Here is a 71,291-nt window from a genome sequence, read left to right as displayed (position 1 = left end):
CTCAACGTGGTGCTGCAACAAGCTGCAATCAGCCACCAAGGCCTGGTGCAAACAGGCTCGGTGACATTGAATCTACAGCTGCAGACAGTGAGCGAACTGTTTCTGAAATTCATACGACGTGGCACCCTCAAAGAGGAAATGCCTATAGGGAAGGTGAGCCTAGACTTGACTGTAATAGAGCTGCAAAGGCACCTTATGCAACATAATGTAATAATGAGAACTTTGGTCCAAACGCTTGATCGAGAACAATCAGCACGAGGTGTGGCTGAACTGGGTATTTTTGAAGGAGACTCACAAAGCGTGCACTGCTGGCTGTGGTTTTATCGAGTACGCCTGTGACAAGAATATGTGGCACTCCGACGACACAAAGATTTTGAATAGGCGCCTTCTATTTGGGTGTTGTCGCCAGAAAATCCTACGATGCGCAACTCATGGATCATGAACCAACGCGTTGGGAACTGTGGAAAAGAAATTTTTTAGTGGCTTTCTAAGGCAACGCAGTAGAAAGACGGGATGCTGCTGTGCGGTACAGATATACATGGGGCTCTCTGCTCGAGAACTGTCTTGAGAAGCGTCGCTTATTGTATTCTGCAGAACCGAAGCTGTCGTCTTCTGCAGTTGTAGTTTTGGTAACGCAAGGGTCGTGTATCGAGGTGAGTGGCCATGTCCAGCTGAAAGGTCCAAGCAAATTTTTGACCCGCTGAACTTTCTACAGACTTCAGTGCCAAGAATTACACAGAGGAGACAGCCAAGCTGTAGAACACAGCAGCTTGATTCTCGTAAACTGAGCGAACATCTAGAGTCGTTGCCGTCATCTGAATGTGAAGATAGCTTCATAAACAAACCCCAAGGAAGCGTCAATAATGCCTGTGATGATGGTGAAGAACCAATCACCACTGTTCACGACAAACTACTTCCTCATAATCTGACTACCGTGTATCACAAGCCCCAGAAAAATAGCTTCAGTGAGACAGTGTATTTGGTGTCGTCAAGATTAATGTATGCCCCCTTTAATGTAGATGGCGTTGAAGTGCAGGCTGTCGTTGACAATGGAGATTCTGTATCAATTATCAGCAAGAATCGAGTGGATACCGGTCATTTGCATGCTGGTAGAACGTTGCGCGTCGAAGCCTACGATGGGTCAGTGACCATGCATAGCGAATGCATAGCATTGGCTATTGAATTCCAAAGGCATTGTCTTACTAGTGACGTATTGGCAATTCCCAATGTCGCCTATAATTTTCTTTTGTCCCGCCCAGACATGAACAAACTTAATATAAACCTCTGTTGGTACGACCAAGCAATGGTCGAAAAAAGCATTTGAACAGAAGATCCTGGTGAAGAACCTAGTGCATCAAGGGAACTTTTTCACCAGGAAGACATCAAGACAAAGTACCCTGAGCTTACATGCATGGGGAGCTACCTTCCAGCAATGAAATCACATGTCCTTCCTTACGAGCTCCCAGATAAAACAGTGGTTCGTAGAACCCCCTATAATATGTCCAGAGATAAAAAGGTGTGGCTGAAAAAGGAGTTGCAAGAAATGGACGCAGGTATCATCCGGCCTTCTGTATCCCTATCTGTTTCTCCTATAACTACTGCACCAAAAGAAGACGTCACATTCCGCCTCTGCACAGACTACCGGGCTCTCAATGGTCAAACTGAAATGATACCTTATCCAATGCCGAGAATCGGCGACATCATTGACGAAACTGGTGGTTGCGATTGTTTTTCACGAATAGATTTCTTCAAGGGCGTGTGGCAGATTCCACTAACTGAAGAAACGAAAAAGTACACCGCGTTCATAACCCCATTTGACTTATTGGAGTACAACCGCCTACCATTTCGTCGGAAAAACTCCCATGCATGGTTTCAGAAGATTATTACCGACATTCTGAAACATTACTTGGGCACATTTTGCAATGTGTACATCAACGACATCATCGTCAACATAGGAAGAGCACCGTAGTCATCTTTCAAAAGCTCTTCACGCTTTCAGCCTTGCCCAACTCAAAGTTGGGCAAGGACGCAGGATGTTGGACGCAGGTATCATCAGGCCTCCTGTATCCCCATTTTCTTCTATAACAATTTCACCAAAAGAAGACGGAACATTCCGCCTCTGCACAGACTTCCGGGCTTTCAATAGTCAAGATTAATTGATACCTTATCCAATGCCAAAAATCGACGACATTATTGACGAAACTGGTGGTTGCGATTGTTTTTCACGAATAGATATCTGCAACGGCTTGTGGCAGATTCCACTAACTGAAGAAACGAAAAAGAACACCGCGTTCATAACCCCATTTGACTTGTTTGTGTACAACTGCCTACCATTTGGTTAGGAAAACTCCCCCGCGTGGTTTTAGAAGATTATGACCAACATTCTGAAACATTACTTGGGCACATTTTGCAATGTGTACATTGACGACATCTTCATCTACTCAAAGACAAAGGAAGAGCACCGTAGTCATCATTCATAAGTTTTTCATGCTCTCAGCCAGGCCTAACTCTAGATCAACTTCAAGAAAAGTGCGTTCTTTCAAGATAAAGCAGCATTTCATAGCAGGGTTTAATGGACGCACTAAAAGCACTAAGCAAGAATCGATAGAGAGAACCTCCAAGCTGGTGAGGCCTTATGACGTGCATTCCCTGCGCGTTTTTCTTGGCCTATCGGGCCATGTACTCAGGGCGTCTACCAAAGACTATGCGCTGAGAACAATGTGCCTCAGACGTGCCTCGCACAAGAAAGTCATGCCTTTTCAATGGGACGAGGAGTGCCAAGGTGCCTATTGTGAGCTTGTAAAACTAATATCGTCGTACACCCTCTTGCGAATAGCGGATGTTTCGCTGCCTTTCTTGCTGAACACGGAGGCATCACACTATGCTACCGGGGCAGTTCTATACCAGAAACCCTCCAAACAAGCTGATCAAACCAAATATCACGCTTCCGAACGTTTCCTACGTCCCTTCATGCAACATCGCGTACGTACCAGTGCACGAGTTACAACACGCCAGTAATGTCAACGGACAAAATAATAATAATAATAATAATAATAATAATAATAATAATAATAATACAATTAAAAAATTCAACGAGTCAATGCGGATAGTGCTAGTCACTCATGTCTCGTAAGGAATACAGGTCAACGCGTTTCTCTTTATGAACTAAAAAATAATAACATGCAATATGCAGAAGCATCGAAAGTTGAGCGCTGCATGACTTAATTGCTTCAAAACAAAGCAAAGAAGCACGTGTCCACTTTCAACGCCTTGTATTGCCCCATGTTCTCCTGGTAAGCGTTTCCTTGTGCTGTTACGGAGGAAGCGCATACCTGATATCGATCAGTAAATCTGAAACCTGAAATACGCTTGGCGGAGAAGCTGGAAGAGAAGTGACTTTTGCACAGACCGCGAGATCATGAGGTGTGCTGTTCTACTGGAGGAACGCAGCGGGCCTTGTTTTCCATATCGTTATCGTTATTAGGGTTACGCAGAAATGGTTTGAACTGCGCCTCCTGAAGTGTGGGTAAAGCATAATTGCTGTTTCCACTCAGGCCGTATCTTTTTATTATGTACTCATTAATAATTCGGGGTGAGGTAAGAGAGAAGCTGCAAGACGGTAGCGGAAAGCGATTTCTATTCTTGGCCCTTGTCTGTCGTTATGAGTGAGAACATTTGTGGTCTCCTTTGTTTGTTTGTTTGAACACTCGCTCCACAAGTGTAGTTTTCAAGCCGCGTATTGTATCACACTCGAAAATAATAAATGCAATGGCTACTGCAACATGGCTGGCAGGAGACCTTCCAAAGCACGCGCGCGCTTGACGGCTCGCGAGAGTTTCGAGCGGTTGCCGCGAGATGGCGGGACGAGTCCAGGGCGAGGATGTCGAGTCGGTGAAGAGCGCTTGCAGCATTCTTCCACGGTGTCTCGCCGCAGGCGCACCCTTTCTCAAGGCTCATGACACGTTCGTCTGCACACAAGAAACGGTTGAGTGTAGAGCTGCGATTATTGCGATTACCACATTGGGTGTTCTCGCTACCGATTCGTTAAAGGACACACTACTGTTGGTCACGTCAAATAAGACATTAACCGTAGCTAATGGTGCGTGTTGGGAGCGTTCGGGCAACAGTGTTTGTGGATATTGGTTGAATTTATTTGTTGAATTTATTTAGTTTGGTGACGTCGCCAAAAAAGAAGAAAGCGAGAAAAGCGCAAGCGGAAAAAAAGAAACAAGCAGAGGGGGCACCCGGGTTTGAACCGGGGACCTCTCGATCTGCAGTCGAATGCTCTACCACTGAGCTATACCCCCGAGCGATTTTTTCCTGCGTACACGGCGAACAGAGGCAGCACGTGCCAAAGCCTACCGCATCGCATTGTGAAAAACAGCCGTCGAACACAAAACACCCGCTCCGGTGCCTGCTCTTGCACCACATACGCACTATGCATACACGATAGAGTTTCACGGGAAAATGACCTTGTAGGCCTCGGACTCTCAGCTTATCGGTCCCACCGCGGACCTTTTCATGATTATGTAGGCCGAACGAGGTGAGCATATGTCGTTGAAAGGCCGTCATAGTTTTAAAACGCAGAAAACACGGTTGAGTTGCATGTATATGTCCTTCGTACCACTGCCACGTTTCACCGCCCAACAAATGTTATCGCAGGGCGCACAACGCGCCCGCATATATCGGAAGTTTCTGGAATGTCATCCATGGTTCCATTCGCAGTCTGTCACTGAACCTTGTGTAATTTGATTGCAGTATGCGCTACGCGCATAGTGCGGAACCTTGTGGAAGACACGTGGGTCACAGCGATTACTCTCGAACATTCGACGACTGATGCATAAAAGCCGACGCGCTTGACCCGCTGATCAGATTTTCGAAGATCGCCGACTGTGTTCGCAGCTATCGTTGCGCTGTAAGTGCAGCCTACTTTTGTGGGCACATGTTCGCCCAATAAAAGATAGTTTTCTCTTTCACAGTGTTGCTACTGTTTTCTTTAACGTCACTACCACGTGACATCTCGGGGATGTGCTTTGCGTTCATGTACCGGACGCCCCCACAAAGCCGTGACCCACGCCCGAACGCGGAAGACACCACCAACGTCGCCAAGAACCAGAGAGGTAGCCGCATGCTGCAAGGACTGCCCCCGGAGCACGATCTTTTGCCTCAGATGACCAGTTAGATCGTCGCCCAGTCAACCCCAATGGCAGCCCCAGGGTCCCCCGTCGTGCTACAGCAACCCAGGGAGCCTCCGACGTTCCGCGGTTCAGCATTCGAGCACCGGCAAACCTGGCTTGAGACGTAAGAGAGGGTCGCTGCATTTAACAGCTGTAACAGCGAGGACAAACTTCGACATGTCTCTTTTGCATTGGAAGACGCCGCGAGGACATGGTTCGAGAACCCAGAAGCCGCCTTAACGACGTGGGACCTGTTCCGAAGCGGCTTCCTGCAGACATTCAGAAGGGTCGTACGCCGAGAACGAGCCCAGTCACTACTAGAAACCCGAGTGCAGCTGCCTAATGAGACCATCGCGATCTTCACGGAGGAAATGAGCAGTCTATTCCACCATGCCGACCCGGAAATGTCCGAGGAGAAGAAAGTCCGCCTACTCGTGCTTGATGTGAAGGAGGAACTTTTCGCCGGAATGGTACGAAGCCAACCGAAGACCGTCGACGAGTTTCTTCGCGAGGCCACCAGCATCGAGAGGACACTGCAAATACGGAACCGGCAATTCAATCGCCGCACTAACTCAACCAACATCGCCGAAGTTCAATCACTGGCCACCGACGACCTGCACGAGACTATCCGAACGGCCGTGTGGGAGGAGCTACAGAAGCTGTTCCCTTCATCACAGCCTCAAGTGGCTTCGATTGCGGACGTCGTACGTGAGGAGCTCCATCAACTCGGAGTAGCCCCTGAATCGCCACAGCCTCAGCCACAAGCGATGACATACGCCGCTGTAGCCAGCCGTCACGCTCCCCCTCCGCGCCCACGGCCAGGCCCAGCGACGACACAGTTCCGTCATCCACCACCACCCCCGCCGCCAGCACGCCAAGCCGTCGCCCCACGCAGTATTCCAAGGAAGACTGGTATTTGGCGCGCCTCCGAGCACTGTCCGCTTTCCTATCACTGCGGAGAAGCCGGGCACATCTACCGCCGATGGCCTTACCGCGAAATGGCACTGCGGGGTTCGCCATCTCATGGGTGGCGGCAACGGAAAAGTAACCTGCCATGAGTAACTACTTAAGAGGAAAAAACAAAACCAGGAAAGAAACCATTTATGATAACTCAAAGCGAAGCTCATTACTTTTCGAAGCGAGATAGGGATGCCTTAGAACACGCACCTATAAAGCGAGATATAAGAAGACGAAGCATGTGCTTGCTGCGGTAAAGCTAGGGAAACGACGGAGCATGTTTTATTAGAATGTGAAGACGTCTACCCAGCGGTCGATTTAGGCACCACTGGCCTCTTTGAAGCCCTTGGGTTCAGCGGGAGCAGTGGTAAAGAAAACATGTGCGCAATAGGCATTAGTAAAAGGCGATTGGAGGATTGGTGGAAGAAAAGTAGGTAAGCGACAAAAGACGGAGACGTACAAAAGCATAGTTCGCAAAAGGCAATCAGAAAATTTGGGCGTCGTAGTTTATAGTGTTTTTTTTTTCGTTGTTTAACCTTGGTAGGACATTAGGCAGTATTACAGCAAGAGCTTGATGGCGCAACCCACCGCCCCGTTCCAAAGGGGACGCTCATAACATCGATCCATCCATCAAACAACGCCCCGCGCCCACGGCAAGGCGAACGCCCACGAAAGGATGGCAAGCTGGTGAAGAGCACTTGCAGCATTCTTCCACGGTGGCTTGCCGCAGGCGCGCCCTTTCTCAACGCTCATGACACGTTCAGGTACACACAAGAAACGGTTACGTCTAGACCTGCGATTCTTGCGGTTATCACATTGGGTGGCCTCGTTACCAATTCGTTAAACGACAAAGTAGTGTTGGTCACGTCAAATAAAATGCTAGCCGCAGCTAATGCTGCGTGTTGGGAGCGTTTGGGCAACTTGTTTGTCAATTTCGGTTGAATTTATTCAGTTTGGTGCCTGTTTAGTGACGGACACGATCACGTTCCGGTGACGCTTGCAGCGGTCTTACCTTGTCGTGCCTTCAGTTTCACCTGCGCCTTTAATGTCGTTCTTCTTCGTCGCTCCTTCTCGGCACTTTCCTTCGTTCTCGTTTTCTGTATTTTCATTCCTTTTCTTTTTAATTTACATGAACTTAGTGCAGCGCTGTATGCCTTCAATAACACCGGCAACCCCTCGTTTCACGGGAAAGAAAAAAATAAAGAAAGCACGGGAAAACGCTGATTACCGTCCTAAGAACACAAACGCGTGTGATGTTTCACACGTGAGTAAACGGTGACTACGTCTACTTCTTTTATTTTCATCTCCAAAGAAAAGAGAGGAGAAAAGAGGGAAGTCACAGAAAGCTATCTGAGCTCAAGAACATAAGTGTATAGTCTGGCAACGGCCACACGCAAACTTTTCAAAGCAGGTGCTGTCCACGCACTGTCAAATTAAACAACACTGGTGAGGGCGCTAATGCCTCTTTCTTTTTTTTTAATTACATATTTCTTGCCTCTGCACCGATAATTGCTTTTCATGCTTGGTAACCACATCCCTTGCGCTTTATTTAAATAAGAGTAATAGTACCATGGTCTGTTTGTCGAACTTGCGAGTTCCTTGGGGCGGTCTAACAATCTTTCAAAGGAAAAGAACAGCGTTGCTAATTTCAACTTAAGGGCACAGGGACACATGCAAATAAAACACAATTTACTGTTCCCTAATGGTTTATAATCTATGATTGATACTCGCATGCATTCATTATAGAAATGACATGCACTCACGCATTTTCAGCCGCTTTTGTTCAACGTAATGTTAAACCGCACCGCTGCTAAGAAAAAGAAAGCGCATATATATATATATATATATATATATATATATATATATATATATATATATATATATATATATATATATATGTGTGTGTGTGTGTGTGTGTGTGTGTGTGTGTAGTGAGCTAAGGGAGAAGGGAGGACGAAGAAGTTACAAGAACAAGACACCCGTCTCACTCAGATTTGCTTTTCTGCTGTCGTTCTAGTAAGGAACCCTACATTTTGCCGCAGCCGACAGATTTTGAAAAACAGATGCGGGTGGCGTTTTTCATCGACTAGGCGTCATCCGAGTCTGTTGTTTTTACCCGATACAAAGCGCACGGTGAGCCATCGACGGACCTTCCTCTCGAAGTTAGTTCTACCACGCTGCTCAACGTGGTGCTGCAACAAGCTGCAATAAGCCGCCAAGGCCTGTTGCAAACAGGATCGGTGACAGTGAATCTACTGCTGCAGGCAGTGAGCGAATTCGTTCGGGAATTCATACGACGTGGCACCCTCAAAGAGGAAGCGCCTGTGGGGAAGGTGAGCCTAGACTTGACTGTAATTGAGCTGCAAAGGCACCTTCTGCAACATAATGTAATAACGAGAACTTTCGTCCAAGCGCTTAATCGAGAGCAATCAGCACGAGGTGTGTCTGAACCGGGTATTTTTGAAGGAGAGTCGCAAAGCGCACACTGCTGGCTGTGGTTTTTCGAGTACACCTGTGACAAGAATATGTGGCACTCCGGCAACACAAAGATTTTGACTATGCGCCTGCTATTTGGGTGTTAACGCCAGAAAATCATACGATGTGCAACTCATGGATCATGGACCAATACGTTGGGAACTGTGGAAAAGAAAAATTTTACCGGTTTTCTAAGGCAATGCCGTAGAAAGGCGGGATGTTGCACTGTGGTTCAGATATACATGTGGCTCTCTGCTTGAGAACTGTCTTGAGAGGCGTCGCTTATTTTGTTCTGCACAGCCGAAGCTGTCGTCTCCTGCAGTTGTAGTGTTGGTAACGCAAGGGTAGTGTATCGAGATCCGTGGTCATGTCCAGCTGAAAGGTCCAAGAACATTTGATGACCCGCTGAACTTTCTACAGTCCTCAGCGCCAAGAATTACATTGAGGAGACAGCCAGATGGTAAAACAGAGCAACTTGATACTCGTCAACTGAGTGAACGTCTAGAGTCGTTGCCGTCATCTGAATGTGAAGATAGCTTCATAAACAAACCTTTCGGAAGCGCCAATATTGTCTGTGATGATGGTGAAGAACCAATTACCACTGTTCAGGACAAACTACTTCCTCATAATCTGACCACCGTGGATAACAGGCCCCAGAAAAAGAGCTTCAGTGAGACAGTGTATGTGGTGTCGTCAAGCTCAATGTATGCCCCCTTTAAAGTAAATGGCGTTCAAGTGCAGGCTGTGGTTGACAATTGGGCTTCTGTATCAATTATCAGCAAACGTCCAGTGGATGCCGGTCATCTGTATGCTGGTAGAGCTTTGCGCGTCGAAGCCTATGATGGGTCAGTGACCATGCATAGCGAATCAATAGCATTGGCTATTGAATTCCAACGGCATTGTCTTACTAGTAACGTATTGGCAATTCCCAATGTCGCCTACAATTTTCTTTTGTCGCGCCCAGACATGAACAAACTTAAGATAAACCTCTGTTGGTACCACCAAGCAATGGTCGAAGACAACATGAGAACAGAAGATCCTGGTGAAGAACCCAGTGCATCAAGGCTAATTTTTCACCAGGAAGACATCAAGACATCAAGAAGTACCCAGAGCTTACATGTATGGGGAGCTACCCTCCAGCATTGAAATCACATGTCGTTCCTTTCGAGCTCGCAGATAAAACAGTGGTTCGTAGAACCCCCTATAATATTTCCAGAGATAAAAAGTTGTGGTTGAAAAAGGAGTTGCAAGAAATGTTGGACGCAGGTATCATACGGCCTTCTGTATCCCCATTTGCTTCTTCTATAACTATTGCACCAAAAGAAGACGGGACATTCCGCCTCTGCACAGACTATCAGGCTCTCAATCGTCAAACTGAATTGACACCTTATCCAATGCCGAGAACCGACGACATCATTGACGAAACTGGTGGTTGCGATTGTTTTTCACGAATAGATTTCTTCAAGGGCATGTGGCAGATTCCACTAACTGAAGAAACAAAAAAGTACACCGCGTTCATCACCCCATTTGACTTGTTTGAGCACAACTGCCTACCATTTCGTTGGAAAAACTCCCATGTATTGTTTCAGAAAATTATTACCGACATTCTGAAACATTACTTGGGCACATTTTGCAATGTGTACATCAACGATCATCATCGTCAACATAGGAGGAGCACCGTAGTCATCTTTCAAAAGTTCTTCACACTTTCAGCCTTGCCCAACTCAAAGTCAACTTTAAGAAAGTGCGTTCTTTCAAGATAAGCTAGTATTTCTTGGCAGGGTGTTTGATGAACGCACTAAAAGCGCTAAGCAACAATAAATAGAGAGAATCTCCAAGCTGGTAAAGCCTTATGACGTGCACTCCCTGCGCGTTTTTCTTGGCCTAGCAGGACACGTCAGGGCGTCTACAAAAGTCTATGCACTGACTAGGTGCCTCACACGTATGAACCAGAAAGACGTGCCTTTTAAAGGGGACGAGGAGTGTGAAAGTGCCCCTTGTGAGCTTGCAAAACTAATATGGTGGTACCCCAGCTTCCGAATACCGGATTTTTCTCTGCCTTTCGTGCTGAACAAAGACGCATCACACTATGCTACCGGGGTAGTTCTATACCAGAAACCCTCAAAACAAGCTGATCAAACCAAACGCCAGGTTGTGGGGTATTATAGCTATACCCTGAAACCCGCTGAAATCAATTACTCTACCACAGAAAAGGAAGCTCTGTTCGTCTTAAAAGCTGCGCACTACTTTCATACTTACCTGCAAGGTGCCAGATTCATGCTTTTCACTGACCATCATGACACTGACTCAACTTCTGAGCATGGCCCTGCCAAGAGACCGCATTGCTAGATGGGTCAACTATCTGCGACAGTGATTTCGTAATTCGCGTCGTCCTAGCCCGCACCTCACTGACGCTGACGCACTGTCAAGATTACATGTGCACGCATCAAGCAAGAATCCAGAGGCAATAAATCATATTAAGCTGTGGGAAAGTACAGAATAGCTCCCGTTTATCAATGGAAAGTATAACGTACCACCAACTATGGTTCAAAGGACTCTTCATCTGTACCACGACACTCCTGAATCGGGCGCACATGATGGCCTCTGGTGCACGTATAAGACGTATAAGAAATTGCTTATCAGATTCACATGGGTGGGCATGAAAAAAGAAATCAGCCATTACATCCGCACATACCATGTCTGTCAGGGGAATAAAGTTAAATTCAAGCAATCGACAGACGTCATGAGACATACCCTGAATATTCAAGCGTCCCATTTGAAGTAATTCATTTGAACTTCGCGGAGCTAAAAAAAAGGGCGAAGGAGTCAAGCGAACATAAGCTTTCCGGCTCTCCATAGATGAGTGCACAAGGACGATTGCGGCTCAAGCTGGCAAAGACGCAAACTGCGTTATCGATCTCCTCAAGGTTGAATGTTTTAAACACACAAAGACGCTAGTCTGTGACTACTGGCCGGCCTTCCAGAGTGCGAAGTTATCAAAGTTAGCACAGGAGCGCGGGATGATGATGAAGTATTCGTCTCTATACCACCCGGCAGCAAAAGGACAAGCGGGGCGTGCCATACGAGACGTCAAACTGATCTGAAGATGTATCCAGACTTTGCCGGTGGCTGGAAGTACTGTCTCGAGGCCGTTGTAAAACATCACAACAGATCGTTCGCCACTTATATAGGCTGCAGTCCTCATTTTGCCACTTCGGGCAGGGTGCCCATACTTCCTGCAAATAGGGAGCTAGGGCTCTTAGAGAACGTCGAACTCACTGAAGTAAACAAAAAACTGTCCAAGAACAGGACGTGTACAAGTGCCGCATGAAGACAAACTTTGATAAAAGGCATAGTAGCGAGATACCGGACATACAACTTGAAACTATGCCCTGCTAAGGAAAGGAGTTGGACCTTGAAATTCTAAATTTTGCGGACCATTTCAAGTGATTAATTAAGACTGCATCCCAGCATGGTATGTTGAAGAACATCTGGTGCGCTGGAGCCTTGGGTTAAACGGACTGCGCCTCTATTGTAAACATATTCAATGGTACACCAGGGGGTGTAACCAAAAGAAGTCCGGATGAGTGAAGCTGGCAGCGCTGGATGCATGAAAGGGGACGAAGAAGTAGGCTAGGGGTACCCGTCTCACTGAGATTATCTCTTCTCTACTGCAGTTATAGTTAGGAAGGCTGTAATATATATAAGCTGATGTGGAAAATGACAATTTTATCTTGCAGAATGTCACGTAATAATTACATCGCAGGCATCACGTGTCTGCAGCCATTTAGCGCCAAACGAGCGGAGTGGCACGCGTCTGTGACCAGGGGTCACAGCGCAGCCCTCGCTCTCACCACCAAAGCCAAGTGCGTCGCATGTGGGTGGTGCGAATGTTGGCAAACAATGCGCGATTTGTCGAGACCTCACGTAGGCACGTCGTAGTCGTAGTAATACACGAAGTATCTTTTCCCTATAAAATGCCGAAGATCATAACATGTGGAACTGCGAGGCACGCTGATTGAGAGTTTATGACCGTACTACTGGAGAGATAGACAGAGAGAGGCAAAGGAAAGACAGGGAGGTGAACCGGAGGATGTCTCCGGTTGGCTGCTCTGTACCGGGGAGGGGACAAATGGCTGCGAAAGTAAGCACGAAACGTAGACCCTGCCTTTTCTTGCCCGCACTGTCTCACCGCATGCAAATGTGGTTGCTCAAACCGCAATTTCCCGACCTCCTACACAACTAGCAACTCGTAAACACAATCATCGGCGGACCGCAGTATCCTCCGGTCTATTTGTTTACTTTATGACCGCGCCGCACCCTTCACGGACAAGACGGCGAGACTAGTGCGAGAACACGGTATAGCAGTCTCGTTCACGCCATCCGCATCGACCGTTTAAATTTATAGTCGAGAACGAACGTTTCCTGCGGGCGTCCATGCAACATCGCGTACGTACCAGTGCACGAGTTGTAAGACGCCAGTAATGTCAGGGGACAAAAAAAAAACATTAAAAATCAACGAGCCAGAACGGATAGTGCTAGTCATTCATGTCTCGTAAGGGATACAGGTCAACACTTTTTTCTTTATGAAGTAAAAATAATAACATACAATATGCGGTATCATTGAAAGTTGAGTGGTGCATGAATTGTTTCAAAACAAAGCAAAGAAACACGTGTCCACGTTCAACGCCTTGTATTGCCCCATGTTCTCCTGGTAAGCGTTTCCTTGTGCTGTTACGGAGGAAGCGCATACCTGATATCGATCAGTAAATCTGAAACCTGAAATACGCTTGGCAGGGAAGCTGGAAGAGAAGTGATTTTGACACAGACCCCGAGATCATGAGGTGTGCATGCTGTTGTACTGGAGGAACGCGGCGGGCCTTGTTTTCGATATCGTTATCGTTATTAGGGTTACGCAGAAATGGCCCTTCCTGAAGTGTGGGTAAAGAATAATTGCTGTTTCCAATCAGGCCGTCCTTGTTTTATAATGTACTCATTAATAATTCGGGGCAAGGTAACAGAGAGAAGCTGCAAGACGGCAGCGGAAAGCGCTTTCTATTCTTTGCCCTTGTCTGTCGGTATAAATGAGAACATTTGGGTTCTCCTTTGTCTGTTTGAACACTCGCTCAACAAGTGTGGTCTTCAAGCCGCGTATTGTGTCAAACTTGAAAATAATAAATGAAACTACTACTGAAACATAGCTGGCAGGAGACCTTCAAAAGCACCCGCGCGCTTGACGGCTCGCGAGAGTTTCGAGCGGTTGCCGCGAGATGGCGGGACGAGTCCAGGGAGGGGATGTCGGGCCGGTGAAGAGCGCGTGCAGCATTCTTCCACGGTGGCTTGCCGCAGGCGCGCCTTTTCTCAACGCTTATGACAAGTTCATCTACACACGTGAAACGGTTACGTCTAGAACTGCGATTATTGCGATTATCACATTGGGTGTCCTCGTTGCCAATTCGTTAAACGACAAACTAGTGTTGGTCACGTCAAATAAGACATTAACCGCAGCTAATGCGGCGTGTTGGGAGGCGTTCGAGCAACTGTGTTTGTGGATTTCGGTTGAACTTATTTAGTTTGGTGACGCCGCCCAAAAAAAAAAAAAAGAAGACAGCGAGAAAAGTACAAGCGAAAAAAAAAATCAGGAACAGGGGGCACCCGGGTTTGAACCGGGGACCTCTCGATCTGCAGTCGAATGCTCTACCACTGAGCTATACCCCCTTTTGTTTTCTTTTTCTTTATTACTGCCATGTTAACATAGAAAACAAGACATTTTAACAATACACAACAGTCACGACAAGAATCTCTGCCATTGGGTGGCAGTCACGCGGCTACAAACGCTTGAAATTCGCAAGCTCAGTCATCACATTGAGACATGTTGGTTTTTCTTTTTGCATATTATACATTTCCTTAATGTAACAAATGCTTTCAATGAAGTATTCTCTAACAGGCATGGCGTTTATATCGGCATGTCTCACGGCCATGCTAGTTTTCCCTAAACTATGCAAGGACACCAGCTTCAACATGTCATATGGCACATCGTCTTCATTTAAAGTAGGCAAGAAACGAATCCCATATGGTTTAATCGGCAAGTCCTTCTTTAGCGTTCTCTGTAAAATGTCCCAATGGTACACAGCATCCCAGCAGTCAAGAAATATGCGTTCAACTGTTTCGGGTTTCCGGCATAGTAAACAGTTGACGCTCCAAGGCACAGAAAGTCTTTTTTCCTCTAGCGACGGTTTCACAGGTAATGTATTGGGGCGGAGCTGTGAAAAATAAAGGATTTTACCGACGGGCGTACTGGCATTTGTTTTACTCTTTTTAGAACGTCCTTTTCAGGTCCAGTGCAGAACATCGAGCGACACAATTGCACCGGCAACATTGTGTCTATCAGCTCCTTATATAAGACCTTTCGTGGTACCCGACTTAAGTATTCCATGGAAAACCCAACCTTTAACAACTGAAAAGCCCATACTACTTCTTTTTGGACACCACGCACTCGGCCTTGACTGCGCCAACGTGACGGTACAATGAATTCAGGTATAGCTTCGCACAGCCTTGTTTGAAACATAGTTAACAAATATAGGTCATTTTGATCCCGTAGGTAAACAAACCTCGACACACTCTGCCTAATGAACAAATGTGCCAGACCTAATCCTCCACATTTAACGGAACGAAGGAGCTTAGTGCGACTGGTGCGCTCCCAGCTTGAACCCCACGCAAACACTGCGAGTGCTCTGTGCAAACGTTGTATGTTAGCCCTTGACGTGTACGACCCTTGAAGCACGTAAGAAATTTTCGCAACGGCAAACAAGTTGCACACCTTCGCACGAGCAAACATTGGGAAATTGCGGCCTCCCCATTTAAGTGTGCACTCACGAAGCCTTTCAGCTTCGGCATTCCAGTAATCAACCGCGTCACGGTAGTGCCCAAGCGGCACCCCTACTTTGCCGGAGTGACTGTCCAGCCGATATTTGCAAACGTACTCGGATAGTCTTCCCAGGGGCCTATTATCCATATCCCTAGAGATTTATCAAAGTTGATAGCACTGCCTGTCATCCTGCAGTATGATAACGCTTCTGCGACCGCGATTTTAACGCTTTCTTTACCCCGACAAAACAACGCGATGTCGTCCGCGTACGCGAGCACTTTCACTTCCGTGGACGGTACTCTGAAACCGGATATTCTGTTGTCATTCATGATGTTCCTACAAAGCGGCTCTAGGTATATTGCGAATAAAAGAGAGGACAAACCACGCCCCTGGCGCGCAGATGACCGGACGCTGACGCTTTTGGTAACCTCCTTGTTTATAATGAGGCTGGCGGTACAGTCTTGATAGCACATCTTTACCCATCTAAGATCAAATCCCCTACATGTATATGTTCTAGAATACTGAAAAGAATTTTATGGGCCACACGGTCGAAAGCCTTCTGCATATCTAACTGTAAATTCGCTTGGCAGGGAAACTGGAAGAGCAGTGGTTTTTGCATAGACCGCAAGATCATGAGGTGGTGCTGTTGTACTGCAGAAACGTAGCGGGCCTTGTTTTCCATGTCTTTATCGTTATTAGGGTTACGCAGAAATGGTTTTAACTGCCCCTCCTGAAGTGTGGGTGAAGAATAATTGCTGTTTTCAATCAACCCGTATATTTTATATTATGTGCTCATTAATATTTCGGGGTAAGGCAATTAACACACACAAGCTGCAAGACGGCAGCGGAAAGCGCTTTCTATTCTTCGCCCTTGTCTGTCGGTATAAATGAGAACATTTGTGTTCTCCTTTGTCTCTTTGAACACTCGCTCGACAAATGTGGCCTTCAAGCCGCGTATTGTGTCACACTTGCAAATAATAAATGAAACTACTACTGAAACATGGCTGGCAGGAGACCTTCAAAAGCACCCGCGCGCTTGACGGCTCGCGACAGTTTCGAGCGGTTGCCGCGAGATGGCGGGACGAGCCCAGGGAGAAGATGGCAAGCCGGTGAAGAGCGCGTGCAGCATTTTTCCACCGTGGCTTGTCCCAGACGCGCCCTTTCTCAACGCTCATGACGCGTTCATCTACACACGAGAAACGGTTACGTCTAGATCTGCGATTATTGCGATTATCACATTGGGTGTCCTCGTTACCAATTAGTTAAACGACAAACTAGTGTTGGTCACGTCAAATAAGACATTGAGCGTAGCTAATGTTGCATGTTGGGAGCGTTCGGGCAACAGTGTTTGTGGATATTGGTTGAATTTATTTAGTTTGTTGACGCCGCCAAGAAGAAAAGAAGAAAGCGAGAAAAGCGCAAGCGGAAAAAAAGGAACAAGCAGAGGGGGCACCCGGGTTTGAACCGGGGACCTCTCGATCTGCAGTCGAATGCTCTACCACTGAGCTATACCCCCGAGCGATTTTTTTCCTGCGTACATGGCGAACAGAGGCAGCACGAGCCAAAGCCTAGCCCACCGCTTTGTGAAAAACAGCCATCGAACACAAGACATCCACTCAGGTGCCTGCTTTTGCACCACATACGCACTATGCATACACGATAGAGTTTCACGGACGAAATGACCCAGCGGACCTCGGACTCTCAGCTTATCGGTTCCACCTCGGATCTTTTCATGATTACGTAGGCCGAACGAGGGGAACATATGTCGTTGAATAGCCGCCATAGTGGTACAACGCAGAAAACACGGTTGAGTTGCATGTCGTACCACTGCAGGATATCTGCAGACACACATACCCAACATATATTATATATATAAACGAGAAGAAGGGGGGTTAACCGAGGGGCCCGATTTTTATTAGTCATATCATGAGAAGCCAACAAACACTGACACCAAGGACAACATAGGGGAAATTACTTGTGCTTAATAAATGAAATAATGAAACGATAAAAATAATGGAAATTAAAGTGGATGAAAAAACAACTTGCCGCCGGTGGGAACCGAACCCACAACCTTCGTTTACTTAACCGAACCCTTTCGTCTCGTTTATTACATAACGAGGGTCTCGAATCCGGCTACATTGATGCCTTCAGGTAGCATATGTGGGTTTATTGACCAGTTGCCTTCACCCAAAAGGATCACGTTCTCGTGACGCCTGCGGCAAAAAGGACGTTCCACGTCCGCCGTCAAGGTCTGTGGGTGGTGGCGCTGGCTAACACTCCCAGGGTTCTACTAGGACACATAAATTCCCAAGAAAGTGGATGGGGAAACAGCGCCGCGATTGCTCAATTGGTAGAGTATCGCACGCGAAATGCGAAGGTTATGGGTTCGGTTCCCACATGCGGCAAGTTGTTTTTTCATCCGCTTTAATTTCCATTAATTTATCGTTTCATTATTTCATTTATTAAGCACAAGTAATTTCCCCTATGTTGTCCTTGCTGTCAGTGTTTGTTGGCTTCTCATGATATGACTATCATATAAATATATATATATATATATATATATATATATATATATATATATATATATATATATATATATATATATATATGTGTGTGTGTGTGTGTGTGTGTGTATCTTAAGACGCTATGAAACAAAGACACGAAGGACAACACAGGGGAAATTACTTGTGTTTACTAATTATTAAATTTAAAAAGAAAAGATAAACATAATGTAAATGAAGATGGCTGAAACAAACAACTTGCCGCCGGTGGGACACAAACCCACGTCTACGCATTGCGAGCGCACGCTTAATGCGAAGACGTAATGGGTAATATATATATATATATATATATATATATATATATATATATATTGACACGTATACTTTCTCGGACGACCACGTTTCACCACCCAACAAATGTTATCGCAGAGCGCAGGACGTGGCCGCATGTATCGGAAGTTTCTGGAATGTTATCGGTGGTTCCATTCGCAGTCTGTCACGAACCTTGTGTAATCTGATTGCTTGTATGCACGACGAGAATAGTGTAGAGGTTTGTGGAAGACACGCGGGTCACAGCAATTGCTTTCGAACGTTCGACGACTGATGTATAAAAGCCGACGCGCTTGACCCGCTGATCAGATTTTCGAAGATAGCCGACTGTGTTCGCCGCTATCGTTGCGCTGTAAGTGCAGCCTGCTTTTGTGGGCACATGTCCGCCCGATAAAAGATAGGTTTCTCTTTCACAGTGTTGCTACTGTGTTCTTTAACGTCACTACCACGTGACATCTGGTGGAGGTGCATTGCGTTCATGTGCCGGACTCCCCCACAAATCCGTGACCCAAGCCCGAACGCGGAAAACAACACCAACGTCGCCAAGAACCAGCGAAGTCGCCGCATGCTGCAAGCACTGCCCCCGGAGCACGGTCTTTTGCCTGAGACGAGCAGTTAGATCTTCAGATCTTCGGCCAGTCAACCCCAATGGCAGCCCCAGCGTCCCCCGTCGTGCTACAGCAGCCCAGGGAGCCTCCGACGTTCCGCGATTCAACATTCGACGACCCGGAAACCTTGCGTGAGGGTATGAGAGGGTCGCTGCATTTAACAGCTGGAACAGCGACGACAAACTTCGACATGTCTTTTTCGCATTGGAAGACGCCGCGAGGACGTGGTTCGAGGACCGAGAAGCCGCCTTAACGACGTGGGACCTGTTCCGAAGCGGCTTCCTGCAGACTTTCACAAGTGTCGTACGCCAAGAACGAGCCCAAGTACTACTAGAACCCCGAGCGTAGCTGCCTAATGAGACCCACCGCGATCTTCACGGAGGAAATGAGCCGTCTATTCCGCCACGCCGACCGGAAATGTCCGAGGAGAAGAAAGTCCGCTTACTCATGCAGGAGGAACTTTCGTCGGAATGGTACGAACACCGACGAGTTTCTTCGCGAGGCCACCAGCATCGAGAAGACACTCGAAATGCGAAACCGGCAATTCAATCGCCACACGAACTCAACCAACTGCGCCGGAGTTGTCACTGGCCACCGACGACCTGCGCGAGACTATCGGAACGGTCGTGCGGGAGGAGCTACAGAAGCTGTTCCCTTCATCACAGCCACAAGTGGCTTCGATTGCCGACGTCGTACGTGAGGAGCTGCAACAAAAACTCGGAGTAGCCCCTGAATCGCCACAGCCTCAGCCACAAGCGATGACATACGCCGCTGTAGCCCGCCGTCACGCTCCCCCTTCGCGCCAACGGCAGGGCCCAGTGACGACACAGTTCTATCGCCCACCACCACCCCCGCCGCCAGCACGCCAACCTGTCGCCCCACGCGGCATTCCAAGGAAGACTGACGTTTGGCGCGCCCCCGACCACCGTCCGCTTTGCGGAGAAGTCGGGCACATCTATCACCGATGCCCATACCATAGAGAAAGAAATCAGACAACCATAGAGAAAGAAATTTCAACAAGAGCGGACACTCCCATGGAGCCCAGCGCCCGAATTGACTGCAGCACACGAAGTGGATGGTATTAACCCCTTCCGGCTTCGGTTTTGGGTGCGCGCGTTTTCAACGTCAGTTCGTAAACGCCACGCCAGCTCCGCTGATCAGCTAGGCATTTTTTTTTCGCTTGTACTGCTGAACCACGCGCGGCCTTCGCGCGGAATCGTTTTAATATTTAGCAAAAACGCTTGCGAACAATCTTCACAAGCCTCCACCGAATCTGTGTCACGTGCAATTTCATAAAGAAAACGCAAGGCGTACGTCTTCTGGAATGATGAAATGTTAATTTTGCTCTATATATATGCTCGTTCCCGGCTTCTTGTGCATTCATCCAAAGTTGTGGCACCACGAAAGCAGCAGTGGTCGCCGTACGATCTCAACGGGATGCCATCAGCTGAAAAAAAATTAAATTACGATCATGTTTCATTTTGGTATAATGGCCTAACGGCAATATTGTTATAGAGGCGAAACGTACGTAAGTGGTGAATGAGCGGTATTACAGATAAATTCACTGTTACATACATTTCGTAGCAAATAGACGGCCCCCAAACAATGCCATAAAATCTGAAGAAACATCCGGTTTTCAAGCATCCCTCCCTTCCCGGGCATAATTTCCTGCACTTTAAGATCACAAATACACAGGTGACGGCGCGTTTCCATAACAACTTGGCCTCAGTTGATAAGATGGTACGCCAAGTACACGGAGGTGCCTACAACACAGGCTCTCAGCCAGACCATGTTACACGCTCGCAGAATGCCTTCTAGTCGCGCTCAAGACAGATTCGTGGGTGCAAAGCCTGTTTTCAGTCGCTCAGGAGACAAATGTCACGTTCTTGAGCTCCTCGGCGTTATCTTTCACGCGGCGCAAGCAACACACCCCCCTGTTATCACTCTCTGGAATCGCTCGTCGCGTTTTCGACAAGCGTGAGTACCGAAATAAGGTATGTGTTGTTGCAGGGCCATAAAAAGCGTCACAAACTTGTCCCACTAAAATTTAGTACACGCAAAACTAACTCACCACGGCTGGCTTGCTTTTTTTGCTAAGAGCTTCACAACCCCAGGCGCAACGAGCATGCCTCAAAAGTATCCCAAAAAAGCTACGAAATGAGTTACAATAATTTGCTGATCCGGATCATGAGAGTGAAATAATCAGAAGAATAAGAATGGGCTGGGGTGCGTTTGGCAGGCATTCTGAGATCATGAACAGCAGGTTGCCATTATCCCTCAAGAGAAAAGTTTATAACAGCTGTGTCTTACCAGTACTCACGTACGGGGCAGAAACCTGGAGGCTTACGAAAAGGGTTCTACTTAAATTGAGGACGACACAACGAGCTATGGAAAGAAGAATGATAGGGGTAACATTAAGGGATAAGAAAAGAGCAGATTGGGTGGGGGAACAAACGCGCGTTAATGACATCTTAGTTGAAATCAAGAAAAAGAAATGGGCATGGGCAGGACATGTAATGAGGAGGGAAGATAACCGATGGTCATTAAGGGTTACGGACTGGATTCCGAGGAAAGGGAAGCGTAGCAGGGGGCGACAGAAAGTTAGGTGGGCAGATGAGATTAGGAAGTTTGGAGGGTCAACATGGCCACAATTAGTACATGACCGGGGCAGTTGAAGAAGTATGGGAGAGGCCTTTGCCCTGCAGTGGGCGTAACCAGGCTGATGATGATGATGATGAATTTTTTGGGTCACAGTATGCGTCACGGACTTCTCCCAGTAAGATTCAGGACACGCGAAACTAACTGCGGCACACAGCCGAGCTGCTTTTCCCTAACTGCGCCACTACGCCGTGCGCGGCCACTGTGCTTGAAAAGTACCCCAAAAAGTAGCGAAGTCAGTTACAATAATGTCTGGGGTCAGAGAAAGCGCCAAAACTTGTCCCGGTTAGATTCAGTACACGCGAAACTGCGTCACACGGCCGAGGTGCTTTTCGTCACTAAGCCAGGTGCGGCGAGCTTGCCCAAAAACTACGGAAATAAGTTATAATAATGCTTGGCTCATAGAAAGCGGCGCAAACATCTCCCAGTACGAGTAATTAACTCAAATTAACTAGGCCTGGACGGCGGAGCTAGGTTCAGTTTGTGCGGTGAGCCTAAATGTGCTTGAAGAGCGTCGCAGGCTGCTAAACAAAATTCCTCCCTTTGCTGTAGTCCAGTAGTGCAGCGGTGCCGTGTCTAAATGCAGACGGAGCAGAAGAGAACACCGGGAGCCGCCCAAAAAAGCGGGCTACATCCAAAACAGACGGGTCGCCGAGCACGCGAGCTTCACATGCGCAGCCCAGCTCGCGCGCTCCTGTGGCATATCTGGCGCATGACGTATGCAAGTGCGTTTAGTGTGCCGCTAGCTTGTTGCTAGGCAACGCAAGAAAAATTAGTCGCAAAGTATAAGTTGATTTACACCCAAAACTTTTTTAGTTTTAGTGGAAAAGAATTAAAAAAATGAAACGCTGCGTGTAAGTTCATTTCACATTCTTTTTTTCCGATGCTCGCGTCAAATAACGGATAGAGTTGAAACTAGGCGTGACGTGTTTCCTGTTGCCAGTTGTTGCTGAGTGTCCCCTCTTGTTGAATCTCCTTCTCTATGCCCATACCGCGAAATGGGACTACGAGGGTTCGCCGTCAACGCTCGGCGCTCGCAGCAAAGTGAACGTAATGCCCCTTAAACTTCGTAAAGTAGTGTCACTCTCCTCCTCCGCCTTCACTCCTCCTCGTTTCTCCTCTCTTTTGCGCTCCCTCCTCGACCATGGCGCCACCTACGTTGCTCGAGCGTAGTAACGGCGCCAACATGCGCTCTTCGTCACTCCGTAGACGCTTCTCGAGCAAAAATGGCGCTGAAGCAAGGCGCGTGGGCCCACGTGATGCTATTAGGCCAATGGCGACGTGGCGGTGGCCTCGGCCAGAGCGCGCGAGGAGGAGGCGGCATTCTTCAAAGCGTGGCACTACTCTACGAAGTTTAAGGGGTTTTAAGTGAACGCCCACGTGAGGATGGCAAGCTGGTGAAGAGTGCGTGCAGCATTCTTCCACCTTGGCTTGCCGCAGGCGCGCCCTTTCTCAACGCTCATGACACGTTCATCTACACACGAGAAACGGTTACGTCTAGATCTGCGATTATTGCGATTATTACATTGGGTGTCCCCGTTACCAATTCGTTAAACGACAAACTAGTGTTGGTCACGTCAAATAAGACATTAACCGTAGCTAATGTTGCGTGTTGAGAGCGTTCGGGCAACTGTGTTTGTGGATTTCCGTTGAATTTATTCAGTTTCGTGACGCCGCCACAAAAAAAAAAAAAAAATGAAGAAGACAGCGAGAAAAGCGCAAGCGGAAAAAAGAAACAAGCAGAGGGGGCACCCGGGTTTGAACCGGGGACCTCTCGATCTGCAGTCGAATGCTCTACCACTGAGCTATACCCCCGAGCGATTTTTTACCTGCGTACACGGCGAACAGAGGCAGCACGTGCCAAAGCCTACCGCACCGCTTTGTGAAAAACAGCCATCGAATACAAAACACCCACTCCGGTGCCTGCTCTTGCACCAAATACGCACTATGCATACACGATAGAGTTTCACGGAAAAAATGACCTTGTAGACCTCGGACTCTCAGCTTATCGGTCCCACCGCGGACCTTTTCATGATTACGTAGGCCGAACGAGGGAAATATGTGTCGTTAAAAGGCCGCCATAGTGTTACAACGCATAAAACACGGTTGAGTTGCATCATGTTTATATCTTTCGTGCCACTGGAGGATATCTGCACACACAAAAAGATATATATATATATATATATATATATATATATATATATATATATATATATATATATATATATATATGTTTATCGTAAGACGTTATAAAACAAAGACACGAAGGACAACATAGGGGAAATTATTTGTATTTATTATATATTGAATTTTAAGAAATGATAAATTAATGTAAATGAATATGGATGGAAAAACAACTGGCGGCTGCTGGGACACAAACCCACGTCTACGTATTACGCGCGCACGTAATGCGTAATATATATATATATATATATATATATATATATATATATATATATATATATATATATCTACCTTGTCCCCAAACAATAATCGTCGGTTATATTTCGTATATTCCACTTCATTCTTTATTTATTTTGTATGAGCTTTAAATTTTTTCCCTATCCCTTTAATATTTGGCACTGGCTACATTCCTGTCAGGAATTCTGTACCACGCTGGCACACGCGTGCAGTTCATGAACTGGAAATACTGGGAGAGTTACGTTAAACAAATGGAACGTGATCGAGACAGTTTACGAATACTGTTTGGAGACAAGCTAAAGTCCATGCGTGGCAACCTTTTCTTGCAGCGCTATCGAACACTGGGTCTCAGCAGTGTAACAGTGGAGCAGATAAAATGGTTGATCCGACATTCTGATACGATGGCATTGTGAGAAGTCCTGAGCGCAAGATGACCAGCCTGCGAAATAACCAAGGATTGATTTTAGGAACCCGTGTTCAGTTTCCTTCTTTTTTTATTGAGGGTAGGGGTGCGGGGGTATCAAACGACATTGTAGCTGCTAAAATCAAAGCAGACCGATACCTGAAATATTCGGCCAAAGGCTGGTGTGGTGGTTTTATCAGGACGTATTGCTCAATCATAATGTGCGAAGAAAGAACTTACGTAATCGAGCTGTTCTTTGGTTTTGGTTTCATTTATTTTTCTATTATTACTTTTTAACATTGACACGGCATGTGTAATTCGATAACAGTTCATGCATGGTACAAGACGTGAACCTATAATTTCAGAACTATGACGCCGAGATGCTTTCAAATGTTCCCGCGCGTTATCCACACATGTTTGCAGCTACTGCCGCTAGATGGCGGGACACGTCCAGAAAGACGAGCGAACGGACGAATGCTTGCAGCCAGTCCCGTGTTGCAAATCCTCAAATCTTACGTTTACAGGCAACCCGTTATGGCACCATTTACTATTCGATTCCCGTTTGTGCTGTCAGGAATTCTTGTCGGGTCATGCCAGGGTTGGACTCGTGCACGAAAATGTGAAGCGACGCAACGGGCATTTTTTAACGCTACATGTTGGGGCGGGGCCAGCGGTGTCGGGTAGTAGTGTTTATTCGTTCATGTATTTTTCTTTTATTTAATTGTGGAGTAGCGTGCGCAGTATTGCGCACAGAAAATGTGATGTTCAACGAAAAAGAAAAACTTTCGAAAAAGAGGGGGCACCCGGGTTTGAACCGGGGACCTCTCGATCTGCAGTCGAATGCTCTACCACTGAGCTATACCCCCGAGGTGCACTCCGGTGTTTTAAACAGGGCAGATGTACATACAATGTTTCTTAACCTACGTGGTGCTAGCTTTTTAATTTTTGTCGGAATGTTTTCGTGTGCGCATACCTGATAATATATCGTTGAATTGAGTCCACACTTTGGTCGATTTAGTGGTCTTTTTAAAACTATCCACAACATGTAAACGCTCTGAAAGGCTAATGACAGAAACCAAGTCGTGGTTTTTACCTTTCCTATGTTTGACTCGTTCAGCGAGCTCCATTAGCTAGTAACGCTCGCACAACGTGATGATCCGGGGCCGCAATTTCTGATGACCCCGTTTCATTTTCCATCCTTGTCGCTTTCAGTCTTCGGCTTCCATGCCGCCTCGTCCTAGTTATCGCTCCATCAGCCACGCATTATCAAGTCGAAGTGGTTGCATACCCCCGATGGTCTGGAAAACACGGCGTGCGGTACAGAAAGTCGTGTAACCTCGCCTCGCGCACACACGCGCTCGTACGACTGGTCACGCGTTTGTCGTCTTCTTCCCAGCTGGCTCCGCTGCCGTTCATCATGCCAGCGTTCCCATACTGCCCCTCGCGCTCGTGCTCTTGATGTTCCTTTCGTCATCGTCTTCTTCCCAGCTGGCTCCGATGGCGCTCATCATGCCAGCGTTGCCATACTGCCCCTCGTGCTCGTGCCCCCACTGTCCCTTTCGTCATCGTCTTCTTCCACAGCTGGCTCCGCTGCCGTTCATCATGCCAGCGTTCCCATACTTCCCCTCGCACTCGTGCCCCTGCTGTCCTTTTCGTCATCGTCTTCTTCCACAGCTGGCTCCGCTGCCGTTCATCATGCTAGCGTTCCCATACTGCCCCTCGCGCTCGTGCTATTAATGTCCCTTTCGTCATCGTCTTCTTCCACAGCTGGCGCCGCTGCGGTTCATCATGCCAGCGTTTCCATACTGCCCCTCGCGCTCGTGCCCCTGCTGTCCCTTTGGTCATCTTCTTCCACAGCTGACTCCGCTGCCGTTCATCATGCCAGCGTTCCCATACTGCCCTTCGCGCTGGTGCCCCTGCTGTCCCTTTCGTCATCGTCTTCTTCCACAGCTGCCTCTCATGGCGCTCATCATGCCAGTGTTCCCATACTGCCCCTAGCGCTCGTGCCACAGCTCTCGCTTTCGTCATCGTGTTCTTCCACAGCTGCTTCCAGTGCTTTCTAGGTGGCTTTGTTCCAGTGCCGCTCATCATGGCAAAAAAAAGGCGATTCAGGCACTCGAAACCACGACCTTCGGTGGGAGTCGAACCCACGACGTTTGGTATTAAGGCGAAATTAGTTAAACCACTGTTAATTAATATAGAGTTAATTAAGGTACTCGAACCCACGAGCTTTGGTGAGAGTCTAATTTATGACCTTTTGTGTTAAATAGGGCGAAGTTAATTAAGACACAGTTAATTCAGGTAGCGTCAATTAAGTCACTCAAACCCACGACATTTCGTGGGAGAAAACAAGCAATAAGTAAGAACGCATTCGAATAAGAATGCCAAGTAATTTAATTAATGTCTCTTGAGCGAGCAGGCGTTCGCTTTCACCCTCTTTGGCGCATGCTAAAGTGACTGTCATTTTTGAGAAAAGAGTGGAAAATGAAATGGAACGTTGCGAAACAGGGGTACAGATGTGTCTCGCTGCGTTGGTTTTGCCAAAGGTTCAAGTGTTCTCCCGCGCACATTGCATAGCTAGCTACCCGGCACCATTGCTACAGCGAACTGTGGGTTCATTTTTAAGCGAACAGCGTTTTTTTTGGGGGGGCTGGGGGAGGGTGGTCTCTTTCGAGTGTTTTCGTCGTAGCTCGCGGTTAGGTACGCCGTTTGCCTTTGGTCAGACTCTGTAAGGAAAAACGTTCGTTTGCTTACTCTTGCTCTCTCTCTCTCGTTCACTCCCTCTATCGCTCTTTGGGTCGCTTGCTCGTGCTTTCGTGAAAAACAACTTGCGGCAGGTGGGGAACGATCCCACATCTTCGCATTACGACGTGGGATCGTTCCCCACCTGCGGCAAGTTTTTTCATCCACTGATTCCCATTAAATTGTCATTTCTTTAATTCAGTCATAAAATGCAAGTAATTTTCCTTATGTTGCGCGTGGTGGTTTTCTTGGTTCGTTTCTCATTATATACACCTGATCTCTTTCTCCCAGAAGTGTTTGTATGTGACTAGGATTTGTAACTTACGGTATACAGGCCTTGTCATGCTGAATCTTCGAGCCTATACCCTAGACATCTCTAACTCTTCATGTCATAATAAAACTCGTTTGATTTGATTTCTACGAAGCAAAAACACCTTTGTGCTCTGCTTAGGGTTCACTTTAAATGACCCTAAGCGGTCAAAATTAATCTACAGCCTACACTCTCGGGTGTAGGCTGTAGCGTGTAGACGGATGTCGACTATGTAGCAGGATGTGGAGGGCGTTGGCTGCCGACAATTGCTGCACCCAACCACCGCCTTTCGCCGGAGATTAAAAGGCGACTGAAGAGAATAGTAATTTAAGCCGTATTAGTGAATCAACCTTCTACGCACAAACAAGCCTCTATCACTGTAATAGGAGGCTCGGTGGGCGAGAAAAGAATCGAGAGGCGAGTGGCAACGTCGCAGCGAAGCTCTGGCACCAGCTGGCCGTGACGTGATGTATTTTGACGCCACCTGCCAGGGCACAATTAAATTTTATCAACAAAGATGGGTCTAGTCGTAATCTGAAGCAGACGAAGAAGAAACTTCGCAAGTTTATGCAGTTTTTCTCTGCGCCACAGTGACCCGAATCCGAGAAAACGCTTCGAAAGCGGGATGTCGCACTAGTGTACGGGCGCTGGACTTTCGGCTCAATATTAAGGAAATGCAAGCTTTAGTTTAATTTTGTTCGTCTAACATTCAACCTCTTCGCCACAAAATAAAAAAAATTGCTTTTTCAATTGATACTTTGCCAATCTGAAGTCATCTATATTTAGTGATCGATATGTACTTTTCTTTAGTGGCCGTCTCATGTTTTTCTGTTCAGAATGGTGTGCTGCAACACAAACTAAGCTTTTTCAAACACTCCAAAAGCAGAAAATTGATAGGAAATGTTCGCTTTTCTAAGCGCCGCGCCATACTTCGCAACATACAAAATAAGGGTCGTCGAAAAGAGCTACAACTATCGGCATTGAAAATCTTGCATGAATACCGATTAGATACAGTACTCTTACACACTAACGTGTCTCATATTCTAATAATCGACCGACTACAACAAAAGTGACAAAAAATATAGTTTTTATAAAAATATTCTCTCACATTCAACTGATTTGGCGTTTAAGCGACCCTTTAAGCGTCAGCGCTGAGCTCTACTCAATGCGAAAGTCTCTGTATAAAAACGACCTTAACTATGCAAAGGTGACACGATGACACTATTGGAGAATGGATGCATCGAGGCATGCTACGCTCTTTGTACTCGAGGAATAGTAGCTTTGAGTCCAGGTCTCTTCCAGGATACGGGGATATATTCTTTGCACGTTTGCAATGACATTGGGAACGTTAGCGCAGATTCATAGCTGAACTAGGTCGGCGCGAAACGATATAGTGGACCGCAGTGCAATTCAGAATGATAATTTTTTTTTTTCATCGCATGGTTTGCCACACGGCACACTATGGCTAAATAAATTCGTGCAGTCCTACGTGAAGAAGCTGCATAAGAATCCTGCGGAACTTACTGTCCATAATTAACTAAGTCTGCCGGTTGGTCTGTCCGCGTCCCGGTTTCTCTAAACACTTCCTCTCTTGTGCTCTTTGTCCCTGAACATAGCCACTGCAAACGCGGAGGCAGATCACTTTAGGCTACTCGCGGGATCTTCAGGCGCCGGACCCTGGGCACAAGTTATGCAAGGCGCAAGGGCTAGCCCAGCCCGAAGTTTTCGGAGAGAGGCTTCCTTCACCAGAGTTTGGTTTACAATATTACGAGGAAGGGAGCAGATACAAGGGTGTATTAGGTTGCATTCGTAGCCCGAAAGTCTCCTGCCCAATTCATGCATAAAGCAGTCGTTTCTGTACACGTTCAGAAAAAGTAACCCCCCCAAAATGATAGGGGGTTTGTGGAAAAGCGGGGCGGGAACGTTTCATACTAGAACTTTATTTTGGCTTTGTTGACCCGCCGGTAGGTGCCATCGTAGTTGTCATCGAAGAATTGAAGAAGCTGATCATGCAGTTCTGAAATGCCAAAAATAGCGATGAGCACGTTGGGTCGCTGTGTGCATAAAGATGAAATCTTTTTAGCTATCACACCATGCCTTCGCTCTTGTTTTCTTCCATTAAACGAGCCCAAACCTAATTATGTACAATATCCTAATAAAGCTGTGTATGTAACAGCTTACGATGAAATTTCACGTCGCAAAGCTGCGCTAGGACTGTGTAGGGTCACGAACTTAGCGCTCTAATGCCCACGGCATCAGTTTTTGCTACGCTTACTTTAACGCCTCAATATTTGGATAGAAGCGCGCGAAACATAACGCACAGCCTACTGTGGCGTTTCTGAAACGCTGGAGCGAGTTTTGACTGATTGGTGATCTATTATTTACTACAGTAATAATTATTTTAATTAGGTATTGTTTCGTTCACGTTTACGGATTTTGCTCTTCGTGGCAAGAAAAAAAACGGCTCTAATATGATGGGCAACTATGTTTGGACATTACAGGGTTAAGGGATTAGTGTATAGGTTAATCTACGGATCCCGATCACAGTGACGTCATCGCGAATAACGATGCTGTTTGCATAGACGCACACCAAACAAAAACTATACTCACACATCAAGTAAGCCTATATGCAAACACAGACACACGCACACGCTAGCCCGATTATGTATTCGCGATACCAGTCGGAGTGCTCTCTTACTGGCATACACTCCATTTCAAATGTCTATCGTTATAGTATACATAAACTGGCTAGACTGAAGGCCGTCTTCAGAACCGAAAGGCCCTTGGACCGCGGCTGTGAACGCCTGGTGCAGAAAGCAACGAGGGTATTGCTAGGGTACATCAAGTCGACAGGTCTCTGCGACCGTTTACAGGCTAGGTGCGCATCTTCAAGTGTGTGCGCAGGTAGTGCTCTCTCTCTCTCTCTCTCTCTCTCTCTCTCTCTCTTCGTTCTATTGCCCTTGTCCCCTAGTGTAGGGTAGCTAACCTACATGACCACGCGCTTTTAAAGCAATAACGATCATACGAATATTTTATATATACATCTCATCGTTTTACTCAAGTTTTAACTGAATATGCAGAACTTCTGCAAAAAATCAAGTTATAGCTGTATAACCACATGTGGAACGAGAATATATAGGAGTGTGGTAATCAGCGGAGACCTCACCTCATATACTGAGACCAGTTCCTCAAGAACTTCCACGGCCTCTGGAGGCTGCGCAGAATTAAAGCAACGTAATCAACGGTAATGGCGTATCAAAGTGATTTAACCTGTCAAACAGATATCCCAGTCACAAAACTACCGTCAACGCGCCAGAATGGTAGCGGTGGTCATAGGGGTGGCGATATCTGATGATGCTATGGCGGATCAGACTGGCGCTAAACAGATGTCTACACTTCATGTCGCACTTCGGTGCGAGCAAGTGCGAAAGAAAAACGGGAATTACGTCGCCGTCAAAACATTTATTTACGTAACACTTAAATAGACGAGCAAACCACCGAAACGCATATAAATTAAAGGCTGCGCTATACAAGAAAACTTAAAGTTTTGAGAGACGCTTTTTGGTGCAGAATATATATCGTTCTTTTTTTTCTCGTTCATTTGATAGTGCATGACAGTTATTTATAGTTTTTTTATTTCACTTTAGTTTTCGTGTCACCCGCAAAGTAGGCATGCCTCTTCGTGGAGTCGATTTCGCACGAAGCTTTCCTGCTATAGAAAAATGTCGTGGTTGACAACACCTCTGTTTTCGGTTTTGCGACTTTTCTTTTTTTTTTTTGCTATTCTGTGTGTTGCATTTTATAGTCACTATTGACGTATCTGTAGCTCTCGTGGGGTCCTCTTTTGTTTGTTTATGGTGGCGCGCGCTCTTTAGAGAGACTGACATCACAACGCAAGTTTTATAGCAACTACTACGCTTCAAGCGTGCTAAAGTACTCAGGGGTCACTCCTCGACATTTTGTGCGCTCCTAGGTGCGCGCTGTCGATGGATTCGCGGCGGATTAAAAAAAAAAAAAAAAAAGCTTCAGTCTAAAAGTGGAAGCTCAACATCAAGAGAGAGAGAGAAAAGGTGATAAATGAAAAGCAGGGAGCTTAACCAGGACTGAGCCCGGTTGGCTACTCTACACTGGGGAAAGGAAAAAGGGGAAGGAAAGATTAAGAGAAGAAGAGAAGTCCGCTGCGGATTTCGCTGACGTGGTAACAGTCTTCTGCTTTACGAGGTGTTTCGCGTAACTTGCTTCAAACTTTAAAACTGTGCAAATGCCACGTAGCTGGACCGAAGCAAGGTTCTGTCGCTTGGAGATACTGAAATTATTTTTTTTCCATACCGCCTAATTACACGATTAGTCTTAATTAATTCATCAACTTCTCGATTATTAGAATTAGATTAAACGTGTGCACAAGAAAATTGTAGAGCAACATGAAAATACTTCCGATACAGCTTTCTGTGGCTCAGGTCGTGCTGCATAAAAGTGTTCTTCCTGTAGCGTGAAAGAAGCCCGCGAATACGCGCAGTATTGCCGCGCGACTGGCCGCTCGAAATATACCATCAATTTCTGAGTAGGGATTTTGCAAAAAAATTGCTAAGCATTGTAGCTCTTTTACTTAAACTATTAATTCGTATGTCCAATTTGCGCGCCTGAGATACACTAACCGGTGCAGTTGACAGAACCAGGATATCTGTTTTCGGGGCAGAGTTACCGACTTGCAAACTTCGCGCTTCTATGTTCCTTAAGGTTTCTGATTTCCGGTAATGCATAAAAACCATGAGCCACTCCACTCTGTGTAGGTGGATGAACAGCGAAGCTGTGCAGAACACGACTCAGAGGTGCCACATAATTTTGAAGAGATTTAATATTGAAAGGATGCACTCGCTTTGAGCGTGATTGTGTTCGCCGCATTTAATGCCCAGGAAGCAATGCGCTTGGCGGGCGTTTACTTGTAGGTCGCGGTGCTTATTCGACAGGTGGATGCGAGAGGTGAATGTTAAATGGCACTGGCTCGACTGACCCCACGTGTTTATTTTGCACCAGTTTGAGCGACTGCCGACTCTGATTACGCAACTGTTCGAATCGCGTGAATAGGTTCGAGGAAATAATTTTTGCCCTCACGGATAAAACGTCTCTTGCGCAGGGAAATACAGTCGAGCCGCTTTATATTGAAATGAAAGAAATTGGCACAGCCAGATTGAACAGAACGAAGTGAACCGAAAATATTATTCGCCGAGTTTTATTTGTGGTCGCGTTCCACTTCTATAATGAAACGTATATATAGCAGGACTTGTCGGTATAGACAACATGACGCATGTTTTTTTGCTTTGTTTGCTTGGAAATTTTGAAGCCCATTACAAAATACGAACATAGTTTGCATGCCTTCTTCATAAATGAACTCTTACATTCATTTTTGTCATCAGGCGCACATAATAGGTGTTTTCGGAGATTGTGCCAACCATCGGCAGCGCATGAACAGGTGGAAACCTCAAGCAGCACATAGTGTCTTTTGCATGTGAATTTTGGATCTCCTTCATGGGAACGTAAGTCCTGACAAAGAGAATGCGCTAGGAGCACGTTTCGGTAAATGCATTCACCCGCGCCGTTTGCTCTGTATGTATTGCATACAACGTACAAAATTCTGACCTCACTGCGTCCTCTGTACATCGAGGTTTAAGCGTAATAAATATTGCGAAAACAACCAATGCAATAACACAGAAATAGGCCTCAGTCTTACCGTGAAGTCCATGATAACTTCCCTGTAGCACTGCAATGCCTTTTTAAACTAAAAGAAGAGAAAAACAATGAAAAAAGGAAGGAAAAGGGAAAGACAAAGAAATACGTGCGGTAACCGTCACCAGCTCGGCGGACTATTAGGACAATGACATGGATATCGACAATGGTAACCACAGCAATGATAACGACAATTTAGAGAGTTTTAGTGCCTCCGGTATTCCGGCAAGCGCGGGCGGTTTTCCGGATGAGCGGAGGCGTAAACGTGAGCGGCAAGATTGGTGGCGCCAGCTGGTGGTGCAAAGCTCAACCACCTAAACACAGAGCCATTTACTATATTCTTCTTAGTTGGGGTGTAAGTTTTCTACAGCGGCGTAGTTGTGAACCCAATTACGTCGCTGCCGAAAATTTGCACCAGCAGCGAAGCAGAATAAAGTAGGTTACTGCAATTTTAGATCTGTGTTTGTATGGTTGAGCTCTACAACACCAGATGGCCACACCGCCCCGGCCGCTCACGTTCACGCCCACGACCATCCGGTAATCCGCCCAAACCGCCCCCGTTTGCCGGAATAGCCGACACGCTAAACGAATCTGATGTAGCGACAGCATGTCCTGTAAGGGTCGAAGTGATGGGGCACAGCAGCATATCATTACCAACTGTCATGGTGTCGTCCTAACGCTAGCTTTGTAATTACACACTCACAACTGAGCAGCGTGAAATAGTTGTATAGAATGAAAATAACTTTCACCCTCACCACCATCAATCATCGTCATCACAGTCACCTTCTTTTATGTCAAATCTGGGATCCAGTGATGCCTCATTGCTCCTGTTTCGCCTCAGCTGATTCCACGTCATGCATCACTTCACGCCACCTTATATCTATCTGCCTCCCTCGACCGCGCTTCCCTTCCCTTTGCAGCAGTTCTATTTTTCCAATTACCTCAGATTGTCTTCTCTACGCATGACGTGGCCTACGCACTTCCATACTTATTTCTATTAATCGCCATTTACGTGGAACATCAGCTCTGCACCCAACTGTAGCTCGAATTTCACGCCGGCTTCATCACTCGACTTACACGGAAAGACAGTATTTTCACTGTGTTTAAGTTTCTCGTCTTCTCTGTATCTCCAATCTTCGTCTGGAAGATGATCGCAGATCCAGAAAAGAAGCATAATTGAGTAATAGCCTTGATGCAACGTTACCCTTCGTAGTGCCTTTAATTTGCTATATAGTATACGGTTAATGTCATCGCCTGTAGCAACACGTGATCTGCGTAACTCTGCGACACGCTTAACATCATTCCATTCAATTGTGCTCGCGGTTTTAAATTTGATGTTTTAGTGCTCAACGTCCTTAATGGACACGAAAGATTAAACTAATTTGAGCTGTATTAGCTTCATTAGCATTCTTAAGAGATTTACTTTCATTTAGTACGTGGCTGTTCTAGGAAATGTTGCGACCTGTCTTTATTAATTGGATCCATTTTTTTGAATTTCCCTACAAGATGCATCGTGCCGTGTGAGGTGCCACTAGCCGCGAACGTGTCGCGACAAGGACAACTTTACAAACGTGATTTTAACGTCGAACCCCGCGGAATGCTTACCGTCTCTGCTTCATCGCAAACTTTGTACATGTCTGCTACGGACAACGTGCTCTCTACGCACTCCACTACAGCTCTCCCGAATGTCTGTGGGGGCTGGAAAGCAAGCGAAAATAATAAAAATTAACTTTCGTTCCATCCACGCATCTATCTATCTATCTATCTATCTATCTATCTATCTATCTATCTATCTATCTATCTATCTATCTATCTATCTATCTATCTATCTATCTATCTATCTATCTATCTATCTATCTATGTGCAGGCATAGATACACCTGGTGACATTAGAGGCGCAAAGGAGCCTGTCTGAGTGCGAGATAGCGCCTGCGAGAAGGTTCTCTCTGTTCGTCTAGGTATCTCCTAACCCCAGCGCAGTGTAACAGACCGGACGTGCGTCTGGTGAACTTCCTCGTCTTTCATCTCTTCGATTTCTCTCTCTGTGCGTGAGGAAGTTGGCGGTTATGCTGAACGCTACTTCCTTACTCGGTCGTGCAATTTTTCGTCTTCCTGGCGTGCCTTTCTGTTTGCCACACCCAATTTGCCGTGTTCGCGTGCACGGTAGCAAACCGCGTGCGTTACTGATACTCTCAGAGCCTAACCAACTGCGGTTGTGAAGACGCCGCTCTCGCACTCAAAGACTGCTTTCACGTAGATGCGCCAGCCAGTTACGTTCACTCATTTCCTTTACGTCACGGCGAAGCGAGCTTCTTTCAATATCGATTGTCTCTTGAAAACAGCTTGCGTTTTGGGGGTCGGAGGAAAACAAGGCACTTGCAGTTCAGATTGGTAACGTAACTTGTACTGAATTGTTAGGTCGTCACCGCGGCTGACATTTCTTTTGCTTTGTCTTCGCGTTCACTTACCCTCAGTTTCTAGCCAATGAGCACGTCGACTTACCAATAATGGCCTGTACTTCCCTTTATTCTTTTTGAACGTCTCGCTTCTCGCCACTACCTCGTCACACGTTGCGGATCGGTCGACCACTGCGGCAAAATCAGAGGGCGGGGGGGGGGGGGGGGAATGAAGCGAGCTGTCGGAAATTGCGCGGGTTGTTTTTCGAACGCTTGGATAGACGTAACGGATTTCTCCTGCAAAGGTTGTAAACCAACTTACCCTTCTTGCACATTGCCCTAAGTTCTTGCCCACTTGACCACAGATACGGTAGCGAAATCCCAAGGCCAGATGATACGATGCAGAGTAATACGGCGTGCAGGACAATCTTCGTCGCCATGACGGTCTCGGCTCCCTTCTGCGTTCCAAGGCGACTCTCTCGCGTTGCAACGTGCGCCGCACTTACTCTTATCCTTTTCGTTCCCCTTTATTTATATTTGTAAGGTTTTGCTTAAGCTAACTGTATTGTATTAGGGAATAAGCGCGAAACTTAGCCAGCTCTGTTGCCCTGCTATCGCACACACGATGAAGACCAGCTCAGAAATGCCACGTGTAGAACCATGGACACTGGAATGTCTAGTCACGGATCCACAGTTGCGCTTATCTTGCAGCACCAATTAATTGCACTTATACTGAGGGAAAGGCTATCTGTAGCCCTGGCGCACACACTTAGAATGACGCAGTATGTTCCGCCTCACTGCCTCGCTGTCGAAGACCTGCGGCAAATCCTTCTCGGTCGACGAACTTCTCACGGTGACGGGATGTACAGACGCGCTCGGAAAACGGTGACCGCGAAATGCGCCGCGCTCATTTCAGAATGCTGCGTTCACGCAAGGGAGGAAACACATTTGCTGACCGTGCCCAAGAAGATATGCGATGACTTCAGCGGACCCTTCGCGGCTGGGGCAACCGAAAATAGAGATTGCAACGAGAGTCAATTTTACTTCTCAGGTTTTGTTGCGAGATCACAGCACGTGTTACTACACAAAGAAAAATCGCTGTTTTTTTTTTCTCTCTCTCGCTGTCGGCACTCTGAGAAGGGTACAGATGCGGCTGGTCACGAATTTCCTTTTACTTGAAAATTCTACGAAACGCTCGTACAAAACAGTTGTTCTAGCGGCGCCGCAGACACACTAAGTTAATATATTTAGCTATATTTGGCACGAACTGGGTCTCTTACAACCCGCAAAGTATATGTTTTACGGCATCTACGAGCGCGCTTAATACGAACATGCGTACCAGGTGCTTCTTGCGACTGATGGCCGGGAACGAAGGCTACTATAGCGACTTGCAAATTTCCTAGAAACAGGCGCTATAGCAGGAGCACACAGGCATTCACTGAATATAGGCGCGCACATAGTACTTGCTTCCGACAAGACGGATAAGCCAGCCCTCGTTCTTCTTGTCCTGATGCGAGATCCCCAATGTAGGCGCGCACCGAGTCAATATTCATCCATGTAATGACATCGTTGGTTTTTTAGCTTGTCAAAGCCGTGTTAATGTGGCTGCATTCACCAAGTTTGTAATCATCCGGAATATGTTGTGTTGCGTTCGCCAGGTTCATTCCGACTTTTAACGGTGACTTACTCAAGGCTCCGTAAACGTACGTATGAAACTGCAGCATGTTTCGAAACTGGCTGCAGAAGTGATTGGGCATCCTACTGCTATACATATATGAGATTACACCCGACAAGAGTTCTCATACAATCAATCCTTATCGCGTTTCAATTTCTACTGATGGTAACACAAATGTGAGCAGGATAATCGTCCTAGAAACAGGGAATTTGATTCTGTATGCACTCAATATATGCATGCGTTTGTACTATGTAGGCAATTTCTTCTTGAGCGCATGACACGGAACACGTCCGTCCGTCCGTCCGCCCCTTCCGAAAAATGAATGAATGAATGAATGAATGAATGAATGAATGAATGAATGAATGAATGAACAAAACTGCTTGATGTCCGGTTCCTTATTGTAATTGTATTTGTAAGCAAATTAAGAAAGAAAAAGTCTCGATTCCTGTTGTTGAGGATACTTTATTGTCTCTTTCCGTCCGCGCTGAGATCACCATCGCTTCTCTTAATGTAACCCGTCGCTAAATAGAGCTACACTTTCTTGTGCTGCTCGAACAGTGATTGCATGCATTCCTGGAAAAGAAAAAAAGAAGGTGGTCTAAGCGGTGACATTTATTAGCCTATTCAGCTAGCACTGGTAAAGATTCAGGAAAGTTCACATGGAGGCACAACTTCTCGCATACATATTGTGAGCTTCGCCTACAGTAAAGGCATACAGGCTTTTTAAGTGTTTGCCGTGTGTCTTCGAGTCGTTAGCATCGATGGCTTGATGCGCCTGCTTGCAACCTTTCGTTGAGAATTTCTTTCAGCCAGAAGTACGCGTTAGGCAACTGTGGCGTCCTGGTAGTGGCATTCTATCCATAATATTTGTTGTGCTTGCCTACTGGTATACCTAACAGATGAGGACATAATAGCGAAGCGAGTGAGCTTGCGATGGTACGCAAGCGATCACATGGCCACGTGACATTGGGCGTCATTACGTTCCCATATATTAGTTAAGAAAACTGAAGCAGAAAATTGTTAATTAAAATAAATTGAAAGCTTTAAGAGTACGAATTCAGAACGTTGTCGGCATATTTGGTCACCTTTAATTTAAGTCTTGGAGTTCTCTTTTTTTAATCTTCCCTTGTTTTCTTATCTTTCTTGCGCCTTATACCCCATCGCCCTGTGCAGAGTAGCCAACCGGACGGTTAATCTGGTTAACCTCTCTGCCTTGCACCTCTTGTTTTCCTTCCTTCCTTGTATGGGGGTGCGTGGAATTCCCTTGGTGTAATAAAATCGGTTGCTAAGTATTTTTTGTCGGCACTACTTTAACCATGCAATGGGGAGTTACCGACGTAGCATGGGACGTGTTTGCGCATTTAATTTTATCGACAGCATTTGTTTAAAGAAAGAAATTCTCGGGTTTTACGTGTCAATGTCATGTTGTGATCGTGAGGCGCACGCCGTGGTGGGGCACTACGGATTGATTTTGACCGCCTGGCGTTCTTTAACGCGCACCCAATTTAAGGCAGAGGGGTTTTTGCATTTCGCCCCCAACTAAATGCTGCCGCCGCGGCCGGGGGTTCGATCCCGCGACCTCGTGCTTAGTAGCGCCAAAGCCAATACTCTGCCCAGGCGGGTGACTGCATTTGCCTTCGATTTAGAGCGACGGCTATTTTTGCCCCGTTATATTGTCCCAATGTAATCCATATACCTCTTGTGTAGCGTGGTGTGTGAAGTGGTTGAGATCAATTATTTAGAAAAGGGGAGTTATTTTAACTGCTGAAGCTTACCCAGTATTTGTTGTAAAATGCTCGAACGCGTGCTTTAAACCTTGGCGGCTGCAAACACAATCAAATGGGACAGTTAGGTTAGCCAGGCACCAGACAGGGGTACAGCGTAAGGCGAAATCAGCTCAGACTAATTGAGTTAATTTTTGAAAACACTATCTGCATTTCTTCGGGGCTAATTAGAAAGTGGGAAAAACTCATTACCATCTTCTTGCCGGAACTGACGTCCCCACAGCAATACCAATGACATCAGATATCTCGCGCTATTTTAGAGTGCGTGAGTCGTTCCTGTTAACGGACAGTTCGCTTAGGACGCTGCCTTGTTCAGCTTTGTACCGAATGTAATATTTTTGGTTCATAAACTGCTAACCTGCCTTATGCAAGCGCCGTGCGGATGCATGACGGCACAGAAAGGTGATGCGAAAAGTTCGATGTGACGTCGCCACTGGTATTTTGATTTTGCGTTCCCCCCCTCTCTCTCTTCTGCAAACACGCGGAATTCATGCTGCAACTTTCGAGCAAGGCCGTATCAACGAAAATTGCACGAAATCAATGACTTACCCCGATGGACGCCGCTACTTTCTTGATGCATATTACGGCCTTTCTTGACTGTATATTTTGAGAAAGGCAAGATATGGCATAGTTAAGTTGGGACCAGAATTAGAGGACTCTCATCAATGAGTGCTATAATTGTACCTGTCCTGCACTCAGATTGTTTCTGAGGTAGCGACGGTTGACAGATCTGTTGATTTCTATATACTAGAATTAAAAAAAAAATGAAATTGCAATGGTTGCTGACAGATAGGCCGCCAGCCGGCAACAGTTATCTATGAATTGCGTGGAGGGAAGCTCATGAAACGCACTCCACATTTTCCAACGCGTGTAACACAGCGATCATAGATTTTCTCAAAATGTCATCTAGGGCAAAGCAGGCGCTGCGACGCCGTTGTATGCATGGGAATGCCGGGAAATGGTGGTTTCGGATTGGCATCGTTCCCGGAAACCCTGGACGGCTTGAAATCGTGCCTGTCTAGCAGCATTCCGTCCTTCACTGCAACTCGTTTTCTACTAAAACGTCACGTCAAAATCAACCCTAACTTTAATATCCCGCAGTAAAGCGTTTCATTCAATTATGAGGACTTGTGCTTGGATCTACAATTATATGAAGTGGAAAAAATATTGGCAGGCCGATAAAGTAGTAGGGCCGATGACAAGGTCCGCGTTCGCATTTCGACAGTTAGCCTTCTGTTATTGCTTTTCTTCGCTTGATTGGGCACTGCGGGTGAGTAAGCGTCATTGAAAGATGTAATACGGATGAATGGAAACCTTTAATGAAGACTTTCTTTTCAGGAAACATTATCTGCGCACCCATATCCAAGTGTTAGGCGAAAGCCTTGTTCGACACCAGCCAGCACAAACCTCGCGCAACCATATACTGTCATTTCCATCACGGCACAGAGCGCGTTAGGAAACTCCCATAGACGGTGGCGCCATATTTCCTTCTAGGGAGCATTGTGAGAAACTCTACGACAGCAATAGTACACGTCGCGTATACGATGGAGGGAGCTGCCTGCATATACCGCTTTCTTCATAGGCGATGTTTGAGGCATGCTTGATTCAGCTAACTTTAAAAAAAAGAAATTTGGGAATGCTAATGAGGGCCAAGAAGCTCCTCATCAAGATTTATTCAAGGCCGCCAGCGTAACGAAGGAACGTCCTTATAACGTAACCGCTAATTGAAATAGGATGTCTCTGTCCTTTATTTGAACGTAGCTTCAAGTCGACACCGACGGCTTGGGTTTCCGTGTACATCTACTTCAGTGTGATAATATTGGTACCACATAATTCAGCACTGCTAGAACATCCAAATTATGGTTACAGGGACGAGCGAATAACTCTCCGTGGTGAAGGACCAGTCGGAAGCGCTGCAGGCTTCATTGATTGCATAAGTCGTGATGTCGGCATTGAAGAGAAATAGATACAGAAAGTCGGGAAGGTAGCGCATTAAAAGTAACTATGAGGCCGTCAGACAAAGTACTCGTTACATTGTTACGTTGGCTGGCCGAGTACTCACAAACTTCATACTGTCGCATAGGTAGTGGAAGTCTATGGAGGTCATCACCTCCACGGCGCACGACCTGACTTTAGCCCGGAAATTGTCTCTCCCCTGAAATGAGGTGATAATTTCGAAAGTTTAACTAACGCGAGCAAATATGCGAACGCGCATATGTAAAACACGAAAGATGACACATTTCCGATGGTATGACTACGCGAGAGTAACAAAATAAATTTTTAAGAAATGTGGGAAGAAATTGAGCCGTTAGAACTGTACTTTGTGTTGCAGCTAACCTTAGCCAATCTGTTAAAGAAAAAAAAATATGAAGAAAAAATCACGGTGCAAGGGGCACTCATAAAACCTAACGTGTTCGTTTGTCACAGGTCTTAAGACCTAACACAGTAGGTACTATATACCGTATATTGCACCGTGTCTTTCTCTTCTTTCTTTTTTTTTTCCTATAACAACTTGGCTAAAGGCAACTGGGACACCATTTATTGTCATACAGCCTTTAGGCTGTAGCCTTTAAATTTTTGATTAAGTTGTGACTCGAACAAGGCTTTTTTTACATGAATCACGTGTGTGCTATGGGCTGAACTTTCACGGAACACCTTATTGGTATTCGGGCAATGGCTGTAACTTAGGTAAAGACGGGAAGACCTGCAAGTGGCCTGTTCTTTAATAAACAACCGCACTATATAGAATACCTTTCGTCCGACAAAGCAGGTGAAAGGCGGAAGTAAACCTCGATCTTGAATACTAATTGTGCGCCACTGTTTAAGTTCGTCGAGTGCATAATGCATTTTCGAGTGCCGGCGTTAATGCGTTCGAAGATGTTGCCTGCAGACGGTGCACCCAGTATACGATACGTACCGAGGGGCTCCGTTCGTAAAGTTCTTGGAGTAGCCTGTACACATGGCTCGTCCGAAGCATTTCTTCGCATTTGTTCTCGTGTGCGTTGCCTGGGAGAGGGGAATAATGAAATGAGGCCGTGTACAGGGGGCGCGCAATGAGCTTACGAATCGTACCTAGCGCTTCAGAGAAATTAGCCGTTCGGCCCCAGCTATCGCTGTAGAAGAAAGAATCAGTGAGCACAACGCTCGCCGAGCCTAACAATCCCGTGTACCACGAAAACGGGGTCTTTGAAAGGAGAATTTTGGAAGAAAATAATCATAAACCCGTATAATCAAATGCGGAATTTTGCGAGAGGGGTGTTCAATTTCGCCGGCAATATATCAAGCACACACAAGCACACTGCCGCTGTTAATAATGGTGTTCGTATAGAGCTCGGCGTGTGAAATGTGATAATAATTCTGATCTTATCAATGTCACAGTCCCATCTTACAACAGCAGTGCCACAATTTATTTCTTTTTTTTTTGTTCTTGCTCGACACTTTCTTTGTATTTTATTATTTTTCGATGATTCTGTTATTGTAAGCCGGCCTACTTGAGCAGTATTTTTTGTCGTGAAAGTAATCGGCACCATTTCTCTTGTGATATTCGAATAGAAAGAAGAAGCAAAAATCTGCCTTAAAGGTCAATTGCAATGAAATTCTACTTTGGATAAATGTGTTATAATTGAGCAGTATATACCACTGAACCGATCTTGACAAAGCCGTCTGGCTAGTAATTGTGTCATATTCTTGTTAGCAGCCTTTAAACAACTCCTAAGCAGACGATGCGCGCACCTGATGGTTGTCACTAATGACCGAATACCCAGCACGACGCCTTCGCGATTTTTCAACGTGTCGCGGACAGCCGCAGGCGCTCAGACTAGCTAGCGTCGCCACGCCTGGAGAACCACAGAGACTAGCCAGAGCACGTGGTTGTCCGAGCGCCTCCGCGGCGAGATAAGGTCCTTTATGGCGAGATACGGCGAGAGAGCTCGTCGCGGCCCTCTGCGGTGACTGCGGTATCTAGAGATTATAGGATTCCACGCGCAGCAGACGCAGCTGCGCGCTACTGTGCGCGCCGAGCTGCAGTATGTGGAAGGACTAACTGTTGGGCTAGTTCATCTGCCATGATGAATGAAAAACTAAACGCGAATAAATTGTACATAGGCACATGGAACAGACGAGGACAAGCGCTACGAGGAGTACGCTCTCGCACTCAGTCTGGCCATGCTACTTTGTGCGCACTATTAGATTTGGCAGACGTAGCTGTAGAGATGAACTTGGGACGACAGGACTGGGCGAGCAGGGTTTAATGGCAGTCTTTACATTTTAAAACAGGACATATTGGCTGTCTAGCGCGACTCCCATATGGAGCCCGCAAAACTAACATACAGCAAACAGTTTACGAGCACACAGCTCACTAGTACATTTCTAGTATGACAGAGCACTCAGCTCCCGACAACGATCACGACACGAGCACTCCCTAGCAGCCGGCAAACGCTGCTTATAAGCCCTTGCTCGACGTCATAGTTCGACGTCATTCAAGATGACCCGCCTTTTTGGAGGATGAGGTGGGTCGGAGCAGGAATGGTCGGGAAGGTTTGTCCAAGCATTGTAAACTCGCCTCCGCCCGCACTATGGCTCACACACACAAAGGCACACAGGTGCGAACCCATACACACAAAGGCTCCGGAGTCGACGACCGAGGGCTTCGTAGAACTGTGCTCCGTCTCGGGTGGTGCGGCCAAGTACCAATTTCCTGAGTTGATTGCGCGCCACGTGGCTGCCGGTCATCCGCAGTTCTCGGTACCGCCCAGCTTTCAGTGCCGACGTCAGAGGGCTTCGTAGAACTGCTTTGTCCCGGGTGGTGCGGCCAAGTACCAATTTCCGGAGTTGATCGCGCGCCACGTGGCTGCCTGCCGACCGCAGTACTCGGAAGAGCTCCCTGTCTGGTGGGCTTGGAACATGTGCAGCGGGCTGAAAGCTGGCCCGTACGGCCATTCTTAACAGCTCCTCCATGGCCCGGAAAATCTCGCCTGGCCAGTGCTGGCAACCGCTGGGCAGGAAGAGAATGGCTGGCGAGCAAGACGATGGCTTTACTCTCTGCAACCCCTGCGTACTTGGAATGCCTTCAACCATCTTACAACAACTGGCACAGAAGAGTCGACCCGGCTACACAATACCGCTCAGCGTTCAAACGCCCGGAATTAGCTGCTAACCCACCAGGCCTCCTATCACAATTTCCATGCAAGTCATTCAACTGGGAATCCCAAATTTTGCCCCAAAATTTCGTGCCGCCAAAGCGAGCGTTCACGTTCCTCCTGAGTTTGACCAAACCCGACCGTCGCGCTGCACAAGAGTAAAGGTTTACGCAGAATTAAACCGAAGCCTTTCAAACACCAATACTCAATCATAACTTCAGCAGCATAACTTCGCGAACAGCCTGTTCCTACCCTATCACAGTGGCGTACTTATCTCATGTACTGCTGCCACTGAACCGTCTGGCCAACTCCACAGGTACGTCATCACAAACGCGCTAAGTTTGGGGTCCCTATTCCGAACACGTGCTTGCATCCTACAAAGTTTTCATCACGCTGACTCACATTTGTTCCTTTAGTCCACACAGGACACGTTCCTTAAACAAACAACCAAACTTGCGTAACTTACGCAACACAGAGGAACCTTCGAACAAATGTGTCTTCTAATAACTAGCTCTACGCACGCGTACTAGAGAAGTCAGAATACGGCTGCCCTCGACACACACGAGCAACCCAGTCATCAACGTTCTGCTTCCTTCCGTCCGCACAGGACACGCGTTAATGGACCTAAGAGCTCTTCTCAGTGCAAATCACGCACTTACTGAAAATCTACGCGTTTAACCTTAGAAAATTCAAAACCACTTTAAAAGAAAGAAGGTGAAATAACACACACGCGCGTTACGATAGGCCTCTCAACGATAACCTTGACGTTCAGGTTACTCACGTACACAAAAAAGAAAGCCTATATACTTATTAATGAACACCTCGCGAGACTACAGGTTTACTTTCAAATCTCGAGCTTCTCAAACAAAACATAAACAGAGCTCATACCTTACTTATTGAAAGAAATCCTAGTCTCAAATCGCGAAAATCTGCAAATGTTCAAAAATAAAACAAAACGTTTTCCTACTACGGAAGCTCTCCTGGCCTCCCGTTCCCGATTGCTTACGACTGACTCATACTTTCAGCCGAACCCGAGGTGGTCGTGGTTTAAAAGCTACTCTGGCTACGGAGGAACAACAAAAGGGCTGACTCACTATCAGCTCCCCCAAGACGTTACAGTCCCCTGCCAATTTGCGTCCTGGCGCCCCGCTTTCAACACGAACTCGATTGACCGCGTCGCTACTCCCCACCTGGTCTCGTCTTGCCACCTTGCGTCTTGCCACCTTCTTTGTACTGCACGCTGAGCTTCGAAGAGAACGATGGAACGACGAGGAATTTGACTGCCCCGTGCCCTTTGTACGCGTCCGTGCAGAACAAGCTTCTCGGTCCCCCTTTGACCGGTGGCTCGAACGTTTTCGATGCGTCAACATCGTCAGTGACGACCGCACCTGTCTTTTCTCCGCGCTCTGCCCTTCTGGGTCTCTCGCCGTCTTTGGCGGCGCTACATTAGTCACCGCATTCCGATTTTTTCGGCGCTTCTTTCTGCGGCGCTTTCTCCTCGAACTCTCTTTCATGCCGTCATCTCGCGCCTCGTGCTGGCCGTTACACATCTCGTAGGCCCGGATCGGTCTCTTACCCGCACAGTCTGAGTGATTTACATTTAAATCTACTCTCACTTTGCCTCGACCGGCGGACAGCTCAACCGACTCTGGAACAATGCAGCAGGCTTTACTCGAGTTATGCAACTCGCACTCTTGCGAACTGCCCTCTACTACATTGCCCAGCTCACGCTGTGCATCTGCACACAGCCCGTCGGTATCGATCGCTGTCTCACGCGCACAGTCCGAATGATTAACAACTGAATCATCCCTATCTAGGCTATCTAGACTGGCGGAGAGCCGCACCGATCCCTGAACAATGCAGTTGTTCTCTCGTGAGCTACGGAGCTCGCCACCCCGAGAACTATTCTCAACTGCATCGTCCAGTTCGCACTTCACTTCTGCACGCAGATCTGACTCGACATGGGTGCTCGCGTCTGTCAAGTCCGCAGTATTCTGTACCTCGCTAACGACCTCGCTACCATGAGATGCGACGCACACGCGCGGTAACTGTGCCAATTTGTTCGCAGCTGGCCTAGCTGTCTCTACAGTCCTCTGTTGGCACAGCACCTCGTCGCTTTCACTCTGGCCTTTAACGGCCTCTGTTGCCACTAAGGCTTCGTTAGCTGCTAGCACTTCGAGTTCACCGATGAACGTGCTGCTACTCTCACAGGTACTACTACTTTTCTCGGCTTTCGACGAAAATCTGCAATCTACTTCTTCACACTTTTGCTGCGTCCAGCCTACAGATTTCTCAAGCCGCTGTTGTCTCTGTGCCAATAACTGATCACAATACTGTATCTCTCCGCACCATGGGCACTTAGCCTCATATTGCATGGTGCGGAGAGAAACCAGATCTGTACCACATATCATGGGCCTGTCAAAATATTGAGTCCCCAACTATCTATAAAATTAAAAACCCGAGTGCGGAACAGTGGGAGAGTATGCTTTCCAGCGTAAGCTTGAACGGCCAAAAGCGCCTAGTAGAGCGAGCTCGCGGGTTGGCCATACTCAGTGGAGCCTTGGACTAGGGCACCAACCCTGTGATTGCAGACTGAAGAATCCATCAGAAGATGGAAGAGTCCGTCTGAAGCCGCGAAGATCTCTTTTCTAGAGCCCAATAATTGTTTTCCGATCCGAATACTGTATCTCTTTGATCAGTGCTGCCTTCTCTCTCTCTCATACTTTTGCTCACGCTCACGCTTACGTTCCTGATACTCACGTTCGCGTTCATTCTCACGTTCGTGACGCTCACACTTAAGAGTAAGTTCTTGAAGCTCACGCTTCCGTTCATTCTCGCGTTCTTCACGCTTACGCTCACTCTTACGTTCACGACGCTCACGCACCAGTGGTTCCTGTCTTTTACTTAGAATTCGTTTGCCCATTTGTTCTATGAATTTCAAATCATTGTTACTTTCTAGAATGGTTTTACGAATCTCTGATTCCTTCAAGTCCTCATCTACGTTTACCTCGATCTCCTCACACAACCACAACAGTTCAGCTCTCGTCAAACACATTAGGACCATGGTCGCTACTTTAAGCTTTGGCTCTGCTGTCACACAATACTTGTTGCGATACCCACGCAAATCAAAATACAAGTAAAAGATCCCAGCGAATCAAATCCAAAAACACAGTGCAATTGAAGCCTGGTAAATCTTACAGCCAAAACCAAACGCTTACCCACTGAAGCAGCACCATATCACCAGTCCTTCCCCGCCGTATCCAGTCAGTTGCAAGAGGTGGCCAATCTCAAGTCGCCTCCAACTTGATCAGGATGCCGGTCGGTCACCATGTGCCAACGTCCGTCAGCTGCCGTTGCTGTCTCCGAGTCGCAGGCCGATCTAGGAGCCGTAGTCGGATCCCACCGCTGCCACCAGATATTAGATTTGGCAGACGTAGCTGTAGAGATGAACTTGGGACGACAGGACTGGGCGAGCAGGATTTAATGGCAGTCTTTACATTTTAAAACAGGACATATTGGCTGTCTAGCGCGACTCCCATATGGAGCCCGCAAAACTAACATACAGCAAACAGTTTACGAGCACACAGCTCACTAGTACATTTCTAGTATGACAGAGCACTCAGCTCCCGACAACGATCACGACACGAGCACTCACTAGCAGCCGGCAAACGCTGCTTATAAGCTCTTGCTCGACGTCATAGTTCGACGTCATTCAAGATGACCCGCCTTTTTGGAGGATGAGGTGGGTCGGAGCAGGAATGGTCGGGAAGGTTCGTCCAAGCATTGTAAACTCGCATCTGCCCCGCACTATGGCTCACACACACAAAGGCACACAGGTGCGAACCCATACACTCAAAGGCTCCGGAGTCGACGATCGAGGGCTTCGTAGAACTGTGCTCCGTCTCGGGTGGTGCGGCCAAGTACCAATTTCCTGAGTTGATCGCGCGCCACGTGGCTGCCGGTCATCCGCAGTTCTCGGTACCGCCCAGCTTTCAGTGCCGACGTCAGAGGGCTTCGTAGAACAGCTTTGTCCCGGGTGGTGCGGCCAAGTACCAATTTCCGGAGTTGATCGCGCGCCACGTGGCTGCCTGCCGACCGCAGTACTCGGAAGAGCTCCCTGTCTGGTGGGCTTGGAACATGTGCAGCGGGCTGAAAGCTGGCCCGTACGGCCATTCTTAACAGCACCAATTCGACCGACGGATAGTGGCCAAATCTAGATGGCACATTTTGAAGCGCTCTTGAAAGGTGGTGTTCAAAACCCGACGCATATGGCGTATTTCCGGCTCCCAAAATCGGTCCCGGCGCATTCAACCAGCAAAAGCACAGATTGCCTTTAAGATCGTATCTGAAATCCAGAGGGCGCTAGCCTATGGAACGTGGATTTGGACACCACCTAAAGAAAGCGTATGCGTGGCTTGGATCTCTGAGGTCATACCGAGGAGCCGCACATTAATTCACGCGTCACTTCCGGCGAACGATAATGGCGTTTATTAGTATTTTTTTATTTCAGTATCGAAAACGGTTATTTTTGCGAGCTCTTCGTGAGGCTTCCGCTCATAGCTCAAATGTCAGATTTTGGACGCAGGCTCCATATATCTATAATATATTAAACTAGGATGTTTAGGCGGTCTAAAATTTTGTTGCGACAGACCTTTAAGACGGGACCTCAGAGTAATCCTTCGTAGCTTTACGAATATTTCACTATTATTGTACGTCATGCCACATAATTTGTTATGTGTGGTAATTTGCTCTCCAGTGCAAATTTATTTTTATAGGAAGCGCTTGCCCTTCTGTAGACCTTGCACCTACAGGGCATACATTATCCAAACGATCGCAAACATAAACAAAAAGTCATGCAGATACCACATGCAAATAGCTCCGCAACCTTCATTCGAAGAAGTCTATGCTTAGGTGTGAAAACATTTTTTCTCGGAGCCAATTCAGATATTCCCTTTAATATACATAAGAAACACACAACCGTTTCGAAAATGCCAGCTACTGAACGTTGCCAACTTGCTTTCCTTCTTTTTTTTTTGGTACATGTGCCTTGCGGCGAATCTCTGAAATAAAAATAAATTTTGCTAAACGAGTTTCGGTGGACTTTGCTATATTTAAGGTCATTCAGTGGATATTCACGGTCACATAATTTTAAGCTGAACAGCTGGGTGCTGTTAAAATAATATAAACAGGGAGCGTTTATTATTATTATTTTTTTTTTTTTTTTGGATCACGGAATGTTTATAATATGGCTATAAACGCAGCGGACGTGCCGCTCTTTCAGAGGAGTTCCTAGGTGAGGTGGACATATCTTGCTGCTAATAACGTGAACTTCAGGAGAATAAAATTAACTTATTTATTAGCAGCGCACCAGAGACAGTTGCTTAATTGGCGAAATTGAAGGCAGATACACGTTAATGCACCCAAATTTTTTAAAGATCGCGAAAATTGCGCGTAATTAGGGAAGTTTTTCCCGTTCGCCGTAGAGCTCGTATGCAAAGACGACAGGTGTATCACGGTCATAGCTTTTTTATAAAAATATGTATTGTCTAAAGAAAACACCCTGTGTAGCGGCATGACTTTACACAGGTAGTAATGCGAACTATACGACCTATATATTCCGCAACAAGAACAGATATCTTGGATATGTAATTTGCGCCTCCGAGCATCTGAAGCTGACGAAATTGATGCATTAAAAATGATTTAATTAGATCCAGTGTGAACGTGCTGACAACTATTTCATCGCCATATTTCCCGTAAACCTCATAAATGTTCAATTATTAAAGCAAGAGGCAATGATTAAAGTAAGGCATATTCTTTCGTGTATCATCACTTCTCATCGAATTGATTCTCTGGCTTGCAACTAACCACTCATTGTTATTGTGTACTCACGGCCAAAGCACCCGGAGGGGAGTCTGAGCCCTTGGTTCCAGTATAAGTCTCCTGCTGCGACTGTGAAAGCTCCGAGCAGCATCAGGCATACGTTGGCCGTTTTGCATCCCATCCTGCACTTTTTATTGTTGTTGTTGTTGCACGGTATCCATCGCCATTCTGGCCATTTCACCCTGCAATGCCTGGCAGACCAAAAAAAATGTCCGCCTCCATTCCGCCCTAGGAAATTGGATGTACAGCGAAGCTGCTGTCCACGTTAGACAAATACCCCCCCCCCCCCCCCCTAGACTAACGTTAGACGACATTACACAAGCACCACCACCAGCACAAATGACGTGCATCACGCGCGCACGCGCGGGTGCGCAAGTGCAGCATACATCCTCATTCTGGTAGGCCTGGCGCAAGTGCAAGTTCAACGTGCAGACAAGATAGGCCGGATCGCAATTCGAATATACGAGAAAACGTAATTCCTTTAGGCGGAAAAGGAAACACAAGCCCCTTTTCTACCCGCCGGTTCTTTGGTGAGCGTCGCTGTAGAAAGACCTGCGACTGCACTGGTTGTTTCTGCATGACCTTGAATGTTGCAGCATGGCTCGGGACAAGTGCGAAATAGCTTTTGCGTATAAATGAAATAAAATACGCGGAAGCGTACGGCTACCAATCTTAAGATTACGTTTCATCGTACCCTACCTACCGAGGCCAAGTAACTCGCTGACTTGCAACTGAGTTTCTTGTTGCAACCCAGAAATGTACTGTATATGAGTTGCAATACAAAAGGAAACGAAGAAAGCAGATGGCTGTAAACAATGAATATCAAGCACTATTCACTTTTTTTTTCTTGTAACACATACAAACAGTTTATGCAACGACACTCTGTCATTGTATATTGTTTATAAAATGCTTAATCCATCTACTCGATAGGGTGTACTTGATTTTATCAGTGCTGCTGGCCGGTGCATATTACTTAGTTGCTCATCTGCTTGGGGGCACGTATACATAAGCACTAGGACAGTAGCCATCTTTTATACTCTACTCAATACCTGACGTGCGACTGTTAAAAATGTGACTAGATAGGTGTTGTCTGCTGATAAGTAAGCCGCTGCGTGATGCTGTTTAAGGCGGTGTTATGGAAGGCGACTGAAGGGAAGCAAAAAAACAAAAACAAATTTTCATTGACTACTGCGGTAACAATGCTACACCGTTCCTTGTAGCTATATTCAGTGGCGTTAGTGCGTACCAACTAGTTTCAAGAGCGCTGCTGTCACGCACGCGAAACGCACGTTCCCGGGCTCACTTCCGAATTCCTTTTCGCGGTTTGCCGCCATTTTTGCAACTCGCAAAAAGATAACTTTGGAAAATGTAACGAGCGCGATACTATTGAACAGCGTTCTCGAATGCGATGCACAATTAGACGTTTTATCTTACGCAAGCAGGCAACTGTTCAGTATTATAGATAGGCACAAACCTGTTTGTGCTAGTTGGCTAACCAATGATAACAGATAAAGATGTACGCAGATCCCACGCGCTGCAGTAATAGATATAATGCGAAGCGCACTGCAGCTCGCTGGTTATCCAGTGCCGTTGGAGGTGCTCAAAGCGTTACCAGATGTACCGACGTCTAGCAGCAGCAGCCTGCGTGTAGCGACAGGAGCGAGCAGACGACGACGACAGCTTTGTTTTACTCCGGCGTAGAAACGTTACAACCAGTCGCTTTACAACCTGGACCGACACCGAATGGACTGGAGAATGTGGGCCGAACCTGAAGGTGCAACTATAGCGTAGGGTCACAAAGCGTTAGCTGCCACCAGGCAACACTGGCAGGAAATTAGCACGCTCGTGAGGCGCGGAAAGGACAGTAGCGAGTAGGATGTACCAGGCCAAGCCGCACGCGGTCATTACGGAACCCCAACTTCGTTGTGGGCCCTTTGCGCTCTTCTCCTGCTCACTTCGAGTTATCTTGTACGCCCAGCGACTCTGGTTCCCCGAATGCCGTGCGCTGAAGGGGGAATTGCCGCGCCCGCGCGCGCGCGCGCGCGCGCGCGCACACACACACACACACACACACACACACACACACACACACACACACACACACACACACACACACACACACACACACACACACACACACACACACACACACACACACACACACACACACACACACACACACACACACACACACACACACACACACACACACACACACACACACACACACACACACACACACACACACACACACACACACACACACACACACACACACACACACACACACACACACACACACACACACACACACACACACACACACACACACACACACACACACACACACACACACACACACACACACACACACACACACACACACACACACACACACACACACACACACACACACACACACACACACACACACACACACACACACACACACACACACACACACACACACACACACACACACACACACACACACACACACACACACACACACACACACACACACACACACACACACACACACACACACACACACACACACACACACACACACACACACACACACACACACACACACACACACACACACACACACACACACACACACACACACACACACACACACACACACACACACACACACACACACACACACACACACACACACACACACACACACACACACACACACACACACACACACACACACACACACACACACACACACACACACACACACACACACACACACACACACACACACACACACACACACACACACACACACACACACACACACACACACACACACACACACACACACACACACACACACACACACACACACACACACACACACACACACACACACACACACACACACACACACACACACACACACACACACACACACACACACACACACACACACACACACACACACACACACACACACACACACACACACACACACACACACACACACACACACACACACACACACGCTCTCTCTCTCTCTCTCTCTCGTGCTATGTGCGGTTAGACACGCGCCAGTCGTCTCAAAAATTTTACTCCGTTCCATGCCTAGCGTGCAACGATGTGGAAGCTGCGCGAAAACTTTGATAATCAAAATGTGTAACTCCGCGCATTTCGCGTTAATGTTTCGCGCTCGCACATGTTTGCACGTACGCGTGATGCTGCGCGACGTGCTGCGAATGAAGGACCTGAAAAAAAAAAAAGAACATTTGCAGAACGCATTATGTTCTAAAAAACTTGGAGGACGCTTAAGCTTACCCTTCGACAGTGGAACACGACAGCGTTATCGGAGCCCGTTGACGTCAACACCGACACCGGATATACTGCGACACGGAGGCCGATAGATAACAATGACAGGTTCATCACGGCGGCAGTGCAGGGCAGAGCGGTGGCTCTTACCCACGTAAGCAAGGACAAAGGGGTGTGTGTTTGAGCTTCCGCGTAGCAGAATTATGCTTTTACGTATATTTAAATTATTTTCTCGTACATTAAAATCACAATCCGGCGCTATCATGTCTGTAGGTTGTGTGCAAGTAGGACTTCCCAAATTTTCGGACGCATTTTACAGTGAGAAATTCAATTGGTTCAGTAACGCCTTTTCGCCATGCGGAGGGCTTTCGTGGTTGTGGTTCGGGATGATTTTTTCTCACGCACAACGCCGCCGACGGCAGACGCCGACACCGGATTTTCTGCGACGGGGTGGGGCGGGGGGGGGGGGGGGGAGGGCTTAACGCTTTCGCGTTAAAACAACGGTTCACAGCCGTTTTACGCAGTTCATTTCCAAAGTATGCACCTTTTCGTTTCATTTATTATTGGGCCTAAAGTAAGAGCAATTTCATGTCATTGCTGGTAAAAACGGCGAAATATTTCTCATCGGGAACGCGGCTACTGCAATAAGTGGTGCTAGCCTGCACAGCGCTGCCGGCTGTGTATGCAACGGCGCAGTGTCGGCGTTGGCGTGAGTAAAACATACGTGGGATGGAGTCTTAACGGTTAGAGCATCATGCACTGTATTCTTACTATGGCTTCGATCCCACCCTCCGACATGAGGTTATTTCTTTAATAGGCCCGAAATGAGGCGACACAGGAACAAACCTACCGACCGCAAAGTGCCTGCGATGAGCCAGAGAATGTTTAGAATTAAACATTATCAAGCTTGCACAAGGCCTCTGCTAACAATACGCCGTTGGTCTCATCGTCGTATATCGCAGCCATCCTTTGTTTTTTAACAGCGGAGCTGTTCTAAGTCGAGCCTTCGCCGTCCGGCGTCCGGTGTCACGCAGGGGGCAGGTTGCGGAGCTCACCGCCAGAGGGCGCGCTGAAGGAGGGGGAAGGAGAGGGGTATAGGAGCATGTGTTTTGCCGGCGCGCGCCCTTTCGCCCGATGGAATCCGCTCGGCGCGAGCGGCAGCGGCAGCTCGCACGATTGCGGCAGCGCCGATGTCGCGCAAATCCCGAGCTTCGAGAGCGATAAGCGCAAAGCATAGGCGCCAGCGCAAGGGAAGCCGCTACCGCCGTGGATCGAGAATGGGAAGCGTGGAGGCAAGGCAACCCAAGCCAAGCGCCAGCACAGGCAGGCAAGCTAACCCCCAACTTCGACAGTAGGAGGCCGAGCAGAGACGTCGACGCAGAGAGATTCCTCCCACGGAGGGTGCCGATGGACTCATCAAGAGAGAATCCCTCGACCGTGAGTGCGGCCAGAGCTGCAAGCTGTGTGACAGACTGTAGTTTGATCACAACTTCATGCAACTGAAGAGTGTGCGCAGTCCGAAACCGAATTTCGAATCTAGGAAAACGACGAAAACGCGACAAAATACTTTCGTGAAAATCGCGCGAAACACTAGTTCAAACTTGAGAAAACGACCACCAGCTTCGCTGTTTTTACAGATTTCACTGTGTGCAACTGGCGTTACTTTTTTAACAGTCTCGTTCGCGTTAGCTAGGACACCTAGTATGTTCTGCCTATGAATAAAGTACCAGTTGATAGTCAGCACGTGTGTTCGTCATCCTTCGTTCCGGAATCTAGCTCTATTTCTCGGAATGTTACTTATACAGTTCAGAACAACATGTGTGAGATAAAATGAACATTTTTGCCCGTGAATATCTCCAGCAGTTCGGGACATAAAAATTTAGGTCGTTATTGGAAGTAGAATTGACAGTAATGTAGCGCTCACTAAATATAAATATGTTTAATTCTTTACGACACCTGCTGCAACTGCGGAATTCAAGCCGCTGTGTGCTGGAAGCTTGCCCACTTAGCAAGAATATTGAGACCACCACCAATTTCTGCCAATGAAGGAGGAGCAGGAGGTAGTCATATCTGTTAGTCCCAAAGCAACTAATGCTCCAGTTCAGGGCACTTAGTTGTGCCCAGACTTTCTGGCCCGGTCGGTTGTACCGCGAGGCCACCATATATTTCGAACTTCCCTTGGCGCACTGGTCCATTACGCCCAGCTGCCGGGGGCGCCTGTTCGGTGGTAGTTTAAAGAGAACTGTATTTTTGAAGAGGGAGATGGGCATTGGAAGCCCTGAAACTGCTGCTCATGAATACGTACATCGCGAGCGAATTCCTACCCGGAATTAAATGTTGCACACTAGGAATATGAGTGTTTTAGTCCTGTCTTAGCTCCGGAAGAGTGCTTCTTTCTCACTCAAGAATGGGTAAGAGATTGTCCTTTTAGACCGCCTGCTTCGTCAAGAAATGATGTGGGCTTAAAAAACAGTCCGCTGAGCGAAAACGAACTTACCCCCAACCGCCGCAAGCAGGCGTGATCACTTCTTATGTACTTCCCCCTCTCTCTCGTTCATTTCTAAGGCTCAGAGCCACAGCTGCTCTGAAGCCAACTCTCAATATAAAATAAGCGTTTTCTTTATTTGCTACGCAGAATGTTCCCGCGTAAGTACTTCTTTATTATCATTATTATTTTTAGGGGGGGGGGGGGTTGGAGGGAGCAGGGATGGTCTGAAAAGCATGTAAGGTCACATTTCACTGCGCATTTATGCCCGCTATGTATATGTGCGTGGTTTCTTATTTCATTTCCACAATGTGTTTTAGTTTCGGTTACACTTTCCGAGAAAGCGCGTTTCTCGGCGTGCTAGTAGTTCGAGAAACACCTTTGTATAGCTAGCTTTAGGTACACTAAAGAGGAATGTTAAGTAAATCAAACTGAATCAGTAAACTGCACTCCAGTTCTGGATCGTGGAGGAATTTCAGGGGGGCATGCGAAGCACTTTCTCTCCGAAATATCCAACGCACGAATCAACCGTGCGGGCAGTGTTGACCGTGGTAAGGTGAGATCGATGGCGCACAGCGTAGCAGAAAGCACTCACCCTGAACAGTCTTCGCGCTTTTGCACACAGTGTCCCCGATCTCGCCTTTATAAGACTTGCATGCCGTGCGGTCGATGCTCGCGCGTTCTGGTGTACAATATTGGAGAGCCTATACGCACCTGCTGGAAACCGTTTACCACAAAGCCGCCTCGCGCTTGTTGGGCAGTTATGGTTTATTTCACGTGCGATGCGGTTAAAAAATAAATGATAAAACCGGACCAATTGCGCTTCAGTCGCGCAAAATGGGGGCCCTGGGAAACGTGATTTCTTCGTCGCTCGGGTCGGGTTCGGGCGTGAACTTCTCCAGGAAGCATTTCTGAAAGAGACGATAGTTCGTTCACCGAGGAAGTCGATGTCGTAGTGCAAAGACAATAAAACACGATGCTATTTGTGTGTGTTTTTTTATTCATTTGCGCGTTGCCTGCATCGCCTTTGCAGGCACTACAGTGGGCGATACAGGAACCGCCGAAAAGTCGATAACATATTATGTATACATACATATGTATACATACATATTATGATTCAGTGAATGGTAGTAAATGACATTGCGTAGATTATAGTCATTAGGTCGTAGAGCCGTCCGACCACCGATCGCGACACAAACGAATGATAAGGGCGTCGTTTACACCTAATTGAAATTTCTCGCATTTTAATCTTGTCACCGCTTCATCGCAGTATATGTAATGGTTAATCAGTCTCGTGACCAAAGGTAACCTGCTTCAAGAAGGCAGTATAGAGGACTATAATGAGCTTTAATTGAGGTTAAAGGCTTTAATTATGTTTTAGACTTTACATGCGTATTAAAATAATGTGTATAAATGTATTACAAACGAATACATAGTTAAATCCCAAGTTCATACCGTAAACATTCATAAATCACCCTTAACCTCCCCCCTCCCCTTTTGTTTTCCTTGATTGCAGCCAGTATAAGATGCATTTAATGGACCCTGGAGTGGTTTGCCTGCCGGCATACCTAGCCAGCTACATAATATTAATAGTCACATGTTCATTCGCACAATGCACTCAACTCAGAATTCATTGTGCGCAACCTTTGTAAATGTGAGAAGGTCTAATAGATATTAGCCTTGCGACATGCGCGTCACTTCTGTACATGAACCTTGAACGGTCTGGGCTGGGAAATACCTTCAGAGGAGAAAATTCGTCGAATCGAGGCCACATTTTGTCTTTGTACACTGGGTATGGCGGTGCTGTTGTATAAAGGGTGCGCAGTTACAATACTGACAGCTAAACAAGTATATGGTTTTGTTGCATGGCTGTACAGTGCTTTTTCTTAATTTTCATTGCTGTAACAATTATATACACACTCAAGGCAACTTTTTCTGTCCCTGTGATGCTCCGTATGAAATCCAAGTGCGATAAGCTGGCGCCCAGCTCACCGTATTCCGTGGGTGCGAGGGAAAGCGTACGAGGGGGAGCCGAGAGTGATGTTGCTTTGATGCGCGCTGTCTTTCCGCACGCCCAATGTTGATGGTCACGTGATCGAGCACGTGCAAGAAGAAGGTGGGGAGATAGTTCAGCTCTCGGCAACGTGATCTAAAACTCCTTAAACTTAGTAAAGTAGCGACACTCTCCTCCTCCGCCTTCAGTCCTCCTCGTTTATCCTCTCACGCTCCTTCCTCGACCGTGGCGCCGCCTACACTGCTCGAGCGTAGAAACGGCGCCAAGATGCGCTCCTCGCCGCTTCGTAGACGCTTATCGAGCAAAAATGGCTCTGAAACACGGCGCGAGGGCCCACGTGATGCTATTAGGCCAATAGCGACGCGGCGTCGGCCTAGGCCAGAGCGCACGAGGGGGAGGCGGCATTCTTCAAAGCGTGGTACTACTTTACGAAGTTTAAGGGGCTTTAACGTGATCTAGAGCGCGGCTCCTCCTCTAGCATATAGCCTTGGTTGCGCATGGCTGTCCGCGTGGTTGAGCCCATACGCGCACCGCGCGCCACATCTTTGAGCTACTCTTCGACGGGTAGAAAAGTTGGCGAGCCAAGATGGTTTGGTGGCTTTATGTACGCTATCTTCCCGCGCGCCTAGTGTTACGTCTTTGTGAGTTTCGGTAGCACATTAAAGCGAGAGGCAGCATGAAGCGCTGGCTCCCCGCTATCGGCGCTCATCGTGCCAGCGTCGTGAAAGCTAGTGTTCGCGGTATCGGGTGAGATCGGTTCATGTTTGCCTGGGCGGGCGGTACACCTTGCTCGTTAAATTAATTACTAGACGAATGTTAACTGGAATTTACATGGCCGATAAAACTGCGAGCCGTACTTCATGTAGTTCTCTAATTCTTCGCTATCGCTACCTACGCCTTTCGAGTAAAATGGCGATATTTTTTTTTACATGCCACCATTGTGTTCTACCCAGAGCATGCCACTTTCTCTTAACAAATTTCGATGTGCGTGCCCGCGTTAGAAATCACGTGCGGGCTTTGAGCTCCGCTGAACTCACCCGGTATTCTCTGAAGATTTCTTTCGTGGCTTTCCGGGATTTTTTTGGCTGTGGACAATAAATATCGTGGTTGGCAACTGCAAAAATCGCACATGCCGGCGATGCGACTGTGTATACAAGAAAACACTTAAAGTCGACGTAAAGCTGGCACCCTGCTCCACTTTTCTAGTTAGAATTCATGGCCAACAGCAGAAATGTTTTCATTAAGCAATGAACATCAGTTAGATTTTTGGGTGCTCAAAACAAAAATATTACTCACTCATAGTAGCGAAATGGTATTCGGGATTTCGCATATTTTCGAAAAACTGACGAAATTTGCACGATAATGAGATTATTAAGTTACAGCTTCACAAATCCTTTTTTTTTTGTTATTGCAATATGGCATATATATTTAGCAAATGTCATTTTGCACATAATTTGTGCGTCAGTTACAGGAGTATCGCAATTTCTACGTGCATAAAGTACCACGGTGATGTAAGGCTTGTATATTAGGCACTTCTGTCTATTTGAGATGCCCTAGTAGATGGAGGAGAGGTAGAGAGAGAGGGAAAACGGAGAGGTTAGACAGCGTATTGTCTGGCTGGCTGGCCTTTGGTGGCGTAAGGATATAAACGCAAATGCATATGGTACAAGATTATTTATTTATCTATTTATTTATCTCTGGTGGCGTAAGGATGTAAACGCAAATGAAGAGGCTAGAAGATTATTTATTTATCTATTTGTTTATTTAGGTACCCCAAGGTCCCTAGATGGCATTACATAGGGGGGAGCAATAAAAATTAATTTTGTCATGTGTAGAAACACTTGAACAAGAGAAAAAAAATAAAAAAATGAACAGATTTGAATATGTTTATGGCTAATGTCGTATATAATTTTGTTGAATTGCTTCAACCAAAGCAACGCTCTCTAGCACACCTGAACAAGAAAAATATATCTACATGAGTGCGATGTAGTTCACGAGACTTCTCAAACTCTGTAACCTGGTGCGCTGGCCCTCAATAAGTTTTACAACGCGTTCTCCCCCTTGTGCGTGCTGAGGACGGTCTGGGCATGTGTCCGAATATTCTCGCTCCTTCTAAAGCGGTTGAGAGTTATTTTGTAGGCTCTAGTAGGTAGGTGTATGGTATTAAGGTAGATATATTCAGGTAGACATTACTATGCGATCCAACCCTATACCTCAGTTTTTTTAATAATTTTTGTTTACATTCAGTATATTTCAGCAAAATCAGTGCAGCCAATGTCAGAGGAAATATTTTTTCTGTGTTTAGAAGGTCAGGTAGACAAAATAAAAAATTGTTAGCGGCGTGAACTTCAACCCAAGCTGCCTAATCGCGAGTTTGAGCTGCATTGTTCGTGGTCTATTTTATCAGACCGGGCATGATTTTATGTAGACAGCTCCTAGGAGCGTCTAGCTACAGGGCCTACATGCCATTTATTGTATTCCTTTTCTGTGCGGGAAACTAAACACTAAAGAAATGTACTTGTTTCCCACAGCTTTTGAAACTTTCAAACAATCGACGGCCTCACCGTAGCCTTAGTTGAGGCTTTCTTGTAACATTGAAGGACTTTTTTCACCTAGGTAGAAAACAGATATAAAAGAAATAATTAGGAACACGGCAACCAGGCAAATTGTTGGAGGAAATCTGGACGGTCAGTGCACTTGTCGGAAGTACACTGTCAGAGGACTACGGGCAGCCTAAGCCAAGGGGAAGCTTTCCGGCCACAGCGCGTATGGGTGCACTCCACTTTAATACAGTGCGACAGGGAACGTTCAAACTCGACACTCGCGTTAGTCGACAATATAAAGTATTACTGACATGAGAAATATTTTTTTATCAGAGGTAGCTCACGTCCATGGGCCTTTTCCGGTATTGTTCATGACATTTTACGATGAACGACGGAGCTGACAAGTTTGAGAGAGCTGGTTAGGTTCAGTTCAAATTTCTGACCGCGTAAAAAGCCTATAGCTTTGGATAGTGCAGATATGGAGCAACTTCGCGTGAAACGTTTCAAATACAGTGAATGCGTCACGAAAAGCTCACAAAAAATGGGCGCCTTCGGAGCCAAAGCTCAACATAGCGCCGCCATTACCATCCGCCGAAACTGATTAATGACCGAGAACGCGCGGCTCCTGGGCATGACCTCCGAGACGAGGCGACGTGCGCGACTTCCCGCGGTGCGCTGCAAACATCTCGGAGGTCATGACATAGGTCGTATCCGCTAACCACCGGGTGCAGGCGTCGTCAGATTAGACGTTGTTTGAAGGCGGCTACTAAGGAGGTTTGCGAATCCCAGCTGTGCAGCTTTGCCGGGATTGTTTGAGTAGTATGTGCCAGTGATCAACAATTTAGCCAAAGTATAATTTCGTTGCGGTAGGCCTTTAATCACATAGATGGTTATGTGCGGAAATGAGCTCTGTAGTAGGTGCACAACTAGGTGCAATGATCAATCGGTAACGTTTGCATGTGGCCGTCCCATTTAAAAAAAAGAAACAAATTATAATTCAGCTTTGCGCAAGCGTTCAGCGAACTCGTCTAGAACGCTGGGACGGCGCATGAAGAATAATAGTAGTAATAATAATAATAATAATAATAATAATAATAATAATAATAATAATAATAATAATAATAATAATAATAATAATAATATGATGATGATGATGATGAGGGTGATGATGAAAAATGTAATTCCCTTAGCAGCTGGGTGACAAATATACACGTAGCTGTTGCGTACTCACAGTTCGCTCGCTGTGGCATACGCGGTGAAGATCATCCTTCGCCAGTTTCTTCCTGTAGCATATTTTCAATACTCGGGCGAACTTGCGGTGTTTCTGGAAGAAATTTTCGACCAGCAGGCACGTAAGCAATAAAAGGCTCCGCTGGTCATGCACGACAATCTGGGACATTGCGTGCGGACTGTCTTCGTGCACACTTAGCAAAGGTGTGCCTCGATTTCAGCTTATTCCTAATACATAATAATTGAAACTCGGATCCACGTTATGACGTCTGTTATAGCTCGTGATTCTGCGAGTCTACGCACACCGAATAGCAGCAACTTGTCTAACTTGACTGGGCAATGCCGAAAAATGTCGTGTGTAGGAGTTTCTATTTTATGTTCAGGTGTGCACAGAGTCCTAAAGCCTTGTAAGCTTCGAGGTGTGACTGGTGGATTTATCGCGCGAACACTTTGCTCTGATCTGCGAGCTTGTCGTAAAGCTCCATCTCTGTGAGGCAGCTGACGATGGACGAGTGCCCAATTACGATAGACCAGCACAATAGGACATTCAAGATCTACACGATTACGCACTTTTGCAACTTCAAGTCAAGCTATTAGTACGCGTGTAGGGTGTGTTTTATTTCTTTCACTCTAAGCAATTATGAAAGCTTTTTATTATTTCAGTGTACTTTTTTCGTTTAGTGTTTTTTTAGCTATATATTTTGGATATTGGACTCGGCCGTCGTTATACTCCTCCCACTGTATAGCATATATTAAATAACAACAGCAACATGTGCTAATATGATCGTCCGGAGGAGGAGGTTTGCATGATAATAGAGGTGTTCATTCCCGTCTATATTTAGATGTGTTGCGTATAAGCGACGTCACAGACGTGTGCTGACACTGCTTTCACATTCGCTCCGCGCGGAGCGGCGTTTGACAAAGTTCTAGCGGCCCGAATTCTCTTGGCATGACCATGTCTGCGAAATTTATTTTGCAAGGTCCTTCTTTTTTAATAGCTAATAGCGATGAACAAATGTCAGCTTGATAGACCGTTCTTATATCGGTTCTATTCCAGTTCGTTTGTGAGCATGAAGCTTCTCTGTAAGCAGCAAATATCTATATATTTCATTAATATGAAATTAAGAGAGAGGTTTCCAAGCACAACTATAAGCACATAAAGAAAAGCGATAAGCACAAAGTGAGCGTGCAGAAAATTATCTGAAAACACGCACATAAGTGACGACTAACGTGTCTAAATATATCTACATAACAAGACACAACACATGCCAAATCAGGCGTGAGATATACACACATGATATACACAACATGTGGCATCTAAAGAAAACTGTATGCGTAGCATCAACCACGAACGTTTAGTGCGAGCCAAATATTTTTTTTTTTCGAAGAGATATTAAAAGCCACAGGTGCTCTTTTTGGTAGCCCTATGTTGCCCAAGGGCAAAGTATTTTTTTTTTCAGAGTTAGCGTTCTACGACCTAACAAAATTAAATCTTCCTTTAATCGTCGCCTCGCGGTATCGTGTCGTGGACACTCGAGAATTAGGTGTACGTACTCGTTAGTGTGGTCATAATGACATGTTGGACAACGAACGCATCAAATATTGTACAAAAAGTGACGCGCAAATGCCTTGGCAAGCAACGCTAGGTGCAATAAAGTGACAAAATTTATATTGTCGCTCAACCTCAGCGGAATGGACAAATTAATGTTAGGGTCCAGATGACCGGGTCGACGGGTTACGTCGACAGGCTGTCTTTCTCAGCAACTGGTGGATTTCGCGGGGGTAAGAGAAATATTTATTAAATTTTCATCCTGGTGCGCCTGTTCAGCAGTTGTGTAAAGTGCAGTGCTTCCAGGAACATTTCAATGTTCTGGTATACACTGATACACTATAATGCGATTTATTGCAGTGGATTTTATGGGCTCCTTGATGGTTTCACATACCAAATGTGTATAAATCAAGTCTTGGTCTCTATTCTTTGATGACGTGAACGTGGCTTGAGAATGTCGGAAAATAACCAATTTCAGCGGAATCTCTGCTGACGCAATGGCGCGCAAGGCAGTGCGGGCAGCAAATAGTCCGGTAACGGTAGAAGGACTCACTCGGGATAATCTGGACTTTTGTTCTGACCTCGGGTCAAATATGATGAAATGTGGATGCAGACGAATTATGTGGCCCGATCCGTCCGAATTATTCTGTGGGTGTTCTTCAGTGTTTTATAAAACTGCATAGCAGTTGGTTTAATACTCTAATATTTAATTTCGTCATTTTAACTTGGTGGGTCAGAGAGCAACAAACCTTTGTTGGTTAAGCTCACCGGGGCAGCCTGTGAGCCAAAGATCACTGATGCTATTAAAAAACAAAGTACAAAAGTATATAATCGTTATTTTCCTTCTTTATGCAGCTTGTAATGTGTTTGAAATACTAGTTCAATCTGCCTATTATCTGGCCAAACACCTCCACTTCCCCCCTAAAAATATGGAACAGAACTAACAACCGTAAAAAATTATGCGATTAACAAAACTGCACTTTTTGGAAAGTTTCCTGAAACGACCATTCAAGACATTATCATGGAAAAATTCTTTTGAGGCAGTTCGAAGTTCTTACGATGAACTTACTTTACGTTTTTATTGCTCTGAAACACGAACTAGAATATAAAGATGTCAATAATTGGTAACGGATGAATGCAGCGCGTAGAAATTTTTCAAAGGTCATTCAGACCTTTGGTCAGTTCCTAGAAGGTAGTCATTCAGCAAGTAACCGAAATCACATGACAAGCGCAGTAGTTATGAGTACAATTTCTACAGTCTCAACCACTGAGTTGCTTGTGCAAGTGCGAAGGCCCGCAAGTCATCGGAGAAACGGGCGCACCATCGGTATTTTGGTGCCGTTCACGCTTTGTCTGTGCACGTCCAGCTGTTCCACAGCTTTTCGGCAGGCCTCGTTGGCGTGGATAACTGCGAATGTAGAGGAGGTGCAAACATGCTTGCATTGGCTCTCTGCTGACGATGTATGCATTCAAAGAGCAACGCGATCTGTGCCCCCAAATTCATGGCGTCAATGCAAATGCGTACGCCCAAAGATTATGATCGCTTTAAGCAATTCGTAAACGGGGCCCACGTTATTGAGAGTATTTTAACCTAGTAAACACAGTACATCGGAGTTCGATATCTGTCTAGAGCAAACAAATCATTGCCGCAATATAAGTCCTCAGTGATCCCATTTTTTAATGCAACTGGTTTATTAATTCTTTCGTTCGGGAAAACAGCACACTGTACTTACAGCTCTTGCACGTTGCGTTCTTCGGAAGGCCAGTGGTGATGTCAAAATGCTTCTGATTAGCCAGAACGTTATCTATAGCGCCTACGGCCACTGCTAGGAAGACGGCTACAGCCATTCCAGCTGCACCTTCGCCCCGCCAGCTTCTGCCCGTATCGCGAGCTATAGCAACGGCGCACACGAGGCGAAGCTACGGTCTGCGCAAGATTTGTAGCCTTCCTTGGGATCGCCGTAACGCGACGACCCTTCAACGCTGAAAGCCTCGTAACTGAACCTTTCGACAGCAAATTTTTCAGAAATGATTTCCTTCAACGGAGAAAAACGTGCTATGGAGCACGTTTTCTTCCTCCACATAATACGCTCGCCCGCACATTTATTCGTTCGACGTCTGCCGGTTATTTGTGGCGGCTACAGCAGACGCGAAATCGAGGAGCGGCTCTGCGTCGCTGGTTAGCTGAAGGAGATGTGTGCTGTAAATATAGGCGAGCTCTCATCTTTGGGAAAGGCTGGAAGGCGAGACCGTTTAAGAAAGCAGCTGCTGCCTTATTCTCGTTCGGCAACTTTCTGCGACGCTTTTCAGCTCGGAGTGGCGTACCATTTGGCGCGATAAATCATTGATGGCATTGGAATTAGTGACGCCACAGTGTTCTATCCCCCCACCACTCGAACGAAGGGAAGTAGTCCTGCTCACGTGGTGTCTGTCGTCGCTTCCTATCCAATCGGGTTAGCCAATCGAGGTGCACGTGAAGCGATGTTGAATGGCAGTCAACTGAAATGCACGTGACTCGGCATGCATGTGAGAGCGAAAACTGTGCCAGTCTGCTTCTATAATTTTTGTTGCCATTTTTTTATGTATTGTGCGTGTACGAAGCTCCCTAATTTTCTCTTGCGGTTGTTTAATTTAGAATGTTTGTGTTTAAGAGCTTTCTAGTTGCTCCTTGTATATCTTTCGTTTTTTTCCTTCTGATGATATTTTAATGAGATTGGAATTTATTTCCGCTGCATTTTCTATTTTCCCTTTTAATGTATATCTGAAAAATATACTACGCTCTTTTTACGGGAACGATAAATTGATTTCAACGAAAATTTACACAGCCTTCAAATTCAAGTTACGGAAGGTCACATAAGTTTCCTTTGCGTTCTCACATCTTTCAGTAAAAGTTATTCGAAATTCAAAATTAGGAAATTTTGATGACTGCCATTTTGCAACTTTAATAAGCACGTTGCATTTGGTAAACTGCGTCTGTCAAAGTTGAAAGCGGCAAAATGGGCGTCTCACTGTAAAGATTGCGTAAATGTATTGCTCCTGTGTACCACGTGGGCTCTGCAGGATCTTTATTCACAAAGTAGCGATGTTGAAGGAAATACCACTCTTACTTGCTTCACTGCTAAGTAAACAAGAACTATTGACTGAATATTGTTTCTCGATTCTTACAGGTCCCACTGTAGAAAGCGACAGCCGCCTCCGAGATAGGAGCTGCGCAACCGGTAAGTGTGAATTCAATCGCACGAACATCTTAGAAACCTGGGCACAGCACCCGGAAAAATGACAAGACGACCCGTTACCGGAATTCTTGACACACTCTATTCGTTTCTTTCATTTCCTTATAATGAATGAAGGCACACCTAAAAAAAAGAAGTGAAATTATTCACTTGACGCAGGTTCAGGATTTGTTCAGAAGGCAGACAGAATATTAGACGGGAAACGAATGACCCATGAGCTTCAACAAGAGCAGCAATGACTGTCAGCTGAGCACGACATATATCCGATTGCTGTCCATATCTAAACCATTATCACATTATTTCAAGGTCTCAATGAAACCATATTTAATAGACAAATTTATGAGAGAATGTTATAACCCAGAAAAGATCTCACAATTTGTTTCTGTATACATACTCTGTGCACAATAAGAACGAAATAATCTCGTCCCGAGACATCAGTCGCAGATCGAAAGAGCGCGATGTTTAATTACAGTCGCACACGTGCGCATGAACATCGGACTGAATGTGTACGGGAAAGCTTTAGTGGCAATGGCCAGGAGCCCACGTACGTTTTAATTATTTTCTTGCTCCGCACTCGGCCATTGCAACTCACAAGGCCGCTGCACCCCGTTTGCCGGAGCTTGGCTATTAATGCTCCGCAACGAGCAGGACCTATCCGGCCTTCCCGACTCTCGAGCCCCTATTATTGAAACCACGGCGACCCGTCTACATGCCAGTGCTGAAAACTTTTGCGCAGTTTACAAGAGTTTAGAGAGATGGGGGGTAGCGTCGCTTTCTGTGTAACTCTGAAGCGCTCACATCGATAACTGTTTCTTCACTGGCTCGCGTTTATGCCAGTGGCATCTTCCGGCGCAATATCAGCGCGATTGCGCCAGATTCGTAATTTAGAAGAGTCTACGCCACATCGGTATGCTTTATCGTCCATAAACCTTCTGCCCGACATTGGGTAGTGTTTCGAAACCGAGGGGTGGTTTCCCGTGTTTGCCCTTTGGTTCCCTAGAATATTGAAGGCCACGTAAATGTTATGCCGGCTTAATTTTATCGGCAGTATCTCTACATGCGAGAAGCGCTTAAGTTATGGTAATGACAAAGTATTACAGTGTAACATGCGTACGTCCAGGGCTCCTAAGCCTCTAAGTAACGACTCGGTCACTCTTACCAAACATAAAAGAACGACATTTAGCCATCTACGGTGTGTCCCAGCTAACGGTAGCCAAGCTGTTCAACGAAACCAATTATTTGCCTTATACGTATGCGCACTGTGCTTTGTAAAAAACAAATTATGCGACAAAGTGAGTGAGAACCTCGCTCACGGTTGCTTTCTGTGCACATAGCCTTCGTATTGAAGAAACTGCGTCATCTAACCTATTCCTCGTTTCGGTGCGCAAACAACCACTAGTGCCAGATTTAGACAGAGATGTGGCGTTTGCTTTCAGATTTCCTTTTGTCTAGACAAGAAAAATGGGGCGTATTGCATCGCCCTTTCTCACAGATTCAAGAAAAACAGTTAATCGATGCTAACTGGCTCGAGTGACTGTCGAACTTCCGGCTGCCGCGACGCGTGCAGTCTTCGAGGAAGCTTTCGTTCTGCCAGTGTCTCGCGTCCTCTCGTCGCACTTACCGGCTTGCGCTGGTGGGCGTGTCACCGGCAAGCGTCCTTTTGTTCTTAGTCACTGCTGGCTCGCTAGGTGGCGCGCGTGATGAGTGGCTCGAGAGTGGCTCGTCGTTTTTCTCGTGTACGGCACGGCGCGTATCCTTCTCGACGTGTCGTGCTGGACGCCCCCTTGCTTCCGGCGCGGCTGCGCGCCGCGCGTGAATCACCCGCGAGGCGAGCCAAGGAACACAGATTTGGACGCGCGTCCCCACTCGCGGCCTGTTATTACGAGCGGTACTCCGTAAGCCTGTCTTCTTTGGCTTGTATAAGCGGTGTTGACGGCGCGCGCGAACGGGCCACGCGCCAGCAGCACTCGGTCATGTTTTACACTTCGTTGAAAGCCAGTCAACTCCCCGTGCCTGCTACCGGGACCGGGTCACTGCGTTTTCTGAACGAGAATCAACGAAGAAAAACGGACGAATGTGTGGGACATCTTCATTCGTTAAAGAAGCACTTTCAATCAGAACCGTAACTAGGGGGAGGGTTAGAGGGTTCTGACGCTTTGCGAAATCACCACTATGGCGATATAACACACACACGCACAGATATATATATATATATATATATATATATATGCGTGTGTGTGTGTTCAAAATGTATGTTTGCACTGTTAATATGTCAGCGATGTGCTTGCTTAGCTTTGAAAAATTCGATAATATTTCATAGTGACAGTGGCTGCGCCCCCGATCGCGCTCCTGCCTACCGAAAGTAACTCCTAGGTAAAGCTCTGCTTTCAATATCCTGTATCCTGAACTACCACTAATTTTTGTCCGCAAGGTTCTCAAATTTTATCAAACACGCAGCACCTAAAAGTTGGACGTTGATGCATATTTCCGAGATCTCTTGTGCCTTGTCTTGTGTACTTTATGTGCTATTATCCGTTCGTTGAATGTCTATGGCCATTTGTCTGGCATTTCTAATAACAGCCTTTAGATAAGTCCTTAAAATGGTACTTAAACACTATCTAGAGATTTGGGGCCTTACACTTCTTATCGACAGTTCTCTCATCATGCTTTTTGGCAACCCTCTTACTTAGTGTATGCATATACCTAGGGGTAGCTTCTGTAAACTGTAGACATTTGATGGACATACGGGCTTGCACATTTTATGGACTCGTCTATCCATCTTGTCTGTAGTAGACTCGTATATTCATGCTTTTACAAAGGCTATAACGTTATGACCGAACACTTTGTCAGCTGCTCTGTAAACATATATGTCTAAGCCATGACGACGAACTTTCCGCCAAATTCTGGTTGATCTGAACCAAAGAGACGCTAAAAGAAATTGAAATCCAAAAGTGCAGTCGGCGTCAGAAGTTGACGGTCTGCGGTATCTGAGAGAAAGATGAATATTTCCGCAGCCTGGGCCCGTGCAGCCTGTCATGACAACATAGCGTTCACGTGTTTCGCTGCAGAACCTGCGCGGAAAGTTAATGCTTTCGGAAACACCACAGCCCGCAAACCTTTGACGCCGACTGCACGTATGCGTTCGTCGGCGGACATCGGTTGAAGGGAAGTTTGAAATGCTTATTGACCTTGTATAAACGATTGGGAGACAGAGATGGAGAAGTAAGGGCTATAAGCTTAGGCAAGGCCGTGCCCTATTGGGTTCCCCACATTTTGGCCAGGGTAAAAGGGCAGATAGGCACGTAAGAACAACCAAATATATATAGAAAACACAATGATATCACAATCGCTACAGCGCAAACAACGAAGACGAAGTGGAGACACGAAACGACGGGACCATGCGCCGAATATCAACTGACGTTCCTTTTATTTGAAACAAGCGTTTTACATAGATTCCAAGCGTCTCGCGCATGCTCGCCAGCTAGCGTAATTCACTGTTCGTAAAGGATACGCGTTTTTGCTTACGACAGACACCTACAGCTTCAGGAGGGCGCTGTAAACGCTTTGCCAGGAGACAAGATTCAAGGACCTATCGCATCATGAATGTTGCTGCGATTGGCTGGCTCGAAGTCAACGCTCGAACTATGTGCTCGTGTTCGTGCAATAAAATGAATCCGACACTCGACTACGGCCCATGACCTAGTGCCGTCGGGTAGGCTCAGATTCAGGGACTTGTGGCCAGGTCTGCCAGGGCTAATCCCGCCCGCAGCAGTCGGCGGGTTTTTTTTTTTTTTTTTTGCCGAAGCGACGTCTGACACCGGATTTTCTGCTACACAGGGCCCTTATCGATATCGCGTTAACATCAAATTGAAAGTGTCTCCGAGCCTTGATACCCGCCGCTGTAGCTTAGCGGCTATGGTGTTGCGCTGCTAAGCACCAGATCGCGAGATCAAATCCCGACCATGGCGGCCGCATTTAGATGGAAACGATATGCAAAGACGCCCGTGACCCGTGTATTAGAGACACCTTATATACACCCTGGTGGTTAAAATTAAACCGGAGTGCCGCACTACGGCGTGCCTCATAAGCAAATCGTCGTTTTCATGCGCAAAACCCGAGAATTCAATTCAATTCGGGACCTTTACGGTTGTCGAGTGTGATTCCTCTGCGGTCTTAAAGGGTACGGTTGAGTCACTACAATTCGTAAATCACGTGACAGTGCTCCTTTGAGCGCAGCAGCGGTTTACTCCCACGGAGGACACGCAGGGCCACGTGCAAAGTGCCTCGTATCACACACTCCGGCCGCTGAGCATATTAAAGGACTCGCTCGGGAATGCGTCGTCGAGCGTGCGGTCGGGCCCTAGCAAACCAACTCTTCGTGACAGCGTCTCGTCACGGGAGCTGTTTTTCTCCGCCGCAGCCACGATCTTCGGGCGACGGGCCGGCAAGGTCACGCTCGTCTTCGTGGAAGTTGTCGGTGCAAGCGACGACGAGTTAGACAGACGCACGGCGTCGCACAAACGATGCCGAGCGTTACGCATACGCTGGCTGGCGCACGCCTTGCTCGCGCCTTCGTCACGAAGAGCGAGCATTCAAGGCCTCGCTCGCTCGAGAGGCAGGCAGCCACGCGCTGTTTGTGTGGGACACACCCGCGAAAGCGAGTCTGTGAATGATTCAAAAGGTCGATGTTGGGCGCGAAGCTGACGGAAAGGAGTCGAAGGGGCGTGAGCGCGCGGAGACACGTATGCGCTCTTATGCGGTTATGCGAAGAAGCAGGAATGGTAAACCGGCCCAACCTTTCGCCAACGGCTCGCAGGAATCCCGGCGAGCGATGCCTTAAGGGCCTAGAACGTACGACGAGAACGCGTGTCAAAGACATTCGGCGCGT

General features: G+C 46.7%; 2 protein-coding genes and 5 non-coding genes across 17 annotated transcripts; all 7 read right to left on the bottom strand.

Moving 5' to 3' along the window:
• Positions 1-4,235: 4,235 nt before the first annotated feature.
• Positions 4,236-4,307, bottom strand: TRNAC-GCA (transfer RNA cysteine (anticodon GCA)). The gene has a single exon. It is a non-coding gene; the product is annotated as a tRNA-Cys (tRNA).
• A 9,948-nt stretch (positions 4,308-14,255) lies between these two features.
• TRNAC-GCA (transfer RNA cysteine (anticodon GCA)) lies at positions 14,256-14,327 on the bottom strand. The gene has a single exon. It is a non-coding gene; the product is annotated as a tRNA-Cys (tRNA).
• A 2,594-nt stretch (positions 14,328-16,921) lies between these two features.
• TRNAC-GCA (transfer RNA cysteine (anticodon GCA)) lies at positions 16,922-16,993 on the bottom strand. The gene has a single exon. It is a non-coding gene; the product is annotated as a tRNA-Cys (tRNA).
• Positions 16,994-23,317: 6,324 nt separating this feature from the next.
• On the bottom strand, positions 23,318-23,389 carry TRNAC-GCA (transfer RNA cysteine (anticodon GCA)). The gene has a single exon. It is a non-coding gene; the product is annotated as a tRNA-Cys (tRNA).
• Positions 23,390-25,192: 1,803 nt separating this feature from the next.
• On the bottom strand, positions 25,193-25,264 carry TRNAC-GCA (transfer RNA cysteine (anticodon GCA)). The gene has a single exon. It is a non-coding gene; the product is annotated as a tRNA-Cys (tRNA).
• A 4,106-nt stretch (positions 25,265-29,370) lies between these two features.
• On the bottom strand, positions 29,371-36,622 carry LOC126526405 (uncharacterized). 3 transcript variants are annotated; one of them, XM_050174320.3, is made up of 6 exons: positions 35,892-36,607; positions 35,676-35,761; positions 34,780-34,872; positions 33,179-33,226; positions 30,617-30,664; positions 29,371-29,467 (listed from the first exon to the last, which is right to left on the bottom strand). In XM_050174320.3, the coding sequence occupies exons 1-6, from the start codon at positions 36,007-36,009 to the stop codon at positions 29,390-29,392; spliced, it is 471 nt and encodes a 156-aa protein (XP_050030277.1). In that variant the 5' UTR covers positions 36,010-36,607; the 3' UTR covers positions 29,371-29,389. The 3 variants fall into 3 exon arrangements, with proteins under 3 accessions (XP_050030277.1, XP_054924157.1, XP_050030278.1); XM_055068182.2 differs by lacking the exon at positions 34,780-34,872 and having other exon boundaries at positions 35,892-36,622; XM_050174321.3 differs by lacking the exon at positions 33,179-33,226 and having other exon boundaries at positions 35,892-36,610.
• A 1,064-nt stretch (positions 36,623-37,686) lies between these two features.
• LOC126526404 (uncharacterized) lies at positions 37,687-65,277 on the bottom strand. Of its 9 annotated transcripts, none has more exons than XR_011895971.1 (12): positions 64,904-65,221; positions 64,493-64,578; positions 61,623-61,715; positions 60,413-60,460; positions 58,886-58,933; positions 56,430-56,745; positions 50,056-50,237; positions 41,946-42,034; positions 41,091-41,183; positions 39,578-39,625; positions 39,020-39,067; positions 37,687-37,817 (listed from the first exon to the last, which is right to left on the bottom strand). XR_011895971.1 is itself a non-coding variant. In XM_072289646.1 (12 exons), the coding sequence occupies exons 7-12, from the start codon at positions 50,165-50,167 to the stop codon at positions 37,776-37,778; spliced, it is 432 nt and encodes a 143-aa protein (XP_072145747.1). In that variant the 5' UTR covers positions 50,168-50,237; positions 56,430-56,745; positions 58,886-58,933; positions 60,413-60,460; positions 61,623-61,715; positions 64,493-64,578; positions 64,904-65,273; the 3' UTR covers positions 37,687-37,775. The 9 variants fall into 9 exon arrangements, 5 of the variants coding, with proteins under 5 accessions (XP_072145747.1, XP_072145748.1, XP_054924161.1 ...); XM_072289646.1 differs by having other exon boundaries at positions 64,904-65,273; XR_008611444.2 differs by lacking the exon at positions 39,578-39,625.
• Between the last annotated feature and the right edge of the window lie 6,014 nt (positions 65,278-71,291).

This window comes from Dermacentor andersoni, chromosome 8 (assembly GCF_023375885.2).
Source record: "Dermacentor andersoni chromosome 8, qqDerAnde1_hic_scaffold, whole genome shotgun sequence".
Classification (NCBI taxonomy): Eukaryota; Metazoa; Arthropoda; class Arachnida; order Ixodida; family Ixodidae; genus Dermacentor; species Dermacentor andersoni.
This window is presented reverse-complemented; position numbering and strand designations above follow the sequence as displayed.

What these genes read in the sequence shown, in the direction of transcription:
- LOC126526405 (XM_050174320.3), bottom strand. Translation starts at nt 36,009, where the DNA reads ATGGCGACGAAGATTGTCCTGCACGCCGTATTACTCTGCATCGTATCA. An exon ending in TAGGGCAATGTGCAAGAAGG is followed by an intron (nt 35,762 to 35,891) that starts GTAAGTTGGTTT and finishes ATTTTGCCGCAG; the next exon opens with TGGTCGACCGATCCGCAACG. An exon ending in AACTGGTCTCAGTATATGAG is followed by an intron (nt 29,468 to 30,616) that starts GTGAGGTCTCCG and finishes TTGGCATTTCAG; the next exon opens with AACTGCATGATCAGCTTCTT.
- LOC126526404 (XM_072289647.1), bottom strand. Translation starts at nt 50,167, where the DNA reads ATGGGATGCAAAACGGCCAACGTATGCCTGATGCTGCTCGGAGCTTTC. An exon ending in CCCCTCCGGGTGCTTTGGCC is followed by an intron (nt 42,035 to 50,055) that starts GTGAGTACACAA and finishes CCCCTCTCCCAG; the next exon opens with GCAACGCACACGAGAACAAA. An exon ending in AAGTAGCGGCGTCCATCGGG is followed by an intron (nt 39,068 to 39,577) that starts GTAAGTCATTGA and finishes TTGTGTTTGCAG; the next exon opens with CCGCCAAGGTTTAAAGCACG.